The sequence below is a fragment of the Paroedura picta genome, chromosome 12 (genome assembly GCF_049243985.1).
Source record: "Paroedura picta isolate Pp20150507F chromosome 12, Ppicta_v3.0, whole genome shotgun sequence".
NCBI lineage: Eukaryota > Metazoa > Chordata > Lepidosauria > Squamata > Gekkonidae > Paroedura > Paroedura picta.
In genome coordinates, this window is record NC_135380.1 from 40,000,128 (window position 1) to 40,072,216 (window position 72,089).

A 72,089-nucleotide genomic window follows, 5' to 3' on the forward strand; every position below is an offset into this window, starting at 1 on the left:
AGCTTTAGCCCCAAAGCCAGAGCAACTCCCCTGCAACATTGCCGATATAACTTGATGTAGTGGTTAGGAGTGCGGACTTCTGGTGAGCTGGGTTCAATTCTGCACTCCCCCACATGCAGCCAGCTGGGTGACCTTGGGCTCGCCACGGCACTGATAAAGCTGTTCTGACCAAGCAGTAATCTCAGGGCTCTCTCAGCCTCACCCAAGTCACAGGGTGTCTGTTGTGGGAAGAGGAAGGGAAGGCAACTGTAAGCCACTTTGAGACTCCCTCTTCTACTTTTATGTTACTTCTGGGTCATGTAGGCATGCTGTGTTTATTTTCAGCCTTCTTCCCTGTTCCTCATAAATTTACCTCCCACCCTCCTCACAATTGTTCCCAATTGCCTTCTCTTCCTCTAGCTGCTACACCCTGTGACGTAGGTAGAACTGCTCTGTGAGAGCAGTCCTAACAGGACTGTGACTAACCCAAGGTAGCTAGAGACATAACTGTCTTCTCCGCCACCAATAACAGTGTGATGTTCATGTCCCTTTCCTTTCATTAACCTGATTCCTGTTGCCTTTACAGATATCAGATTTGGAGAGAACCTTACATTGCGTGGGACCTTGAGACACTGCTAAGCCACTGGGTTTGACGGTGCTTATTATGGGAATCATCTAAACACTGAGCCAAAGAGTGGCTAAGAGGCCTACTGTACCTGAGATATGCAGCAAGACCTAATGGCAGATCATTTCCTGACTCACTCAGTCACACAGACTTTTCTATCAGTTTGTGTGACTAATAAGAAGCAGAGAGTGGCTCAAGATTTTCATTTAAAAATTCTGTTGAGAGAATTCTACTTTGGCTTCCAGAAGGGCAGCTGGAGGAATGGGCAGCATCCATCCTTAGAATGAGGAGTATTCCCTTGTTCTGTTCCTTGTACTGTTGCAGGAATCTGGCATTCCAAGACGCACAAATCAAAATTGAATCTCTGAGCGATCTCAAAATCAGAGCATGTGCCTTTAGCTTTAGGTAACAGTTAATTTGTGGCTCCCTGTTCTCTGGGACATCTCCCACCCAAGCATCAATTGAAGCCAGTCCTGAAAGGCTACTGTCTCATGTGCCTTCCCTCCATACCACTGAAGCGCATGACCAGTGCATGGGAACACTGATTGCAAATAAGTAATTTGAGAGTATTGGGGGCATCATCACATCAAGAATTTTTGTGGATTTTTAAAAACAGATATGCACATCAAATGAATATTGCATGGGAAGTTTAGTAAAAATGGACATGCAAGCACATTAGATTTGACAATTCTGGCAGATAGCAATGGAATGAAGAAATAGAAATACTGTGTCAAGCTACACATGCATAGTGTATGTGTATACAAGGTGGTGGCTGGAGAACTACCAGAATGGTGACTGGTCTCCAGATGGGCAGGAGGAAAGACTCTCTCTGAGACCATCTCCCTTCTTTCTGTTCTCTTCCCCCAAGTGACCTGGATACTGCAGCTGTAATCTCCACTGAGCCAAATGCACCCTGGAATGTGTAGTTCCCAGTGATATTTCATAATGCTTATCATGGCCTGATCATCAGGCATATCTGGACACAATAACATACCAGGCATCACAGCTGCTGGAATACCATGTCAGAAATAAATGGGATAGGAAGGAGGAAGGGAGTCAGGGAGACTCTGTCTTTCTTGGCTGGCTGATAAACTCAGCAAGTCCCAAAGAGGAGTGACAGTTGGAGGTCGGGGTCTTTGAGAAACACACGAAACTTGGATGATGCCCTTACTAGAGCAATGGTCACCCCAAGACTAGTTCTGACGTAGGTTATTTCCCAAAAGCCCAATTCCAAAGAGATTGGAGGCCTATCAACACTTCCTACAAAAATAACGTTTCTCCACAGATAGAATCATGGTCAGAGAGTAGGGATGCCAGCCTCCAGGTGGGATTTGCAGATCTCCCGGAATTACATCTTCCCTCCAGGCAAGAGAGTATTCCCGCTGGAAAAAAATGGCTTAGTCAGTGGACTGTATGGCATTATACTCCATTGAAGTCCATCCCTTCCCCAAACCTTACTGTCTGCAGGCCCTATCCCTCAAAGTCTCCAGGTTGTTCCCAACCTGGGCTGAATCTGCACTGGGCTTTTTATCCTCTGTTAGCTTGAAAAAAGACCCCCATATGCACCTTATTTGATATTTTTGATATTGATCGCTTTAAATTTTCCATCTGCAACATCCATTATCGACTCTGCAGTAACACCACCTTTTCTCCTGGATATCCAAGAGTGGTGCCATGTGCGCGGGGCCCAGCTGCTTCACCAAAAATCACTGGAGCAGTCTTGCTGTCTCACGGCTGTAGAGAGGCGCAGGCCAAATGAGGAGGCCTTGCTGCGGGGAAGCTTTCAGTAGAGGGAGACAGCAGCCACAATGGAGGTCCCCACGGGTGCAAAGCCAAGGCTCAGGGGGGTGATTTTGGTGGCCAGGGACTTGAAGCCTTGCAATGGGATGGGGTGGGGAAACAAACATGCCTTGGCACCTAGGAGCGTGCCCCCAAGGAAGACCCCTGAGGAAAGGGGAAGGCTGGGCAGGGCAGGCGGGCCCAGAGGGGGACTGCAGATGGGGTGAGGTTCCTCTGGGCACCCAGGAGTTGGTGCAGCAGCAGCAAAGTGCCATCAGGGCACAGGAGGCCTGGATAACAGCAGTACCAGCAACTAGGGAATGAGCAGGCATGGCAGGTGACCCAGGGGAAGACCTGGGTAACCCAGGGAGAAGTGGCAGGGGGGAAGAGAATGGTACAGGACTAAGATGGGGGACACCATGGCCCGGGCAAGGTCATCTCCATTGCCACCCGTGTGGAGGAGCAGAATCCCAGGGCAGCAAAGCAGGAGGTGGCAGGGAGCCCATGTCTCTGAGAGCTCTTCTTGGCACCAAATGATATTTCTCAGAGTTCTAGGATCCATGGCTGCTTTAACTTGATGGGCGTATGAGGGAGCCATCAAAGGGTTCCTGACATTTGCAAAAAAATGAGGGGTACAAGGCAGCATGGCCCATGGAAGAGAGCCTGCTGCTCCTCTGTTTTGTTCATTTACCAGGAAAGGGCACACGGCCTAGGACTATGGGGGTGATATTGTCGGGTCTATCATTTTATAGCAAATTACTGGGAAAATGGGACCCTGGCATTTCATTTTTGGCAAGGAAAGTGGTACTAGCCTGGAAGAAGTAGGACACTAGGAGGCCTATTACTAAGGCTATTTTAAAAGGTTTGTTATGGGAATTGCCAGGGGTCTGCTTCAATGTTTATGAGGAGGCTTTAGCCAAGGAAGCCTTTGCCATGGTATTTTACAGGGTGTTTAGATGCAGTGAGATGCACACTATCACAAACAGGCCCAGGAAACAGCATTGACCAGGGAGGATGTGGTCCTGGGATGGGACGGATTGTGGATTCATCTAAGGAGCTCCAAGACGGATTAAAGGGGATGGGGAATAATAATTTATTTCCCACAGGACTGGGACTTTACACTTTGCCCAGTTGGCAGTCTAGCCAGCTACCTGGCTGTCAAGCTGCATTCATCGAGCCTGATATTTATTCATGAGAATTGGATGTGTTTCTCTAGATTTCAGTTCACTACCATCTTGTGGGCAGGGCTTTGTAAGCTAGGCCTTAGAGCACAACTTTATGGAACCCATTCATTCAGGATTGGCACAGCTAGGCAGGCCTTTGTTGATGGGGCTTCCCCGAACAAATAATGACATTGGGGCGGTGGTGGTAGAAAGCATTTAGGTCTAGCATTTGTACAAATTCAAGCCACTAATCTGTGTGTTGTTCCAGGGCAGATCTTCTCCTGGCTTCCAGTATTACTATTGGGGCATAGCATCATATACTAGGCTGGATGGTATGCATGAAGCTCTGGATGGAACCAGGATTTGGGCCTGGTACGCTGGCTTCAGGTCAACTGGTTTGGTCAACATGGCATGAGATGGTCAGCCTTTGTGGAATCCATATTGCAGTAGGGAGCTCCAGCAGTCCTTGTCATTCCATTTGGTGGAAACGACCTACCATCAGTGTTGGAACGGCATCTGGCCAGCGTCATCACAAAGGATCTGAGGGTGCTGCGAGTAAGGCTCTCTGGAACAACTATTATATAGTCCAAACTCTTAAGCTGAAGGGCTTGGGAAATGGTAGCATGCCCTGTGAGCGTTAACAGGGCGTTATGAAAAGTTCATAGACCAGTTCAAAAGTGCTTTAGGATGCTTTGGGCTGATCCTGCTTTGAGCAGGGGGTTGGACTAGATGGCTTGTATGGTCCCTTCCAACTCTATGATTCTATGTTAATTGAACTTGGGGACCAGGTTACTTGCCACCCAGAAATTAATAGACAGTTGGAGGCACTGCTTCACCCAGATGGGGTATATTTATCTGACTTGGGGGCAGATTTGTGGTTGCAGGATGTACATGTGGGCAGGGCTTTGGTGGGATGGTACGGGACCTGGAGAGGGTTGGCGGGAACAGGGCTAAGGCCCTGTTTTGGTGGTGGGTTTGTGGCTTGAGAAGGAACCTGTTGGCAGGGAGCCCAATGTGTGATCTGGCTCCCTGGGGTATGAGGCCTCCATAAAAGGCAGTACCAAATGAGCAGGGACCTACCTGGCAGGGTAGGCATGCGAGACTTCTTGGCCAGGTAGCCTAGGGGCAGCTAAGGAGGTTTGCATGCTTTGGCCCCATATCTGGCCACCTCCCAATGTCGCACAATCCAGAGGCAAAAGTGCACCCATGTTCCCCAATGGGAATCACAATGGACCCCCGCCTCTGGGTTAGGTTGGGATAAACAGTCAGTGGATTGGAAGGTCAGGCTATCCTTTTTGAGCTGTGCCAACCCTCCAAGCATGAAGGCCAAAATAAAATAAAAAGCTGTGGCCATTTTGAAACCATTCATCAAGTTGCGTCTTTCTTCCAGCTACTGTTGCCCTCCTTCCTGTCAATGCACAAAAGAACAAAATATGGGAGGTTGTTTCCATTCCATCTGCACATAAAGAATATCTGAAGTCTAGAGGCTGATGGTGATAACTTCCCAAACAAAACTGGGAGAGTGTCCATCCTTGTCCTAGAGAAGCCTACCTATATGTTTGAAGAAGAAGAAGAGCTAGTTCTTACATGCTGCTTTTTCCTACCCGAAGGAGGCTCAAAGCAGCTTACAGTTGCCTTCCCATTCCTCTCCCCACACAGACACCCTGTGAGGTGTTTGACGCTGAGAGAGCCCTGATATCACTGCCTGGTCAGAACAGTTTTATCAGTGCCCTGGCGAGCCCAAGGTCTCCCAGCTGGTTGCATGTGGGGAAGCGCAGACTCGAACCCGGCATGCCAGATTAGAAATCCGCACTCCTAACCACTACACCAAACTGGCTCTCAGAACATTAACTGAAATTGTTAATGTTCATTAGATAGGGAGCAATGGTGATATTTGGCCATGATTTTAAGTTAGAGTTGAAAGCTGGCAATTTAGTGGCCTCATTTTGCACTTCGATATCCAGTAATTGTACCGGGTCCAACCCAATAGACCTTATTTTACACTCTACTTTAGCTAGCCAATGGGGATTAGGGACAGCTGCTAACAAAAAAGGAATTAGACCACAGGGCTTTAAATGGCTTTTAATTCAGTAATAGAATATGCATAAATCTGGTTGGTAAGCTTTGCCATTGCATCCTACTTTCTTAGTTTCTCCTACCCGAAGTCCAAGTCCTGTCCTAAGTCCTACCCTAACTCTTGTTTCCATTTTGAGGCGATTATGACTCTGGCTGTCATCATCACATAAAAGAATTCTCTAGCAAATACGGGCAGGTTCACAAGGAAGATACCTAGGAACATTTCGGATCTAGTGGGGACTTTAATTCAAGTACTCTCTGCAGGTTCTCATATATTTTTATCCAAAACACTTTGACTTCCCTACAAGACAAGCACGTATGAACAAAGGAACCAACGGCATTATTACACCTCCAGCAGCTCCCCTCAAAACTGTTAGCCATTTTACTTCTATCTTTTAGAGACAGATCCCACCTAGAGAACATTTCATACCAACTCTTCCTCAGCGATTGACAGTTTGTCAATTTTACATTCTTAGACCAAGGTTGTTCCCACACATCAAAAGGTATGATGTGCACTTTCTCCTGATGACTAAGAGCCCAACAATCAGCATGAAAATCCTTGAGAACGCGAATGTCTGTATGGAGCTATAGAAGATATTGTTTTGCTTTGGGGCAGAGAGAGATGATTGAAAGGTCGAGCCATTAAGGAAATACAGGCTTTCACCACAAGGAGTCTATTAGGGATGGGCATGAAAACCAATGAGAGTCAGACCGAGAATGTGGAATGTGACTGTCATGAAGATACAAAGGATTAGCCATCGGCAATAAATACCGGGCCAGACGTGGGCAGGCCGGACTAGCCTGATCCATCAGATCTCACATGCTTAGCAGAATTGGCTCTGGCTAGTAATTGGATGGCAGACCTCCAAGGAAGACCAGTGCAGAGACAAACCACCTATGAATGTCTTTTGCTTTGAAAACCCAGTAAAGTTGGCTATGACTTGATGGCAAGAACAGAACAAAGCAAAACAAAAACATCCAGATGTTTGGTTTCATGAAAAAGTTCCAGTATTTGTCAATCTATGAAGTTTCATGGTCTTTTGGATTATAGAATCATAGAATCATAGAATCATAGAATCATAGAATCATAGAATCATAGAATCATAGAATCGTAGAATCATAGAATCATAGAGTTGGAAGGGGCCATACAGGCCATCTAGTCCAACCCCCTGCTCAATGAGGATCAGCCCTAAGCATCCTAAAGCAGGATTATACAAGTCAGAAATGTGACTTCCTGCACTGAGGGATGCAAAGTACAGGTGAGATGTCTGTGAGGTGGGCTAGCCCTCCAGTTTGTAGAGTGCTGCTTTTTTTTTTTTGACAACATGCATGTAGAAATGAATCCAATGGGCCTGCATGATTGCATGTGCAATAGGCATACAGGCTATCGACACCACTATCCTGATATGGCCAGCGTTTGGACTTTTAATAAAAACCAGTTTGTAATTCAGAACTGGGGTGGCCAAACTGTGGCTCTCCAGATGTCCAGGCACTACAAATACCATGAGCCCCTGCCAGTGACATGCTGACAGGGGGATTCTGGTAACTGTAGTCCATGGACATCTGAAGACCCAGATTGACCACCTCTGAACTGTGCTGTTTGATACCAAGAGATAACGTGCAGCATGTTGGGTTGATCCAAAGGGGAGAGTGGTGGGGGGGAGAGGTTAGGCACAAATTACTGTGTTGGGGAGGGGTACTTTGGAAAGGGATGAAAGTATTTGCTCTTTGAGAGCAGGAAATATTGCCTCTACTCACAGCTGCCTCAGTGACGTCATCTGTCTGACTGGCTATATGGAAATAGATACCATCATCACATTGATTATGGGATCCCTAATTGGTTGGGATCACTTGGGGAAAGAGGAAAACAAAAAGGGAAATTGTCATTCCAGCAGAAGTAAGGTTGAGAAGGAGCTGCTGCAGATGGCTATGGGACATAATAATTTGGTATTTCAGGACCCCTGGAAGCCTGTGTTCACCTTGAAAATGTTCACGGGCAAACCTTCAGTTCAGCCCTATCACTTTGAGCAGCAAGATAATTTGGCTGTACTATATTCAAGTTCTTCTTTCCCCCCAGAATAACCTTTCTCATTATAATGCTGGTAGACTTCCCTGCTAGATCATTTTTCTCCCCATTGTCTCAAATTCCAATATCCTGCCCTTTTCAAGGTATTTCCAAGAGAATAGTTTAGTGCTGGATTTGTTTTTTAAAAAAGTCTCCTGGAGGTTGAACTTTGTCTCTTCCTCAGTTCAAACGGACCAAGCCAAGCTTTCTGCTGCTGGCATGAACACCGACATGTTGGAATCCAACATTGTTCAAAATTCAGGACAAATTCTGTCTTCCTTGTTTATGCAATTTCCCACAAGCAGAGTTTCAAGGAAAGGAAACTGAGCAGGGGGGAGAGAGACAGAATGATTCTTTGGTTTTTAAACAATGCATTCTCTCTCTCTCTCTCTTTTCTCCATGTTGAGTTGGTTTACATGCATCCATGACTCAGCCAAGAGCACATGTTTTCCATGTAAAGCAATCAGTGTTCACTTAGAATGATAGAATCAAAGAATAATAGTGTTGGAAGGGACCTCATGGGTCATCTAGTCCAACCCCCTGTACAATGCAGCACACTCACAACTCTATCGCTCATCCACTGTAACCTGTCACACCCTTGAACCTTCACAGAATCAGCTTCTATGTCAGATGGCTATCCAGCCTTTGTTTAAAAATTTCCAAAGATGGAGAACCTACCACCTCCCGAGGAAGCCTGTTCCATGTTCGAACTTTCAGGAACTTCTTCCCATTGGTTCTGGTCCATCCTTCCAGGGCAAGAGAGAACAACTCTGTTCCATCCTCAATATGGCAGCCTTTTAAGTACTTGAAGATGGCTATCAAATTCCTTCTCAGTCATCTCCTCTCCAGCCTAAACAGACCAAGCTTCCCCAAGATGCTACCATCTTTGGTTAAATGCTGCCCATTAGTGATATGAAGTGACATGTAAGCCCAAATAGCAGTCCATTTCTCCTGTTTCTCCCACTTTTTATCAAGTGTCTTAACTTGAATATTCTATGAGATCAACTATGACTTGAAGGCAACATCATAACAAAACTAAAGTACTGGTTAGTTGGTTTCTTGAAGAAGCTGCAGAATTTGCCAAGCTGAGAAGGGTCTTTTCAGTTACATGAACCAAAAATGGGACTTCCTGGTCTGGGGAATGCAATGTACAGGTGAGATGTCTGTGGTGATGTGGGATAGCTCTCCAGCTTGAGATGGGCTATTTTTGGACAATGTCCATGAATCAATGGATCAATGGGTACACGTGATCACGTATGATAGGGCAATAGGCTAACATAAAGACACCACTATCCTGAAATTCATTTATCTATTTCTGTTTCTTTTCCCCACCACCCTCAGCATCACCAGACCATGGCAGCTCAGAACAATTTACATAAAAATATAGATCTTAAAACCATACTGTAATTTAAAAAAAAACCCAATACCAGCATTGTCCACAGAATTAAAGGTGTGAGCACACTTTGCAATCAACCAGTAGAAGAGTATCCTGGTTTTGAGAAGGGGCCGTGTAGGTCTGTATCCTGGCCTCAGGAATGGGAGGAATGAGAGGAATGGGAAGGCGACTGTAAGCCGCTTTGAGTCTCCTTCGGGTAGGGAAAAGCGGCATATAAGAACCAACTCTTCTTCTTCAACTGATCATCCAGCAGAAGAGTTCCACCTTGCAGGCCCTGTAGAACTGAGCCAGCTCCATCAGGGCACTGAGATCTTCTGGGAGTTCCTTTCATGGGGAAGGGACCAGGACTGAAAAGGCCCTGGCCCTGTTAGTGGCCTGTCTGGCTTCCCTTGGGCCAGGGACCACCAACCTGTTGGTATTCGAAGCATAGACAGTCAGGTGATCCCTCAGTGTTTGTCAAATTCAAATTCAAACTTTATTACAGTCATTCAGACCAAGTTATATGAAGTTAATACATAAAAGACCAAAAGAAAGTGGTCATTTGATATAATACAATTTAAAACAGATCATAAAATAGAACTTAAAATTATGCTACTTCAGAGCATCGGATTTTCATGGCGGCGACACAAAATTTAGCCAGCTGAGTTGTCACCTGGGGGGACTCATCACTTAGAAGCCTCTTTGCTCGATCCACATTATGATGTTGTGGCAACTTTTTAAGGAATGGTTCAATCAAGTTGCTACAAATGTCTGCATAAGCAGGGCAGTGGTACTATATATGCTCTCTTGTATCAATTTCGCCACTCCCACAAAAACATTGTCTCAGTGTAAGGGGAATGTTCTTATAGCGACCCTCGACAAGAGCTGAAGGCAAGACGTGTTTGTCCTAAATGGCTCTTCAACATCCCTCCTGAGACAAAAATGCACTCTAGCATTTCCTTGTTTGTGACTTTTGTTGTCCATGGAATTTGGAGAAGCTTTCTTCAGCACCAGAGTTCCAATATACTAAACTAAATGATAAATGTCAGGCAGTGTGGAATGAGAGGGAAAAGTTCCCCTTCTGACCAGGTACTTCCGCACAGCCTCTGTAGAAGGTTCTTTTGCCTTAGAAGCCCGCATGCCTTACATATGGTAGTATTTATGAGCTCCTAATAATTAGGTAGCCACTAAATTCCCTTTATTCCTGACTGTTACCTACTGAACACAGCATTTTTAGAAGTTATCTAAACAGGTTTACGAGAGTAATAATAGATGCTCCCATTATCATCTTCGGCGTTCAGAGGAAGCGTGTCTATAATTCTGTATAATTATGTAGACTAGCAGCAATGAAGGATGACAACCCCAAACAGCGAAGTCTCCCATAAATCCATTGAACCACTAAATAAACCCCAGAAGCAGCTAGCTAGCTATTCCAACAAAGGGGATGCAACCTGGGAATGGTTATCAAGCCTAAAATTCTCTCTGACTGGAGTCTGGCAATTGGAATGGGTCTTGTTTTAGGCTGATTAGGACTATGATTTGTGCATTTGTTATTCGCCCTTTACCTTGGGCTCAGGAATGGGAATCAGTGGAATCAGGATATTATAGTAGCAGCACTCATGGATACCTTGACAACCATACAGAAAAGCAACCTTGTATTACATCATGATTCCTTTTATGGAATTTTCCAATGCGCAGGAGTCTGGTTGCTCATTGCTGTCTCTCTGCTGAAAAGTACTTTGATTCAATCAGATAACATTACTTTTTTGTGTGTATGTGTGTACCCATGTACTGCTGTCCCCAACCCCCGGTCCGGGGACCATTACCGGTCCATGGATCAGTCGGTACCAGGCCGTGGCTCCTCCTTGTCCTCCTCCCTGGCTGCTGCCTCGGGGGCTGCCCCGCCACTCTGCCTCCAGCTCACCTTTGGTGCTCTCCAGTGGCCGCCATGGCTGGGGCTCACCCTCAGCATGGAACTGTGCAGCTGCTGCTGGCAGCGCCCCCCAGTGGGCAGAGGGAAGTCAGGGGTGCCAGTGGGAAAACAAGTGGAGGAGGGGCTCAGGCGGTGGTGGCGACGTCTCTCGGCAAAAGACTACCTGCCCCCCAGGCCTCAGTAAAATTCTCAAGCATTGACCGGTCCCCAGTGATAAAAAGGTTGGGGACCACTGCCCATGTACACTCATGATATAGAAGAGGGAAGTGGAAATGAACGGAAACTGACAAGGAACTGCGCATAATCGAAATCCGAAATTAATTGCAGAAAGGATTTTAGCTGGAATTCAGGAAATGTAGGATGAGAAAATACAAGGAACTAAAGAATAAAATAGGGAAATCTTATGCTCAGATGGAAGAATGGCACTGCAGAGCCTTCCAGAGTTTCTTGGCATCCAGTGCTAGAGATTCTGCTTATTGTTTTGTTTGTTTGTTTATTTATATTTCAGTTTATAGGCCACCCCTCTCCTCACAGACTCAGGGTGGCTTACACAATGAATTAAAGCCAATACAATACATTTAGGTTTTAAAACACATTAAAAGAATCTCCGTCAATCGCTCCTGCTCTCCAGATGTACCTGGAGTTAAGATAGTCACAGTTGGTCCATCAGGCACAAAATGGAGGATAGTGGAAGATTTGGTGGTGGGTCAACTTGGCAGAGATGGTGGTCCTTGGCCTCAACCAAAGGCCTGGTGGGCCATCTTGCAAGCCCTCCAGAATATGAAATTTCCATAGGGCTCACACTTCCACTGGCAACTAATCCCACCTACCCCTGAGAGGTACACTTGGCCTCGACCAGAGCCAGGGCCTTTTTTGGCTCTGACTCTGGTCAAAGCCAAGCTTACCTCTCAGGGGCTGCGAACCATCAGCAAGTGGGTATTTGCTGAACTAAGAGCTCTTTGGTGGACATATTCAAAGAGGCCATGCCCTGAACCACAAAGAAAAGCAGGACAGAAACACTTTAAGAAAGGAAGGTAATAAATGGATAATGGCTTTTCCATTTCATTTTAAATATATTTTCTAAATATATATATATAATACAATAAATCCATACAAGCAGCAGCATAGGAACGATCAATATTAACCCTCCCAGCAGCATAAACTGTTGCCCCAGAAGCTCCCTTGAAATACTACAAAGGAGTGCAAGGAGGGGAAAGTAGCTGTGCCATGGCCAATTTTATAGTTATAAATGGTGTTGCGGAGATGCTGCAGAAGCATAATTAGAGCACCCAGCATGGCGCCCTCATGGGCTACATACACTTGGCATGCTAACGCTGCATGCAGATAGGGTGACCTGAAATAAATGAGACATCAGCAGGCTTTGCTTTATAACATGCCTTTATCATCCAAGAACAACTGTCTGCACCATGGTTCACTCCTCCTTATTTCTGGGTTAACAAGGACAATTTGTACAACAATTTCCTGAATTGATACATAAACAGTTGGCCTCAGAGTTCTTGGAGTCGATTTCTTTCTAGGAGCCTGCTTGGTACAATGGTTAAAAGTAGAGAACTGGGTTGATTCCCCACTTCTCCTCCACATGCAGCCATTTGGTGACCTTGGGTCAATCACAGTTCTCTCTGAGCTCTCTCAGTCCCACCTTCTTCACAGGGATCCCATGGAATTTCAGCTCCAGGCAATGGAGATTGGTTCTCTGGGAAAAGGGGCTGTTTTGGAGGGTGGACTCCATTGCATTATACTCTACCAAAGTCCCCAAAACCCACCCACTTCTGGCTCCACCCCCAAACTCTCCCGTTATTTTCCAACCCAGAGCTGCCAACCCAAAGTGGACCAGTTCCGTCTTGCAGACCCTGCGGAATTGTCCACACTCTCACAGGGCCCTGATCTCACTAGGGAGAACGTTCTGCCAGGCTGGGCCCAGGATTGAAACACATTATGCTCCGCATTCAGCTGTTCTGCCATTTTGCAAAAAGACTTTCCCGCAAGCATGAGCAAGTCATCATGCTAAAAGCACCCCGCCCCATCTCTGCCTATGCATCGGAGCCTCATTAATAAATGTTGTTAATCATCAATAAGCAAGAGAGGAGGGGATGCTCAGCCGTGACCCACCGACGATGTAATTTTATACCTCGCCAGTCCCGAAAAAATAACCTCCATTCTCTTTAGCTATGCTGGATACATCTGAGGTTTCCCCAAGGTTAATGTGCCTCAATCAGTTGCTAAGGCGAAAGGATCTCTCCAGGCCCTGCCGAGAGCACATTGTTCTTTTATTGCATAGGAAGAGTTGGAATTTTCCCCTGTGCCAATCCGTTTTCTCCCCTCTCCCGCCCCTAAAGCTGTTTGCTTTATTCAGAATTCCGAATAAATGGTTGCCGGCCTTGCTCGGCACTTTGCTTCCTGAATAGGTGGCCCCCAACACATTAACACGGCGGAAAATGTCAGCGCTGTTCCAATTACACTTCTTCAAAATATTTGCTACGAAGCCCATATATGGACTTGCAAATGTGGATGTCTCATCTTGTGGGGGAAGGGGCCCATGAGACGTGTTGAGCATGAAGAAAAGAGAGCATTAGAGCGAGGCACATCAACATTTTTAGCAAGGTTTATATTTGCTCCAGCAGACTCTCCCCCCCCCCTTACTGCTAAAGAGAGAGGGTGACTGACATTTGGGGTCTATCAAATGAATCTCATTGAATGTTTCTATCCAGGGGGAAAGACACGCAAAGCCCTCTGGGGGCTGTTATTCATCTTCTCCAGATTAGAGGACACCGCTCTGAAAGACCCTGCCGAGTTGGCTCTCAAATCTCACGGGTGGATGGAAGGCCTCCATGGACCCATCAAAGCCATGAATGGATTTCGGCTTATTGCCCCCATGAGATCAGTTCACTTTTCTGTCTCTTCATGTTGAACTAACAAGCTGGGGGGCTGGAGAACATCTCCTGAGATATGGTGGGGAGTGGTGCTGATGGCAATGCTATGATGTCACTTCAAATGTGACCTGGATTTCATTGCACGGTTGTGACACTCCAGCACAGGCTTTTTCAACCAGGATTTTGTGAAACTCTGGAGTTTCTTGACGGCTCTGGAAGGGTTTCCCAAATGGGTGGGAGTTAATTTTAAATATGTATTTTTAAAGTTTCTTAAAGTTTTATCAGATGATGTGATCATATCTGCTCATGTCGACTTACTTCCCTCTTCTAAAATGGCTAATGATAGGCCTGGAGGGGGTGGGAAGGGGAGGGGCCCTGAGTGGGGGGTGTACTCAGCTATGCTTCCCAATGATATTCTGCACAATCATGCTACTTCTGGAGTTTCTTGATTCCTGAAAAATGTTTCAGGGTTTTTTCAATGGTAAAAAAGTTGAGAAAGGCTGCTCTAGTGTTTGCCCATTATGGTAAGCCATAGGGATTGGGGCCACACCAGGTGACATCACAGTTAATACTGACAAATTCTGCCCTCCTTCCGGCTGGTGAGCGTATTTGAATCTGCAAAACACATTGAGCACTATACTATACTATCAGTTTTTGAGGTTTGTTTATGGTTTTGCATTTATATCCCACTTTTCTTCTTGATCAAAGAATCCAAGTGGTTTTTCACATAGCTCCCTCCCTCCTCCACTTAATCCCCACAATAGCAGCCCTGTGAGGGGCAGTTAGGCCAAGCGATTGTGACAAGCCCAAGGACACCTGGAAGACTTCCATAACCAAATGCGGGATTTGAACCATCCATGAGCGAGTCCTGCCTTCTGTCCACTATACTACACCAGCTCATACAGCCACTTAATGACTTGGCAGAAAGTCCTAATAATGTATGTGAGACTTCTAAGAAACTATATCTAGGATAACACTGCCAAAGTGAGAAAAAAAGACCCATGATGAAATATGAAGTCAAAGAAGAGGAAGAAGAAGAGATGTTTTTTTGTACCCCACCTGGAAGAATCCCAAAGGGACTTAAAATCACATGCCACTCTCTCTGAACAGACACCCTGTGAGAAAGGTGGGACTGAGAGTTATAAGAAAACTGTGACTGGCCCAAGGTCACCCAGCTGGCTTCATGGATCTCAAAGCAGCTTGCAATCGCCTTCCCTTCCGCTCCCCGCAACAAGCATCCAATGAGGGAGCTGAGAGAGCTCTAAGAGAACTGTGATTCATCCAAGGTCACCCAGCTGGCTTGATGTGTCTCAAAACAGCCTTGACTTCCTCTCCCCACCACTGACATCCTGTGAGGAAGGTGGGGCTAAGAGCTCGCTGTATATGGAGGAGGAGTGGGGAATCAAATCTGCTTCTCCGGATTAGAGGCTGCCACTCTCAACCACTACCCCAAACTGCCTCTCTTGCTTCGAAAAGCAATGAAAAGGGATACATTTGCACACCTCTCACACAGTGCCTGCCTCCCAGCAAATTATTGTATAAATTGGGTCATGGAGGGATGCCGTTCTCAGCCTGTGACCCTCGCAGGTTCGCCAGCCACCAGCAGGCTGTTGCTTGTAAATAGATTCTTTAATTTCCAATCTTTCCCCTTCCTGGGGGATCTACTCACCTCATTTAAAGAAGGTTTTACTGAAAACTCAGCCAGCGGGGATCAAAACTTCTTCTTCTTCTTTTAATTATATTAAAGGCTGGAGCAAAGGCAAAGTAAATATTTATTTAGAGCTTTTTAACAATGCAGGCAAAGCCTGGGGAGGAATATTAAGGTCGCCGTCTTTCCATTAGGGACCTTCATCAAGGGCTTCATAATACCGCCGCTGTGTAGCGGGCTCGATCCTTTGAATAAGGAAGAGGGTGGCCTGAAACGAAACCAGATCAAGGTCGGTGGTCTTTTCAATTGACTTTGGTGCAAGAAAGGCAATTATTTCCCCTATGTCCAGGCATTGTCCCAGAGCCAGCACTTCTCCAAAGAAGAGACTGAATTTTTGCAATGTACAACAGGCTGTTTCCTGCATGCTTAGGAAAAGGCACTTGTAGAAGTGGGTTTTCCCCAGTCTTCTGGCTGCAGAGGAGAGGACACGCAGTAATGGGTTTAAACTTCAAGTACAACGATATAGGCTAGATATCAGGAAAAAATGTTTCACAGTCAGAGTAGTTCAGCAGTGGAATAGGCTGCCTAAGGAGGTGGGCTCCCCCTCACTGGCAGTCTTCAAGCAAAGGTTGGATACACACTTTTCTTGGATGCTTTAGGATGCTTAGGGCTGATCTTGCGTTGAGCAGGGGGTTGGACTAGATGGCCTGTATGGCCCCTTCCAACTCTATGATTCTATGATTCTATGATTCTATGATTCCCCTTTCCCAGGCTGCCTCTTTCACCTCTTGAATATCCTCCCTGCAGCTTAGGACCATGCAGGATGATCCTAATCAAAAAGGCTGCTTAAGCCAGAGTGGTACTTAAACAGCGCCAGAACTGGATTTGATTCCCCACTCCTCCTCATGCAGCCAGCTGGGTGACTTTGGGCTAGTCACAGTTCTCTTAGAGCTGTTCCCACAGGAAGTGGCTTGAATGGGTGTTATTGAGTGTGTGGGAAAGGACCTTGTTCTGTGTAATCCACCTTGTGTCCCCGTAAAAAAGGTGGACTATAAATAACAAATACAAACGCGGAATAAAAAATACTGCAAAGTTAAAGACTTACATCTCCTAGGCTAAACTTCCTTGTCCTCTGAGCCTCATTTCCAAAGGGTGTTATTTCACTGCTGTGTCTTAGATAATGTAACCGAATCGTTCAATTGAGCATAAAATAGAAATTTGGCTTCTTATCTTCCTGGGAACCGGCTTTACTATTTTCTTACTGCAAAATACATTTTTCACTATCTTATCTTCTAATAAACAAACCCAGCTTCTGCAGGCTGTGGGAAAGCTCTGAAGACATTTATGAGACATATTTTTTTCTCTGCTGCTTTGGATTTTTTTTTTTTGTTCCCCACCCCTTTCTTCTCTTGAAAATCCTCTGTTTTAAAGGCATTCCTTCTTCTTTTCTTAAATCCTATTTGTATTCCATCTTCTTTTGGTGGAGGTGTATCTATTTTTCATAAGCCTCTCCTCACATTTTGAAGCCGCTTTCTGGACTCCCCTTCATTTTCATTTCTTCTTTTCCTGTGAAACCTCAAATCAGGCCCTCTCCCCAACACATACCCCACCCCACATCCCCAATCTTGCCAGATTACCCTTTTTCGATCTGTTTTCAAGGGGAAAGAGTTGATTCAGAGAGATCATGTCTAACCACTCTTTGCTGCTCTTGCAAAATATGCCTGCTTCCTCCTCAGGAAAGCTAAATGTGTCAGTGAAAGGTCAGCTATGAATTTTTAAACTTTTCTATCTCACTTAGGCTGACATCAAAAGCATTAGCTACAACATTAAATCATGGGCACCGAGAGTGAATTAGAATATACAACAGCATGGGGGGGGAAATAGATTGCTGCAGCAGAATTTTTCATTCCATGAGAAAAATTTATCAGCTCTCAGGCCCCATCTCTGAAAGCAAGCAATGCAGAAGAAGTGGCGAGTTTAACTTCTCCGTTCCGCTCTGTCCGTCAGAGAATCCTCACCACAATTTTGCTTTGGTTTCCTTGCACCAATTTTTCTTGCCATTGAGTCAGGCCCACAAAGTTTCCACCAGCATATGATTCTCAGCCTCATTTCCACCACAGTTGATGATTATGTCAAGAGAAGAATGAGAAGGCACCCAACCTGGAAGTGATGTAAATTTCAGGATACATTCTAGGAATACCCCTGAAATCTCTACGTTTTCCACCAAAGAGATGAGGAGGAATTTTCCTAGAGCAGCCCCCCAGAAAGGGTCAAAATAAGACAAATGTAGGGTAAAACCTCTGTAGGCTAGAACATAATGTAAAATTGAATATTAATATTTATTAAAATTGAAAACACAAGGCTTAAACTATAGCCTTATTCAAATCCAAGTGTACATTCATACTAATGCCTCCACTGACCAGCATGGCTGCCTTTATCAATGGTCAGGCATAAATAAAACAGCATACATAAAATTCAGGAAAATAACTATTAAATATACACTTGGCTTCTTTACATACAATGATATAAAATGTTTATTTAGGACACTAAAAGACCTTAATCATTTCTATGGATCAGAAGGCCAGCTAAAATTTGTTAAGGCCACTTATGTTTCTAAAGCAGGCCCTGGTCCAGAAGAGCACTTCTAGTGTCCAGTAAGTGTCCTGTAGGAGCCAGCCTTTCTCCAAAGTATGCTGAGTGATCCTATGTAAAATATATACATTTTTAAGTATTATTTTGTGGATCAGTAAATCAGCAGTATAATTGAGACAATATGCATGCTACGCTACATGTATAAATGACAGACATTGTAAATCTGTATTATCCATGGAAATGATAATCTTCAACCAGCTTTTTTGCTGGTGGAAAAGAATGGACGGCTCTGTGTTGCCCTCCCCAGCCACACCCGATGGCAGTCCTGTTAACTACACCCTTGGCCAGTAAGCCAAACCAAATCACAAACCGTTTAGCAAAGCCAGAATCCAGTCTGGGTCTTAGCACTGACTGTGGCAAACAAAGTCCAAAGGAGAGTCGAGGGGGTATCGATAAGCCAGCCGACGTCAAGGAAGCAGGAAAGCCGAGTCAGTAATCAAAGCCAGTCTGTTTAGCAGAGTCATTGTCCAGGAGCCAAGAGCAGGGTCAAGAAGGAGGATCAAACTGGCAGAGCTGGTCAGCTTCTAAATGCCTGCACCTGGGGCTTCAAGCATTGCATATTTAAATATTGTCATCTGGGCCCCCTTCTAGATTGACAGCGTGCTCTGAGATGGGTGCTCCAGCGCTGCTCTGAGAACTCTGCCCGTCTACGGATCCAGTATTCATTAGCTAGCCAGTGCATTGGTGCTCCATGCAAACCAGTATTTATACTCTGCCCTTCTCTGGAGGTTCAGAGCAGATTGTTGTTGTTGTTAGGTGCGAAATCTTGTCCGACCCATTGCAACCCCATGGACTATGATCCTCCAGGCCTTCCTGTCCTCTACCATTCACCGGAGTCCATTTAAGCTTGCACTCCATCCAGCCACCTCATTCTCTGTCGTCCCCTTCTTCTTTTGCCCTCAATCGCTCCCAGCATTAGGCTCTTCTCCAGGGAGTCCTTCCTTCTCATGAGTTGGCCAAAGTATTTGAGTTTCATCTTCAGGATCTGGCCTTCTAAGGAGCAGTCCGAGCTCATCTCCTCTAGGACTGACCGGTTTGTTCGCCTTGCAGTCCAAGGGACTCGCAAGAGTCTTCTCCAGCACCAGAGTTCAAAAGCCTCAATTCTTTGACACTCGACCTTCCTTATGGTCCAACTTTCACAGCCATACATTGCAACTGGGAAGACCTTAGCCTTGACTACATGCACTTTTGTTGGCAGGGTGATGTCTCTGCTTTTTAGGATGCTGTCTAGAGTTGCCATAGCTTTCCTCCCCAGGAGCAAGCATCTTTTAATTTCTTTGCTGCAGTCCCCATCTGCAGTGATCTCGGAGCCCCGGAAAATAAAATCTGTCACTACCTCCATTTCTTCCCCATCTATTTGCCAGGAATTGAGAGTGCCAGACGACATGATCTTCATTTTCTTTATATTGACAGAGCAGATTACATACAAGTAAAAACATGCAATAATATTAATATACAAAATAAAAATGTAAAATATGATAGGATTGAAATCTACAGATTAAATCAAGGCAGCACCCTTCCACCAGGCCTTCGATTGAGGCCAGGGCGACCTACTGAAAGGGCCTTCTCCCAGCTTTGATGTTCTCCCTCACTCTTCTCCACGCTAATGGAGGTGGTAGAAGAAAAGATGATAGAGGGAGAATAGATGGTTAAATAGTAAAAGAGTTAACATTAGTTGCCAGGCAGAGAATTGGTTTAGTAATTGATTTTTACAATGTGAACAATAGAATTAAATATAGATCTATGTATTTTAATATGTTGTAACTTATTATTATTATTATTATTATTATTATTATTATTATTATTATTATTATTATTATTATTATTATTATTATTATTATTATTATTATTATTATTATTCCCATCACCATCATTAATAATAATAATAATAATAATAATAATAATAATAATAATAATAATAATAATAATAATAATAATAATAATAATAATAATAATAATTTTTGCATAGGACATCTCCTGCTCAGTGGGGTGGTAAAAGGGTTTCAGATAATAATAGAAGAATGTAATTAGGTGTAATTAGGTGATCAGGTAGGAGGGTCAGCAGAATTTTAGATGTTATTTTGGGGGGGCCACAACCAAAGTCCAGGCAGAACAGCTCTGCCAAACTGTCTGCTATAGAACTGTCCAAGGTCCTGTAGAGCTCTGTTACAAGGGTCGAGTCTGTATGGGGCTTTCTATCCACTCCCAGTCCGAATGAATCCCTCCCATCTATATTGAATTCGATTTCAATTTTGATTTTGGCCACTTTAAATTTTCCCTCTGCAACATGCATGATTGATCTGCAGTGACCCTACCTTTCCCCCATGATATCCAGGAGTGGATATAAGCCTCGATATTTGAAAAACTGCAACCAGTTTTTGCAAATTAACTTACTGCTCGGTGCAAAGCAGTCTTCCCTGATTGGCCAGGACATCCGTTCAAAGACTTCCTGGTTCCCGGTTTCAAGGCTTCCCTCCTTGTTTTAAAGTGACTGTGCCCACACTTCTATCAGCAGAGATTTTCCCCATTCTCTGAGAGGCTGCTGCTGGCTTGGGAGTCAAAAGAGAAGAAATAAAACACTAGTACTGATGAGCTTCCCACTCTCCCTCCCAAAGTGCAACAGGGTTAGATGCCAGTTGGGTATTGGCTGGCATCCAGTCACGGCTGGTTTGGATTGTTATGGTTATGTTAAATGTTATGTAATTGTCACAGATTGCAGGTTGGCAGGGGGCGGGGCCAGTCTGGTGGGGAGTAGGCCATGCATGACAAATTCCCCAAACAAGGGGTCTCTTTAAAGAGGCGGCAGACCCCTGAGCAGGTGCAAAACCCAGCTGGGTGAGGCACAGGTTTCACAGGGCCGGGTGGCCTGGGTCAGGTCTGGAAGAGGTTTCCGCTTCCTCTGGCATCCTGGGTGGACCACTTCCCTGGATAGGGAGTGCAGCGGCTTGGGGGACCGACATTCCTGGCTGGGAACCAGTGCAGGATCTGAGCAAGCCACTGCAGTGGCGAAGAATGGCAGTCAGCTGACTGCAAACAGCTCCAGACCTCCTGCCACGCCAACCTTTCAGGGTGTTTTTAAATAAAGCCGTGGCCTGTTTTAATGCCAACACTTTGTGATCATCTTTGTAAGCCCAGATCTCCCACCCTGAAAGTCAACTGACTGCATGGTTTTAATCGGCCTCGAGTCTCAATGAGAAAGACTGGCCACAAATCAAGCATTGGAGAAGGAAGCATTTGCTGATCTTTCCCATTGAAGTCATGAGTGCCAATGAAGTTCACGAATGGCAGACTGAGGATATGAATTTTCACTCCTCATCAGTCTCTGTTTTTATTACGAGTCAAATACTGTTATCCTGTAACTCCAGCTCGGTGGGCAATTAATAATTCCGTATATTTCAAGCTGATGTCTCACTTTTGCCCTTGGGCTCAGCAGTCCTCAGAGAAGGCTGCCAAGTCTGGCTGCTCTGTTGGCATATGTTCAGAACATGATCACTTTAACCCCTTCCTTTGTCTCCTAAAGCAAATATCCTTGCTTCCTAGTAGCTGATATTCACTCAGGGGGGGGGGGGTCTGAGTAGCCCAGTAGCCAACAGAAGAGCCCCCTCCTACTAGAAGAAGAGGAGGAGGAGTTGGCTTATATACCCTACTTTTCACTACCCAAAGTAGTCTCAAAGCAGCTTACATTTGCCTTGCCTTCCTCTCCCCACAACAGGGAGGTAGGTGAGGCTGAGAGAGCTTTTGGCCAGAACAGCACTATCAGGGCTATGATGAGCTCAAAAGTAGGGAATCAAACCTGGCTCACCAGATTAGACGTCAGCACGAGTGAGCACAAAATGTAAACAGGTCCATGCAGGCAGCCTTGAAGAGTAGAGAACTGAAACTGTTGGGAGACAAAATATACAAGCATAAAAAAGAAATGAATTCGGGAAACTTCAGGGCTCTCTCTTTGTTTTCCCAGAAGACTTTGCATCCTTGTGGGTGGGTGAAGGGGGTGAACTGCTGCCACTGTTCTGCCCCATATAAGCTTGGGAGAAGAAAATAATACTGGTAAGGATGGGAGAATTATGTGTGTGGGGGGGGGTCATCAGGATTGCAATTTGCACTTACTTTTTGTCAAACTCCTTTGTGACTATCAGTAAAATTAAGAGGGTACAAGGGACTAAGTGTAAACAACAACAAGAAGGTCTTGTGTAATGGTCAGTTCCACCAAAAAGTTGCGATAAATCTGCTGAAATAAACTTCAGAACAAAGTTACTGGAAGACTCTTGTCTTCCATTGGGAAAACGTGCATGCATTTCAATCATAAGGTCTTCATCTATGCAAACTGTACTCACTAAAGACAAATCTTTCTATTCATTGACATTCAGTGTGGTCAACGCCATACTATTAAATGATTTATTTATTTCTTGTCCGATCTTTTATTTATCGTTTGACCCTCTCGGAGTCAGTGCCTCGGGGTGGTGAAGAAGCAATCAAATTCCCACAATCAGTAAACAGCAATAAAACAATAGCAATATCCCTTGATATTAAGGCATTGACCACACGGATTTTCAATGTACGGAAAGATGGCTCTTCAGTGAGTATTGTTTGCACCGATGAAGATCTTATGACTGAGATGTGTGCACGTTTCCCCAATAAATGACAAGACTCTTCAAACAACTTCGTTCTGAATTTTGTTCCAGAAGATCCATTACAACTTTCTAGTTGAATAAGTTTATTGTTGACCGTCACATGAGACCTTTTGCAAAATGGATGTGGGGAGGATGTAGGGAGGTGGCTTCTAGGCTGATCACAGACTTGTCAGAGCCTGGCTGCAAATGCCTCCAGTAAGCGTATGACGACCATTTCGACAGGTCTTCTATGCATTGCGGGGATAAGAGGTGGATCTGGGTCCGCAACTCTATTCCGAATTCTTTAATCAGATGCAGAGCGGCTGCTCTCTGCTTTAATGAAGTAAATGAGACCTGCGGTAATATTGCCTGTGCAATTGACATGGTTCTCTGGGAAACATTACACTTCATAATGAAAATACTGTATATAATTAGGCTCTAATAGGAAGAAAATAGTAATTAGGCAGAATTAACTGAACAGAAGCAATCAAGCAAATAAAGGTTATTCTTTAGAGACAACCCTTCGGGGTTCAGAAGGGGGGATCCCATAATTGCAAAGAGTCTCAGCCGTTAAGAGCAGATTTTTAAAAACAACAACAACAACAACACAAAATTGCTGTGTTTCTTAGCAATTGCCTGCAAAGGGGAGTGACTGCGCGAGCGTGTTGCAATCCCGTTTTCCGTTGAATTCCTTCCCAAAGAAATATTAATACAATAGAAGATTCAGGAGAGGCAAAGGAAAACTCTCCTAGACTTCAGAACAGTTGCCTGATTGGAAATCTCCCCAGGACTTGCTATTCTGATCAGAGCCATCCCCTTCATGGAACGGAAGTGCAAGTGTGTCCATTTTATTTATTTTCCATTGCTGTGCTTGTATTTTCTAGGGGAGAGGGTTGTTTATTTATTGTATTTGTATTTATATTTTTGTATAGGGTCTTTATTTTTATTTATATGCTGCCCCATTGCACGAGGCACCTTGGGGCAGTTTATCACGATGAAATATTAATGCAATAAATTCCAGTAAAAACATTAAATACATTAAAAACGGGTTAGAATCATTGCATTGTGGCATTATCTATCGGCTACGCATTTCGGATAAGTATCAAACATGTAATTGATTGGCTGTTGTGGGTTTTCTGGGCTGTGTGCGAATCTCTCTCTGCCCTACCCCTGAAGATAGGAACCTAAAAGATTGAGCAGCAGCAGAATGTATTAAATATTAAAATACAAATATTTATTTCAATTCATGTGCACAAATTTTTTTAAGACATCAGCATTAGCCACGCACTATTGAGCAAATCCAAAACATATTGGCATATGAGTGAATGACAAAAAACAAACAAACAAACAATACCCCAATGTGTTTCAACCCCTCTTGGGGGTCTTCTTCAGTGGTGTAATATTTAAATACACTCATGTGTTGTAATAATGGGGACTCACAAGGTTGCTGTTGTGGGGAGAGGAAGGGAAGGCAATTGTGAGCCACTTTGAGACTCCTTCGGGTAGTGAAAAGCGGGGTATTAAAACCAACTCTTCTTCTTCTAGATCAGCATAGCTGTTTCAGTGCTCAAAGGGGCTCATGCTTCCGCTTTTACCTGCAGGAAAGCTAGACCGGTTGAATCCATTTTTGTTCCTAGAACTTTAAACAAACCCCAAACTTAGATTCACTTACCTTGACACATCTCCTCCCGCCCCCCATGAAGACAAAAGACAACAGCAATTGGGTTTAACGAGTATAAAAGGTAAAGGTATCCCCTGTGCAAGCACCGACTCATGTCTGAGCCTTGGGGTGATGCCCTCTAGCGTTTTCTTGGCAGACTCAATGGGGTTTGCCATTCCCTTCCCCAAATGGGGACTATAAGGTGGTAAAAATATGAATGAAGAAGCTCCCCAACTTATCAAATGTGTCCAAATATGTCTTGGAGCCCCCAATTAAAATGTTTATTCTTCAGAATATGAGAAGCCGTCTCTCTGTCTGAGTGTATTCTCATGTGTCTTGTAGAATGTACCCCTGAAGCTGCCAGCCAGTGACTGGGACTAAAGTTAACATTGGCCAAACAGCCTGGAAAACCCACAACAGGCAGTTGATTCTGGCCATGAAAGCCTTCAACTATGTCATCAATGAATCAACAAATAAGATTAATATTTCATTAATTGGGTGATAGCCCTGCTTCTAGAAATACTTCTTTAGCATGAGCAAAGTTTTTCCATGCATTACTGTTATGTTTGTTTATATTTTGTCAACATGTTTATTGTTCCATTTCTCGTTATGGACTGCTTGGTTTGCTTGTGCACATTGTGTTGTTTTTCTATACAACGGGTAACAAACATCACTGAACTGTGGAACCGAAGCTTACGGTATTAATGCTAATTTATTGAAGCAGAAATAAAGTTCAGAAATGCATCCAGTTTATGGGGGAAGTTTTGTGTGAGAAAAAACAGAAAACAGGGTAAAAATGTCTGATGGGTTTGATTTATACAAAGGAGAAAAGAGGCAGGAATTTTCAGGTCAACACAGCAAAAGTGAGATATTCAAAGCACTCCCCCTTTCAGATATTTTCATGGTGAGGACAATGAGCAATGCTTTATTTTATAACTAAAGTTGGAACTTGAAATCCTAAGCACAATTGCTAAAATAATAAATACCAAAGAACCTACGGGTTTTTAATTTGAGGGTAAAAATGAATAAAATGACATTGGAGGATTGTCTATATCAGGGGTAGTCAAACTGCGGCCCTCCAGATGTCCATGGACTACAATTCCCAGAAGCCCCTGCCAGCAAATGCTGGCAGGGGCTTCTGGGAATTGTAGTCCATGGACATCTGGAGGGCCGCAGTTTGACTACCCCTGGTCTATATCGTATTTAGCATGATCGCTCTAATCAAAAAACAATAACATTTTTTAAAAATGTACAGCCTAAGAATTATTTCAAGTAGCTCTTTAACTTGTCTGACATTTTCTCAGTTGAGCAAACAAACTTTTTTCCGGTGTACTCTCACTTTGGCAGCGGAGAGTTCTTGAAAACATCTTTTGCTATCTTGGTGACATTTGCCTCTCTGCTGCTGCAGTGAGATGCCACAAGTTCAGAGTCTGCTTGAAAAAAAATAAATCCCTGGTCATTTCCTGGGTGGGGAATGGAGTGCCTCAAAAGTAATAGGATTGCTTTAGAATTCATGAGATGTTAAATAATGAAAAAAGACAAAAGGACTCAGAAAATGGCTTCTCTCACGGTATTACATTGATGCAGCATAAATAAAGTGTCGTACGCTGTGCCAAACACAGGACTTCTGCTAACGTCCAAATATGCTTACAAAATTCTCCCTGGATTTGGAGGTTCCAGATTACGTGGCTCTGATTTGAGGAGTAGCATCAATTCATTATTCTCCCATTGTTGTGGTTTGGGGGCATGGTATAGATCACTGTGCATGGATTGTTTACTGTAGTTTTCATGTGGATTAATGAAGCACACTCCAGGTACTTAGTTGATAAAGTGCCCATTCGCAACCGGGAGAATGCTCAGGAGGACTGTGAAATAGTATTGTGCAAAGTGGGCCTGATTTGCACCGTTTCGGATTTGGATGAACCCATTGCGGACTAATTCAGGTTCGGATTCAATTGATTCGGATTGATCGAATCGCTTCGGGGCCAATGCAAGTCAATGGAGCCATTGACATGCACTGGAAATTCTGCCCCCTATAGAGGAGCTCAGGGAGGGTGTTTCCTGACTGCCCTGCAAATTTCAAGAAGATTGGATGAAGGGATCCAATCCTATGGGCTCGCAAAGAGGTGACCCTAGCCGCTCCATAGGAAATAATAGAGATTCAGCTCCTCTGGTCTGAAGTTGATTCCCCATAGACTTTAATGCTGAAATTAGGCACCCTATTTGGGAGCCCCCAGGATAGGACCCCCTGGTCCAATCTTTCTGAAATTTGCAGGGGACTCAGGGAAGACAGTGGGCTTTCTGAAACATGTCACAAAGTCTTCCCCACCCCTAACATTCTCAGTAAACATGCAAATTACCCAACCGGACCCATGATTAAGCCGACCCTAACCCTAAACTAACCCTACCCCTAACCTCAAAATTTACCCCAATGTAAATCCCTATACATTCACATGTACAATAATGTCAAAAATTATTTTGACATACAATGGTCTTTACAAACCATGCCAAACCATGTCTAACGATCCCAGTAAACTCCCCAACTGGACCCATGATTAAGCTAACCCTAACCCTAAGCTAACCCTAACCCTAACCTTAGAATATACCTCACTATAAATACTTATAAATTTACATGGACTATAAAGTCAAAAATTATTTTTACATGCAATGGTCCTTCTGAACCATTTCACAAAGGCTTCCCCACACCTAACAATCCCAGTAAACCTCCAAACTCCACAGTTAGACCCATGATTAAGCTAACCCTAAACCTAACCCTAAACTAGCCCTAACCGTAATTTCAGAATTTTCCCCAATATAAATCCCTATACATATTATTGTAGAATAATGACAAAAATTATTTTACACGCAATTTTACATTCCAAACCATGTCACAAAGTCTTCCCCAACTCTAACAATCCCAGTAAATCTCCAAACTCCCCAACCAGACCCATGATTAAGCTAACCCTAACCCAGACCCTAACCCTAAACTAACCCTAACCATAATTTCAGAATTCATCCCAATATAAATCCCTATACATTTACATGTACAATAGTGTCAAAAATTATTTTTTACATACAATGGTCTTTCCAAACCATGTCACAGTCTTCCCCACCCCTAACAATCCCAGTAAATATTCAAATAACCCAACCGGAGTCATGATTAGGATAACCCTAACCCTAACCTCCGAATTTACCCCAATATAAACATGCAAACTACCCAACCAGACTCCCGATTAGGCTAACCCTTACCCTAGCCTCAGTATTTACAATACTCTAAATACAATTTCCAATACTGTACATGTACAATAAAGTCAAACATTATTTTTACATACAATGGTCTTTCTGAACCATGTCACAAAGTTCTCCCCACCCCTAACGATCCCAGTGAACCTCCAAACTCCCCAACTGGAGCCATGATTAAGCTAGCCCTAACCCTAACTTTAGAATTTATCCCAATATAAATCCCCATCCATTTCCCCATAGACATTCCCCATAGATTTTAATGCTGAATTTAGTCACTTTCTTTGGGAGCTGCAGGATAGGACCCCCCTGGGTCCAATCTTCCTGAAAATTGCAAGTAGAAGAAGGGGAGAAGGACAGCCTGCCCCAATGAGTTGCCCTGGTATAGAAGTGTGTGTGGGGGGGGGGGGGGGGAGGGAGCAGAGCTGGCCTCAGTGAGTTGCCCTGGTGTAGAAGTGGGGTGCGTAGGGTGGGGTGAAGCCCCTCTCAAGCAGTCCTGAAGGCTGACACCCATGGACCTCTGTGGGACACAAGGCCTTAGTCCCCTCTCCCAAGCAGCCGTTTTCTCCAGGGGAACTGATCTCTGTTGTCTGGAGATGAGCTGTCATAGCAAAATTCCCCCTCCAAAACAGCCAGGCCGCACCTGGAGGTTGTTTAGCCCAGGGTTAGGAATGTTCCTTTAAATTTGGAGGTGGGGCCTCAAGAGTCCAGGGATGGGTTCGAGAAGGCTGCCCACCAGCTCCATGGGACCCAGCGTGGCCTCTGCTCTACCTCCCTCCCACCCAGCTGTCTTCTCCAGAAGAACTGGTGCCTGGAGATCAGTTGTTATTCCTGAAGATCTCCAAGCCCTCACCTTGAGGTTGGCAACCCAGCTGGCTGCACAAGGAGGATGATTGGGGGATCAATCAAGGCTCTTGAGATTAGAGTCTCCTTTAATTAATCATCTCCAACATGCTGGATCTCAAGAAATGTGCTGGAGGGAGGGTCAGCACCCAGGAAAGCCACTGGGCAGGCATATATGCCCATTTTATTCCTGGGTACAACGGGCTTTGCCCCTAGTTTTGTATATTCTGCAGCTCAACCTCTAAGGTTCCTATACGTGTGAAGCATGTGTGTTCATTTTTGTTCTTGAATGCATTAATTCAAGCACATACAAAGAGAGAGATTACATAATTTCTTTTTCTTTCCCTCAAGAAAGGTTGAACTTTCTAGCGATTAATAATGCCACATGTAAGAAAAATGGTACAGTGTTTCATCAGTTCAGTTACTGGGCCCCCCATAAAAAACTTTGGTCTCCCCTTCTCACATTTTTCAGCCCGTGACCCCTTTCAAATGTCCCAGGGCCCTCAGTGGAGTTTATGACCCCCCCCCATTGTGAATGGCTGTTGCAGACCATAATTTGAATCCCCACTCTTTGTCAGCCTACCCACACAAACATCCATGAAGCTGCCATCTGTCCATCAAGGTCCATACAGACTACTCAGACTGCCAGCAGCTCTCCAAGGTCTCAGACAGAGGTCCTTTTAACTCGAGATGCTGGAGATTGCACTTGGGACCTTGCATGTGCAAAGCAGATGCTCTCCCACCGAGCCACAGTCCCTCACTGAGAAGTTGTCAGGAGGATAATAGGGAGGAGGGAGAAAGATGGTGTAAGTTGCTCTGAGCCCTCACTGGGGAGAAAAGTGAGTTTAAATACCCAAATATGTAAATTAGCATTGCTGCTGTAGCCTGTCTAAGCCCTGCAGCCTCTTTGAAGAAGAAGAAGAAGAGTTGGTTCTCATATGCCGCTTTTCTCTACCTGAAGGAGGCTCAAAGTGGCTTACATTCACCTTCCCTTCCTCTTCCCACAACAGGCACCCTATGAGGTAGGTGAGGCTGAGACAACCCTGATATCACTGCTTGGTCAGAACAGTTTTATCATTGCCGTGGCGATCCCAAGGTCACCCAGCTGGCTGCATGTGGGGGAGTGCAGAATCGAACCCAGCATGCCAGATTAGAAGTGCACACTCCTAACCACTAGACCAAACTGGCTCTCCCTTTGGAGATGAGCATGCTGGGAATCTATACAATAAGGGCCAGTCCTCTCCTGTTTTGGTCCCTATGCAGTCTATTAAAAAAGGGCTGTTTTTTTACAGCCTAAATTTGCTGCCCAATTAATTTTTGCCTTGTGGGCAAAGAGCTCTGTGTGTGCATCAGTGTATATGGAGGGTGTGTGTGTGTGTTACTATCCTCCAAATGCTTTTGTACCGTTGAAACAGGTAACAAAGTCCTACGGCATTCTAGCCCCGAAGTTTGAACAAAATGCCTGATCAGCAGAAGCAACAGCAGTGAATATTAAGTGGGTTAATCATGCAGAGGGGAGAGCGAAGCAGAAAAATCAAGAGACAGAACCCCGGTTCAATGGGATCGGAAAATGTTTGCTTCCTTTGTTTGCTCGAAGCAAGCTTATTAAGTGTTCTGCAAGGGACGTTTTCAGGTTACAAGGCGACCGCAATCGGTCCCTTTTGCTGAATCCCAGAAAGAGGGAAGGTGTCAAATGTGATAAATGGGTTTCTTCCGTTCCACTGCTTTATTGCTCTATTGTTGCGCATTTTGCTCCTCCTTAATTCAAGTTTAACTAGGATAATCACTTAAAAGAACTCGGATACGAAGGCAAGTTTGCTGAAGCGTTCAGTTCCTCCAGTTTGTGTTCAGTTCCACACATCCTGCACTGGCAATGTGCATGTGTTGCCTTTCAACTTATGGTGACCCTATGAATGACAGACATCCAGAACATCAAATGTCCTGCTCAGGTTGTGCAAAATGAAGACTGCGTCTTCCTGGATGGAGTCAATTCATCTCTTCTTTTTTTCTAGCTGCCTTCTACTTGTCCTAGCATGATTCTTTTTTTTCCAGAGAGCCTGTCACCAAGGTAGATTTATTGCTTATTTAATTATTATATGGCATGTGAAGTGTAGCCAGCATAATGGTAGATGAGCATGTGTCTTTTGAGATTTTTAAGGCTTTAGACTCCCAGTACCACTGCGGTCATTTGCCATATTTTGTGTCCTGGAAACATTTGCCTCCATCAGAAAATGAGTGAGTGAACTCCCACTGTGCACAAATTGGAGGGGGATTTCTGTGCCACGTACCCAGGTAAGCCAGATACCAATCCAAACTGATGTTGGAGGAGGCCTTGGCTCCCTTCCATGTCATGCTTGACCAAAGTCCCAGAACCCTCTTGGACCTTTTCCACACCAGAAATTTTTCCCAACACACCTCTCATTTGGTTGCGGGATTAATTCCCGCTTCTGCATGACATAAGCGCTGGTCCAGGGCCATCCCAGGCCTAGCCTGATTCAGGCTCTCATTTGCCCTGTGGCAAGAGAATATGGATAAGAAGAGTCACGCACCCAAGTATGGTGCCCCAGAAGGGACAAAAAAATACAGGAGCATAAAACTCGGGTGGACAGGGTGCAGCAGGCCAAATGCTCCCCCGTGCAGAGCCAGGAAGAGGCAGGGCAATCTGTCCTGACCCCAAATCCAGGCATCAGTGTGTCACAATGGCTCCTGTGTGGTAAATGTCTTGGAGAGTTCTCCAGTTGTTTCCTTCCCCACTGTGCTGATCTCACACTCAGAGCCAGATGGCCCCACAGCTATGGATGTTTAGGCTACCCTTTCGTGCCTAGAGGTCTTAGCTGCAATCTGCATTTTCCTTTGAAGAGAAGAACAGTTTTGTGTGAACTCGAATATTATACTTCCGAAGGGGAGATTTGTCTCTAATAATGCTCTTTGAATTCTGTGGCCTATATCTTAAGTATCGCAGAACTTTCTGTGATGCTGTTGGTTCCTTTCTGAAAATAAACTACTGAGTCTTCACTGAAACTCTTGAGTATGCAGTTTGGGGCGGGGGGCATGACAGCCAGGAGATCCTAGGCCTGTCTGGTAGCCAGGCAAGTGACGTTCACATGGGGTTTGTTATTTCCTGCCCCTGTATTTTCCTTGCAGGAACTCCATCCAAATCCTTGGAGGTCTCCCATCCAAATACTAGCCAGGGTTGGCCTGGTTTAACTTCTGAGGCCTGCAAGATGCTTCCTTGCAATGTTTCACACATGGACACACTGGCACACAGAGTGAGAAGAAACAGTGCAACTAAAGAGGTTGCCTGATGTACATTGTCGTGATCTGAGTTGTCCTCAGCTATACGTTTATGCTTTTCATCAATTTCCCTGTTGTTGCAACTCAGACCTCATTTAATATTCCTCCTCTGCCATCTAGGCAAGATCCCAGCTGAGCTGGAGGAATGAAAATGATAGTGGAAATGTTTTCAAAATGCAACCTGACAAAAGAGATGTCCAAAGTGCATTAGCGTTGTCCTCTGACGGCATCCCCATTGTTCCGTCTGTAAGTCCATTCACAAGGCCTGTAATTTTCCAATCTTCTTGCTGAGGTCATGATGATTGGGTCAACGTTCTCATTCAGATTCCATTTTTCACTATTTAAATTAAACCTTTTGAACTATTCCGAAAGGTAATTATTTTGCTCAGGGAGCTGCAGAGCTGGTCAGAGATATTCACACCACAGAGAATGATTAAGACCGAGAACCTCTAATCTGGACAACCATGTCCTATTCCCCACTGCTCCACAGGCAGCCAGATGGGTGACTTTGGGCCAGTCCCAGTTCTCTTGGAGCTCTCTCAATCCCACCTATCTCACAGGATGTCTGTTGTAAGGAGAGCATGCCACTCTGAGACTCCTTTGAGTAGTAAATGGTGGGGTAGAGAAAAAAAAAACAGTTCTTCTTCCTCCTCCTCACTGGTGTTCTTTAAGCAGCAGCTGGACAGATATTTATCATGGATGCTTTGGGCTGTCCTACACTGAGCAGGGTGCTGGACTAGATAGCCTGTATGACCCCTTCCAGCTCTATGGTTCTCTGATTCTCTGATTCTTCTTCTTCAACATGGAATGGATGGTTTGAAAGAACTCTCTGGAAGGTCCAGGAGAAGACAGAGAGAAATAATGTGTTTGAGCAGGGATGTTCTGAATATTGTTCTCTATTCTACACTTCTATTTTTTGTGCTTAGTGATTTTATTTACTTCAGTTATACTCTGTGTTTCTCCTTCATGGGGACCAAAAGTATGGTAGGGTTTAGATTCACAGTGTGTGACTGGTCCAGAGTCATCCAGCAGACATTGGTTGCACAATGAGGATTCGAACCTGGGTCTCCCATCAAGGGCCAGACGCCACTGAGTTTGACAAAAAATTGGGGGAGGGGGGGGGCTCAGAAACCTCTGACTTCTTTTTAATCAGTCAGGGATTGATCCAAAGAAATGCATACTGTATTACTGATATCTTTTAAGGGTTGAGCCCTAATATGTATCCTTAGCACAGATTGAATGCTATAGTTAGTATGATTAAATACCACGTTAATATTCATGAGCAAACTGCATGCATGAATATCCTTACACAATTACAGAAATATAAACCCTCTTAGTTCCATGAAATCTTGTTCACTCTTTTCTTTTCCCCTTCCTTTTTGCTACTGAGACCACTGCAAGAGACACGGGTATGGCCCACTCATAATACAAAGTGGAAGAGAGGGCAGGATCAGGCACCATCAGGTATGCACAATGTTGCTATTGTCTTTTTTGCAAGAAAGGGACAGGATGAACAGCAGTAGATGGTGCCTCAAGGCAGGAAGAACAGTATGGGTCTGAGGGATAATGCCCTGAGGGTGGTCGCAGCAGACAAGCAGGTTGGAGGGCCGGGCAGAAAGAGGTTGGGGGCCGTATGAGCTCATGGGCCTCAGAATGGGGAACCCTGTTGTAGAGCATTGTGGCCTCACTTCCAGGTAAAAACAGTAATGATATCACAGCATTGCTGTGTCCTTTGTTTTTTGTCCCTGCTAGAGTAAAGAGCCCTGCTAGAATCCATTCCCAAGTTCCTACCATTAAGGAACAGTACGACAAGTTTTAAAACCACAAATCCCATGAATGTTTTGCTAAATATTGCTGATGGCTATTACCCACCCATGCTTGAGCAGAAGGAGTGGGCCTTGTGGGGCCTAGAAAAAATATCGAAGACAAAGATTATCAGTCATAAGATGTTGTTGGACAAGATGAAGTTAACCCTCCACATTGCCTTTCCCCCCAGGAGACCTTTGCTGTGGGATTATAGATCATCTTGATGCATAATCGTGGCATAAAAGTTCTACATTTTCATTATAATCCAGTCCTCAAACTCTGGGTGTTGTCGTCGTGCTTTACGTCAAGCAGATGTTGCTTTTATCCTCCCCAGAGATATTTACACTGCAGAGGTGGGTAGAAATTAGTTTCCTTTCATTGCAAATTTGCGCAAGCTATTTGCCATGCACCTGTGCAGAAAACAGCAAAGTAAAGAGAGGATTGAGGTTCGCTCAGAGGAGATGGAGAAGATCGAGTAGATCTTCCTTTGCGCTTGGTGAGGATTCCAGCATGGCTCAGACAGGAAATCAAAGCAAAGGGATATAGTCAGAGCGTAGGTATCTCAGACCACCTATCTCTGGAGACTCAGGGCAGGTTCCGTCACAATAAAGGTTCCATTTTTAAGTATTTGAAAGGTTGTCCCTTGGAAGGGGCAGGGAACAATTCCCGCTGACAGCAGTGGATTGGATCCGTAGTGATGGGATTAAACTTTGGGTAGAACGGTACTGGCTAGATACCAGGGGAAAGAATTTCAGTCTAAGTCGGGGGTAGTCAAACTGCGACCCTCCAGATGTCCATGGACTACAATTCCCATGAGCCCCTGCCAGCAGTTTGACTGCCCCTGGTCTAAGTAATTCAGTAGTGGAATCAGAAGAATAAGCTGAGCTCCCCCTCACTGGCTGTCTTTAACCAGCAGTTGGACAAATGCTTATCATGGTTACTGGAAAAGTGGGTAAATGAGAAAGAACGAGATGCAATTCAATAAGGAGAAGAGCAGAGTTCTACGTCTGGGTCATAAAACGAGAAGGATGATCACTAGATGACCCGTATAACCCTTCCACAGGATTCCATGATTCTCATCCTGAATGCTTTAGGCCAGGGGTAGTCAAACTGCGGCCCTCCAGATGTCCATGGACTACAATGCCTAGAAGCCCCTGCCAGCATTCACTGGCAGGGGCTTCTGGGAATTGTAGTCCATGGACATCTGGAGGGCCGCAGTTTGACTACCCCTGCTTTAGGCGGTTCCTGCACTGAGCAGAGGGTTGAACTAGATGGCTTGTATGGCCCCTTCCAGCTCTAAGATTTTATGTTTCTAGGTTTGATGGTCGCAGATCATTTAAGGCTTTAAAAGTCCTGATCAAAATCTTGAATTTGATTTGGTCTCCATCCAGAACACTGGTTTAACCCATTGAAAGATGTATTTATATTCAGGGCTATAATTTGTGGCGCATCAGGCTAAAAAAAAAGTTATCTTTTTTTCATTTAGTTTTCTGTTCAGTTTGTCCACTAAATGAAGAGATAGGTTTCACTATTATATTTATTTCATATATCCAGGGTGGCTGCTGTGGGGAAAGGAAGTGAAAGGAGTTAGTATGCTGCTTTGGGACTCATTCAGGTTGTGAAAAGCAGGGTATAAAAATTTTCTCTTCATCATCCAAATGGTCTCACACCCCTTCTTTCTGCCAACAAACTTCTCAGTTCAAGAAATGTCAGTTCAGATATATCTATATATCTATGTCTATGTCTATGTCTATGTCTATGTCTATGTCTATGTCTATCTCCTATCTATCTATCTATCTATCTATCTATCTATCTATCTATCTATCTATCTATCTATCTATCTATCTATCTATCTATCTATCTATCTATCTATCTATCTACCTACCTACCTACCTACCTACCTACCTACCTACCTACCTACCTACCTACCTACCTACCTATCTATCTATCTATCTATCTAGTTATTTGTTTGTTTATACTTATTTTCTGCCCCTTCGTCTGAGACTTGGGTTGGATTGCATCATCATAATTCTTAAAATCACATGTAAAATATACAGTTAAAATTATATACCTCCCATGTTTGACATGGGCAAAATGAGAAGACTCATCCCATGAGCCATTAATCTCCTTCAATCCCCTGAGTTTTTATCTGTTAAGAAAGAAGCTACAAGCCAGATGTCATCTCTGTACTTTAGACTTGTTATTGCTTTTCAGAATTTTCTCCCAAAAGAACCTGAATGGAGCCCATTTAAAATGCCTGGTAAAGGAACTCCTATTTGCAGGCCCTGTGGAATTCTGGGAGTTCAGGAAGGGCCCTGATCTCTTCAGGGAGCTTGTTCTACCTGGTGGAGGGGCAGTACAGAGAGGTTTGGGGTGAATTAGGGACATTTATGTGTATGCTGTGGTCATGTTCAATTATACGCAAGTTAAAAAATCAATATTTACAGAGGTTGTAACCTCTGTAACCAGAAACAAATAAAAACTACTGCTGAATTGGCCCTGCTCACCATATATCACAATGGCCCTCTGGCCCAACTGGTGCGGAGTTACGGCTGGGTTGTCATCAATACAGGGATGACACCCAGCTGTATCTCCTTATGGATGGCTGCCCTGAATCTCCCCCAGAACCATATGCCAGATGTTTGGAAGCTGTGGCTGGGTGGCTCAAGATGGAGGTCCTTTGGCTGGGTGGTAGGAAGCGTGTTTACCCACCTTGGCAGGGATGCAACTGGCTATCGCGTCCCAGGAATCTGGGAGTGACTTTTGATGCTTCATTAACTTTGGAGGCTCAGGTCAAGAAGGTAGCTGGCCAGGCATTTTTCCATCTTCGCCAAGCCTGGCTGCTTGCACCCTACCTGTCCACTGAACATCTGGCCACTGTGATCCATGCAATGGCCACCTCCAGAATAGATTTCTGGAACTCGCTCTATGTGGGCCTGCCCTTGGGCTTGATCCAGCTGGTGCAAAATGCGGCTGCTAGGGTCCTCACAGGGACATCTTGGAGGGCCCATATCCAGTCTGTGCTGAGGCAGCTGCATTGGTTACCGGTTGCTGCCTTGATCCAGGTCAAGGTTTTGGTATTAACGTTTAAGGCCCTGCATGGTCTGGGACCCACATACTTGAGGGACCGCCTCTTGCCCAATGCCTCCCACAGGATCTTACGCTCTGTGGGTGCAAATTTGTTTCCTGCCCCCCAGGAAACACATCCGGCCTCAACAAGGGCCCTTTTGGTCCTGGCCCCTACCTGGTGGAATAAGCTCCCAGAAGAGCTACGGGCCCTGTGAGAACTTTCAGGGTTCCACAGGGCCTGCAAGACCCTTCTGCAAGGTTTATGGTTGAGGCCGGTGCGCTAAGGAAGAGCTGAACCCCCCAGCTCGGGTTATTCTGATGGCGGATTAATGGTCAGCAACCCCTTTTTCTGCCCCATGGGTGATAGTGGGTTGGGTTCAGTTGTATTGAGTTTCCGCCGCTTCAGGACATCTTGTGTATTGACTGTATGCAATTTAGTGAGTAGATTTTTGATTGTTTCAGGGGTAGTTTTATTGGGGGTTTTATGTATTGGGGTTTTATGTATGTTGTAATGCACCATGAGCCTTCTTGGGAGTGGTGGGCTTGAAATTAAATCAATAATAACAATAATAATAATAATAATAATGATGATGATGATTATGATGATGATGATGATGATGATGATGGTGATGATGATGATGATGATGATGAAAACTTCCAAAGTAAACAAAAATGTTGATTAATTCTCTTTTAGTAACAGCTAGATTGCTTATTAACCCATGCTAGAAGAATGCTAGAGCCTCTTGTGGCGCAGAGTGGTAAGGCAGCGATATGCTGTCTGAATCTGTCTGCCCATGAGGTTGGGAGTTCAATCCCAGCAGCCGGCTCAAGGTTGACTCAGCCTTCCATCCTTCCGAGGTCGGTAAAATGAGTACCCAGCTTGCTGGGGGGTAAACGGTAATGACTGGGGAAGGCACTGGCAAACCACCCCGTATTGAGTCTGCCATGAAAACGCTAGAGGGCGTCACCCCAAGGGTCAGACATGACTCGGTGCTTGCACAGGGGATACCTTTACCTTTACCTTTAGAAGAATGCTATAGGGATCTCCTTAGAGTGGTGGCATACAAAATAAGTATAGAATCCCTTGAGAAACTCACAAATAAAATCAGATTAGTTCCGGGGAGAAAAAAGACAGATGACTTCATGACAATCTCAAATGGTTTTACAATGTACCTGAGGGTATTTCCAGAATATATGTCATTTAAGAATGTTCTATAATTAGATGGAAGCATTTTTTTAAATTGGATATCTATAATATTGTTTAGAATTTGATTCAGTAATTTTATGTAGAATCGATGCCAACTTGAATGGAATCTCTCTCCCACCCCAGATTATTTTCTTCTTTTTTGTTGTTGTTTTACATATCTTGATGCCTAATAAGTCCTTTATTGGTCAGAACAACATTGTATTATGATGGTTTATTTCTTTATGCGTAAACAGATGTTTTTGTTACATTGTGTTATTCTGTTGTGGTTTTGGCTTATGCGCGTATAATAAAAGTTTTATTCTTATTTTTTAAAAAGAACATCTCCTACACTTTCTCTCCCTACAACAGGCATCCTGTGAGGGAAATGAGGCTGGAAAAGCTCTAAGAGAACCGTGACTGGCCCAAGGACACCCAGCAGGCCTCAAATGTATCAAAGTAACTCCCAATAGCCTTCCCTTCTCCCCACAACAGAAACCCTGTGAGGTAGTTAAGGCTGAGACACCTGAAAGACGTTTGAGGCTTCATGTGCCTCAAAATAACTTACAATTGCCTTCTCAACTTCTCCCCATCACAGACTCCCTGTGAGGCTGAATGAGCTCTGAGAGAACTGTGACTGGCCCAAGCTTACCCAGCTGGCTGCATGTGGTGGAGTAGGGAAATCAAACCCAGTTCTCCGGATTAGGGGCCACCACTTTTAACACTAAACCAAGCTGGATCTCAGAGGCTCAGCTTTCCTCCTCATCTCCCTCATTGAGGCAACAGATACACTGAGAGGGAGAATTCTGGATGGAAGACACGAGATGAGGAAATCTCTTCAAAAGAACAGATTGAACCAAAAGCAGGATGCCATAAAAGAGGACTGTACGACTACCCTTGCATTCTAATTTCCAGGGGGGAAAACTGAGATCCGGAGGAGAGGCGCATCTCCTGGCTAGACGGAGCCGTGCTTCCATTCTTCACCTTCGCTGGGTGATGGGATGCAGTGGAACATTAAAACAAACAAACAGCTTTGTGTATTTGCAACAAATGTTTAAGGAGGAGGGCATGTAGCCGAGGTGCGCCGCCAAACATCTGGAGTGCCAGGAAAGCAATGGGCTTTCACAGATGTGTCGTATTCCGGCAGACTATAAAGTTTCCAGTAATGAACGTCAGGAAGAGGACTTTTATTTAAATTTATGGATATTAAAATTATACAGGGGGAGAGAGAGAGAGAGAGAGAGAGAGAGAGAGAGAGAGAGAGAGATACCCAGACATGTCTCCCTCTGGAAGTTCTTGGAATAAAATTCCCGGAATAATTACCAGTACCAGGTTTCTAATTTTTTTTCTGTGCTACTTTCCTCTTATATTAGGAATAAATACAGAAATTCTTTTGAGGATAGAGTTGGCTTTTTGATTATTATTAACCGTATGGCATGTGTAGCATAGCTAGGATATCAAAGGTCTGTGTGGAATCCAGGTGGGGTTGCCAGTTTGGGGATGGGAAATACCTGGAGATTTTGAGAGTAATGCTGGGAGTAGGGATGATTTGGGGCAGGGAGGAGGATCAACAGAGTATAATGCTATGGAATTCCCACTCCTAAGCAGCCATTTTCTCAAGGGGAACTGATATATTTAATCTGGAGAAGACCCGTAAATCTGGGGACTAGCATCCCTACAGCCAGGTAAAGGACATCCAGAGGTAATTTGCCATTGGCTGCCTTTGTGTCATGACTCCTAGTGTTCCTTGGAAGAACTCCATCCAAATTCTTGAAGGTCTTCCATTCCAATACTAGTGACGGTCACCAGTGAGGCCACTCCGGGCTGCCACCAGTGTGTTGCTGTGGAGCTGCATGCGATCTGCTCCGGTGCTGTGTGGGGGGGGGGGGCAGGGGATGTCTATTTTGCAGAAGTTGGGATTCAGTGGAACGCAATCCCACCTTCCTGCAAAATAAAAACAAAAGCCCTGGTCTACCCCATGACACTGTGAAGTGCTGCAAAGCTGTCCAGGGCATTCCCCCCCACCCCCTGGCCAGCCTCTGTAGGGCAGATGGGCCTGCTGTGGGACAGGCCCCATTGGCCCCTGTAGTGTGAAACAGGAACGCAGAAGAATCTATGTTCCCTTAGTGCAGGGCTTCTGGAGCCCAATCCGTGCCAGGCCCAGGAAGGGTGAGGGGTTTGGAGATCAAGACACATGAGGAAAGGGAGCTTGGTCTGTTTAGGTACTGATCTTTGTAATCTGGAGATCAGCAGAACCAAATTGGCTGCACCTTCAAGACCAACAGAATGTTCTAAGGTGGATAAAACCTTACATGAAACCCGTCAGTTCCACAGGACCTGCAAGACCCTGTTCCACCAGGCCGACAGTTGAGGCTGGAGTTAGTCGAGAAGATGCTGGCCTCCCTGGCAACCTCTTAAGCAATCCATATGAAACAGAAGAAGAAGAAGAGGGGGAGGAGGAGGAGTTGGTTTTTAGACCCCGCTTTGCACTGCCCTAAGGAGTCTCAAAGCGGCTTACAATCTCCCACAACAGACACCCTGCGAGATAGGTGAGGCTGAGAGAGACCTGGTATTACTAATCTGTCAGAACAGCACTATCAAGACTGTGACTAGCCCAAGGTCACCCAGCTGGCTACATGTGAAGAAGCAGGGAATCAAACCCGCCTCACCAGATTAGAAGCCACCACTCTTAATCGCTACACCAAGCTGGAACAGACGTTTTGACTGATGGGCAGGAGGTTAGTATGCTGAAAAGGTATGGATAATTAGAGAAAGGATATGGATTTTTTTTCCTGGTTTGTAGCATGAATCTAATACCATTCCCCTAGGAAGCTCTTCTTTGGCTCAGAATATAAATATGAGATTCAGCACATGTGTGGTCAGCTTTCAACCAGCCAGCCTGGGATGTTTTGCAGATGGATGCCTTTGCAAAAGATCTATAATGCCAGCCACTCACATTTGACAAATTTGTCATTGATTGCAAAGAACTATATGACCAGACTACCCAACTCAGCAGCATTGATGTAGTGGTTAAGGTTCTACACTCCTCCACATGCAGCCAGCTGGGAGACCTTGGGCTAATCACAGTTCTCTCAGAGCTCTCTCAGCCCCACCTCCCTCTCAGGGTATCTGTTGTGGGGAGAGGAATTGTGACTGGCTTGTAGGGTGACTTCAGGCCAGTCAGAGTTCTCTTAGAGCTCTCTCTCAGTCTCACTACTAGGTGAACTTGGTGATCCACTTTTATGAGGCAATGACGTGGCCTTGCGGACAACAACAGGGACTGCAGTTGCCAGCAGTAGGCCTCAGGCTTCAGAAGGGCAGGCATCATCAGCCAAGCAACAGACTGTGCTAGCCAAGGGAGGTCTGGGGCTACATGCATTCCCTTTGAAGGGGTGCATATGAAGGGGGATAGTTTTCCCTTCAGCCTAACTGCCTCGAGATAAGCTGTACTTCCAGGGGATTTTCAGACTCCACCTAGAGACTGGCATTCCTAAACCTCAGTGGGATACAATGCTACAGAGTCACCCCTCCAATGCAGCCATTTTTGCTTGGGGAGCTGACCTTTATAGTCTGGAGATGAGCAACAATTCCAGGGTATCACCAGTCCCCACCTGGACCTAGTCTGCACACAATAGATAATGCACTTTCAGTGCACTTTCGAAGTAGATTTTCCTGTTCCGCACAGGAAAATCCAGCTGCCAAAGCACATTGAAAGTGCATTATCCTGTGTGTGCAGACTAGGCCATGGAGGTTGGCTGTTCCTGGTCTGGGAATGTTCCTTGAGGTTTGGAAGTGGGGCATCAAAAGAGTGTAATGCCTTCGTAGCCACCTAACGAGCCATCTAGCACCCCCTGACCTATTTCAGGTCAAGAAAACATGGCAGAACGGAGGTAAGGTTGCCATATTGGTGTAGGTTCATGTTCTGGAATTCCACACTACCTAGGTGTGCATAAACCTATCTAGAGTCAAGACTGCTGTGAACAGAGAGACCTCCCCCTAGGGTTGCCAGCTTCCAACGGAGTCACTAAACCCACTCCAAACCATGAGCTAGCGTCTGTATTACAGAATGCAATGGGCTTTACTACTAGTAAATAAATAAAAGACTCCATGGTATAGTTTAGATCAGGGGTAGTCAAACTGCGGCCCTCCAGATGTCCATGGACTACAATTCCCAGGAGCCCCTGCCAGCGAATGCTGGCAGGGGCTCCTGGGAATTGTAGTCCATGGACATCTGGAGGGCCGCAGTTTGACTACCCGTGGTTTAGATGAAATCCTTCCCCAGATTTCCATTCGACCTGCACTACCCCTCATCTGCCCTACTTTAGGGTTCAAATACTAGCATACTAGTAACATTTATTTGTTTTTCATATGACATGTGTGTCGTATAGCCAGGAGATCCTAGAACAGTCTAGCAGCAAGGCAAGGGAGGTTTGGAGGGGGGTTTCCATTGCCTGCTTCCACATCATAACCCTAGCATGGGGACGGACAGCGTGGTGTAGTGGTTAAGAGTGGCAGCTGGTGAGCTGGATTAGATTCCCTGCTCCTCCTCCACATGCAGCCACCTGGGTGACCTGGGGTTCATCACAGTCCAGATAATGCTGTTCTGACCAAGCAGTCCTGTCAGAAGCTCTCTCAACCCCACCTACCTTGGAGGGTTCCCTGTTGTGGGGAGAGGAAAGGGAAGGCGATTGTGAGCTGCTTTGAGACTCCTTTGAGCAGAGATAAGCAAGGTATAAAACCAGCTCTTTTTCTTTTCTCTTCCTAGTGTACCTCGGGGAGGGGTCCCACCATCCAAATACTAACCATCGTCATAGTCCCATTGTATACGGCACTGGTCAGACCACACCTGGAGTGCTGTGTGCAGTTCTGGAGGCCTCACTTTAAGAAGGACATAGATAAAATTGAAAGGGTACAGAGGAGAGCAACGAGGATGATCTGGGGCCAAGGGACCAAGCCCTATGAAGATAGGTTGAGAGACTTGGGAATGTTCAGCCTGGAGAAAAGAAGGTTGAGAGGGGACATGATAGCCCTCTTTAAGTATTTGAAAGGTTGTCATTTGGAGGAGGGCAGGATGCTGTTCCCATTGGCTGCAGAGGAAAGGACACGCAGTAATGGGTTTAAACTACAAGTACAACAATATAGGCTAGATATCAGGAAAAACATTTTCACAATCAGAGTAGTTCAGCAGTGGAATAGGCTGCCTAAGTAGGTGGTGAACTCCCCCTCACTGGGAGTTTTCAAGCAAAGGTTGGATACACACTTTTCTTGGATGCTTTAGGATGCTTTGGGCTGATCCTGTGTTGAGTGGGGGGGGGGGGGGTTGGACTAGATGGCCTGTATGGCCCCTTCCAACTCTATGATTCTATGATTCTATGATTCTATGATTCTAACCAGTGCTGACTCTGCTTAGCTTCCAAGATCTGGGCTCTTCAGGTCAGGGGGACCTGAGTCAAGTATTAGTAATAGGGTCCAACCAAACGCATTTCTGCATTTCTTGAATCTCTGCTGATATGGTACTGGGCTCTTCTTGGAGGCTTCACAAAGCTCTCTGTTGGAACAAAATCAAAGCCCTTTCTCAACAGTTAATTATCTCAGCCCAGCAGCACCCTCGGAGGTAGGTCAGTATCACTATCCACATAAAGCGGATTAGGAAAGCCAACCGTTGAAAGGAAGCCTACTGTGCCATCGATGCAAGGTGCTGATGGTTGGTACGATGAGCAGGTCATGTCCTGACATCAGGAACCTAGCGTGAGTTTTTGCAACAGAATCCATTGGAGTTGGGGGCGGTGAAGAAGAGGACTTTAATTACTGTGCTGTTTTGCTATGAATTCAACATGTACAGAGCCTAGTATGAGGAATCCCACTTTCAATTCTGGTCTTTACAAATCCCAACCTGTATGGGCATCGAGCAGGAATGGTCGCCCAGAAATACCAGCCAAGCACTGGCAGCCCCTAGGAACTTCTGGGGGTTGGCAATGGGTGGTCTCAGGCATTGCTGAGCAATGCTCCGGCATTACTTCTGATTCCATCACCAGAGGTGATGTTATACATTGCCTGGCCATTCCAGCTGTTCTTGGAACATCAGGCCAATATGTGATGTCATTTCCAGTTAAGCAGCCGTAAGTGAGGTCGTGGGTTGCTCAGGGTCTCATGACACCGCACCATATCTGTGTATTGTGTGCAAATACATTACAAACAGAAACATGGGATATGTCATTCAGAATCAGGCCTCAATTGGCATACAAAAAACGTGAAACCAGGAAATGTTTTTTTTGACTGTCTACTCCATATCACTGTTTGCCAGCAGTTCATCAGCCCACTGCTTTCTTGATGACATGGATTTGATGATGAGGCCAAGAGCATTTTCTTACTAGCAAACAAAAATCCTTTAATAATTGAACTGGTTGGCAAGTTTCTACAAGCTGACAATGAGGTTTCACCATTGTAGAAGAAGGGTTTGTTTTTATATCCCACTTTTCCCAACTTGAAGCAGTCTCAGAGCAGGTTACATTTGCCTTCCCTTCCCCTCACCACAACAGACACTCTGTGAGGTAGGTGGGACCGAGAGAGCTCTGAAAGAACTGTGACTAGCCCAAGGTCACCCAGTGGGGATTCAGAACTGGTTCTCCAGATTGAAGGCCACCACCGTTCTTAACCACTACACCATGTTTTATGGTGTATTTTTCTGTTTTCTCATTTTGATCTGCCAATGTAATTCTTTAGAAGAGGTTCTGGATTTCATATTTATTAATTTAGTTACCAGCCCATTTATTCATTTATTCAGGGTCAAGGCAGGGTTTTGAACCCGAATATGAGAATGAGCATAGAAAAAGAAATGCAAGCATAATATGTGCCCCTTGGCTTCCAGTTTGATTTGTTGAATCTGTGTCTGTGTGATCTCTGATCAATGGGCACTGTTCCTAACAGGAAAAAAAAAGGCAAAACATGATGGGTTGGCCAAACCATGACTGACAATGCATGGGGTGAGGGGAGACCTGGTAGTTAACATTACCAATGTGTAGCAGCAGATTTTGATGGGCATGTCAAGCTGCCCATCTGGGCTGTATCAACAGTGGCATCACATCAAAATCACAAGAAGTCATAGTCCTGTTGTATACTACATTGGTCAGACCTCACCTGGAGTCCTGTGTGCCGTTCTGAAGGCCTCACTTCAAAAAGGTTGTAGACACAATTGAGAGGGTACAGTGGAGAAGGATGAGGATGATGCAGGGCCTGGGGACTAAACCCTATGAAGAAGGCTGCAGGACTTGGGAATGTTCAGCCTGGAGAACTAAAGGCTGAGAGGGGACACAATGCCTTTTTTGACTGATTATAGATGGTGGTGGCCACACTGGGCTGCTGCCAGTTTCTCATGGTGGAGCAGCATGCCCTGCCACTACCCATGTGCACACAGGGGATGAATTCTCCTGGCGCACACAGTCCACCCCAGAGTTGTACGTGTGCATGTACAACTCCGGGGCTGGAAGGTTCTGCCGCACTTTGCAGCAGCCATAAAGGCTAACAATGTGCTGCTTTTGTAACTACTCTTTAAGCTTTTGAACTCTGCTTCAGTAAGGAGACTGAATCAGATGAATATGTTATATATTTGTAAACAATCTTTTCCAGTAAAGATTATTCTTTTTTAAATCTTAAAGCACTGTGAGTCTAGATTGGTGCCTCTTCCACAAAGGAGACTAATAACTGCATACTTTTAAAACTCTATTACTCTGCAGCTCTATTTCTCTGTAGGGACTCAGAACCAAGCCAAGTTCAAAAGTCACAGTATAATTCCATTTGGGTTTTTTCTTTCATTCCTGGCCTGTGATATTTTCCATACTATTATTTAGCGCCTTTATTATTTTTTTGCAGTTCACTGATTATTAGCCACCTCAAGAGTTCTGCTTGGGGGGAATAAAAATACTGGAGAAGCAAATATATACATACTAGCAAGAAAGCCCATTGCAACCAGGAATGCAATGGGTGTTAGGACCCAGGGGACACCGGGAGGTGCAAATCTCTCTCTGTGTCTCTTGTGTGCCTCAAAGCAGGAGGCATAGCAGGTAATTAGGGCTGGTTTGTAGGAGGGAAGCAGGGCTGATGTGCAGCTTGGGGCAGCTCTCTGTGTGTCTCTCTCTGCCTCCCTTACAGCAGGAGCAATAGAAGGGCTCGTGTTCAGTCTGGCAGGGCTCTGTTTGTCTCTCTCTGTCTCTGGCATGTCTGAGAGGAACATGGCTAGCCTCCAGGGTGGGAGGATGGGAGCTGTAGGAGCAGGGCCAATCCAACTTGGCCCTATTGGCCCTATTCCAACTCGGACAGTCGGACATCTTCCACCCATCAGGGTGTTTCACAAATATATAAAGGAACCGTGGATAAAGATTACTACTTTAACAGATTCACCATAATTCAGTGGGGGGGATTGTCTTGATTTAAGTTTACTAGTAATACAAAGGATTTGGAGCAGAGAAACCCTGTTCAAATCTTGCTATATTACTTTTCAATGGGTCATTTTCACTTTTTCCAGACCCTGGAGAGAAATAATTGAATGTATGAGTGGGATCTCAGTTGGAGAGAAATACTGTGCTTTGAGAGGTACAGGAGGGGAGATATCTGGTACAACTAGCTTGCCTAATTAGGAGATTTCTCCTTCATTCTCCATGTGAAATCTTCTCCCTCACAGATTTGTTGGGTTCAGTTTGATGGTTTTGTAATTCAGGTAGCAAATTGATTTTTGAAAACACCGTGTCCCTCTCCAGTCCGCTTGAGAGAAGATCTTGCATGAATTATGCACCAATATTGATGCTTCCCCCACACGCACACCTTTTGGGGGGTCAAAGGAAGTCTAGTGCCAATCTATGCAGATGTTGCTTCTTCCTTGTTGAGAAACATTTCAGAGCATGACTTTCGAAAAGATACCACAAGTTATATTCATAGGGGAGGAAACCCTGGAACACGTATATGCTGCATTGTTTCTAAGCATGGTAGGTTTCTCTTCCCCCAGTTTCTGCTGGTAGGACAGCAACAGACGAGAAGAAGGAGAAGAACAAGAACAAGAACTACTTTTTTTGTGTGGTTATGGGATTTCTCCTTCCCCACAAATGTCACTATCGTAGCAATAGCTGGAGAGCCAGCATAGTGCATGGTTAGGAAAGGCAGCCTCTAATCTGGAGAACTGAGTTTGATTCCCCACTCCTCCACAGACTGCCAACTGAATGACCTTGGGCTACTCACAGTTCTCTCAGAATTCAGTCAGCCTCACCTATCTCATTGGGTGTCTTGTTATGGGGAGAGGAAGAGAAAGGTGTTTTTTAAGCCACTTCGGGGCTCCTTTCAGTAGTGAAAAGCAGAGTATAAAAAATCAGCTCTTCTTCTGTAATAATAATAGCAATAGCTATATCTTTATCATCATCATCCCCATCATCAAACAGTAATAATAAGCTATATAGCAGCACCATCAATTTATATAGCATCAAGTTATATAGCAGCACCCAGAGGGACGGACCAGAACCAATGGGATGAAATTAATTCAAAAGAAATTCTGTCTAAACATCCAGAAGAAGTTCCAGACAGTTAAAGCTGTTTTTCAGTGGAACAGGCTTCCTTGGGAGGTGGTGGGTTCTCCATCTTTGGAAATGTTTAAACAGAGGCTGGATAGCCACCTGACGGAGAGGCTGATTCTGTGAAGGTTCAAGGGGGTGGCAGGTTACAGTGGATGAGCAATAGGGCTGTGAGTGTCCTGCATAGTGCAGGGGGTTGGACTAGATGACCCAAGAGGTCCCATCCAACTCTATTACTCTATGATTCTATGAATGGCACTTGCCAGATGAAAGAAAACAGAGGGGAGGACAGAGGGAAAGATTGGGAATGCTGTTTCATTAAGAATGCAAGCTTGAAAAATGTCTTGCTGTATACATGTATCTGGAGGGAGGAGGGGTAGTGCTAGTGCCCTGGGGTCCAAAATCCTAGCTATGCCATGGAGTGAAAGTTGAAGGGGCATAATGGCTGTATCACTTCCTTGTGTTGAAGAGCCCTATTTTCACTGCAAATGTGCATACTAATGAGCTAGTGAGCAATTGCGGATTACGTTTTGACCAGGCGAACCCCAGCATGTGAAATGGCCTTTCATCCTGGCCAAATTAGACAGCGCCCCTGCCCCCCCCCCCGGCAAGGCTCCCTCTTTAGATCACCCCCCGGCGTGCCAACCGTAGATGAAATTGAGCCTCACCTCCAGTCCGTTAGCAGGAGTCAGCAACATTGGCTTCTGACGACGTTCCGGGCAAAAGCCAATTGGATTGTGGCGCTCAGTACACCAGCTGTGATTCCCACTTTAATTCCATTTAATTTAGCAAAGTGATGCTAATGAGATTTCCCAGGAAGGAAGGGTTCGATGCAAGAGCGGCAGGCCCCCGGCAGCACTGATTGAAGCAAGCACCAAAGGTCCTTGAGACAACATTCAAACAACAGCTTCAGAATCCTCTGAAGGAGGCTACAAATGTGATTATTATGGAACTCTGTTTGCATTAGAATGGAGGGTTTCTTTTTAAAGAAAGAAAGAAAACAGAGGCAGTAGGAGAGGAAAAGGAGCAGAAATGCCAGAGCAGGTGAGCAGGAAGAGCGGCATCAAAACAACTACACAGAGGCCTGAAAACGTAGGAGAAAAGACAGAAAGGGATTGTGATGGAGAAGGACACAATGGATAATGTATTTATTTGATTGATGGGAAAACATCGTATGAGGCAGTCATAGGGGAAATAGGCAACAAAAAGTGCAACAGGAATGCATAGCAGAGGTATTCGTTGGCCAGCCAAATTTAAAGGATACGGAGACATGTGCTATAAACCTCCAGTAGCCGGAGCACAAAGTCCATGCTTCACTGGTGAGCCAGACTTCATACGGTATGGCCACAGGCAGCAAGCAGAATGCTCCAGTGGCATCACAATATCTCTGTTATTTTTCGGATGGTTTAAAAACTTTAAGGACCAGCCGTTTCATCTTCTGGAGACCTTTAGCCGGATGTACAAATAATTTGACATAAAAATTGAAAAAATTTAAAAACAAAAATGCAAAAATAGATATGAACATTTGATGTTTTCACATATCTGACACAACAATCCAATTCTTGCAACTTTTTTATTATTTAAACTTTAATTCCACCCTCTCTTGGCAGACTCGGGGCAGATCACAACAGCATGAAAATCACATGTCATTCTAAATTGGAACATAAAATCAAATTAAGTTAAATTTTGATACAAACTGAGCTCCAATATTCCAATCATGGGATGGGGTGGTTGGTTCATGATATATGCATCCTTATGGTATATAGGCTGGCAAAAGCAGGCAAAGAGGCCTATGAAATCAATTGCTGGTTGTTAAGTCACTATCTTGCAAGCCCTACAGAACTAAGGTCCTGCACAGCTCTGATTTTGTTCGGCAGAGCATTCCAACAGGCCGTAGAGAGAGGGCCAGAAAAGGGCCAGACATCCTAAGTAGATTTTGGTCACTAGATCTTAACACCCCGGGGGTGGGCGGGGGGCATAATGAAAATGGCCTGAAGATATGAAGGTCCCAGACCATTTAGGGCAGTGGTTCTCAACCTGGGGGTTGGGACCCCTTTGGGGGTTGAACAACCTTTATACAGGGGTCTTGGCAGGGCAAGCAGCTTGGCCGGGTGTAGAGGCACCACCACTGTTGCCGCTCCTCCTGAATGTGTCCACCAATTTATATACAATCATGAACAATGGATCTTCACGCCATTGGTCAGTTTCAGTTTCATTTCTGTGAAAGAAAACTTGCAGAATTTTATGGTTGGGGGTCACCACAACATGAGGAACTGTATTAAAGGGTCGTGGCATTAGGAAGGTTGAGAACCACTAATTTAGGGCTTTGAAGGTTAGAACCAAAACCTTGAATCCTGTTGCCCACCTGGAGCCTGTAAAGCTGGGCGAGCACAGGTTATATGCAAGCTCTCCACATAGTCTCCACAAGGACCAGTTGTAATTTCTTTGCAGCTAGATTTTCCTGTCTGAAACAGGAGAGCCTACTTCTAAAGTGCATTGAAAATGCATTATCCAATGTGTGTGGAATGTGTATTTCCCTTAGACTAATGCAACACTCTAGCTCAGGGCTAGACGTCCCTACTCCAGGACTTGTAGTCAAAGAGTACACCAGACTATTTTTCTGACCAAAGTAGACCCATGAGGTTGAGGTATGACCTATGCCCATCATGACCTCTCTGACTCTTATTGCTACCATCTCTGGGGCTTGGCTTGTTTGAAGTGTGTCTGGCTTTCATAGTTCAGGCAGCTGTATATTTGGGGCCTTTTCGCACAGGGATCTTTGTTGCAAATTGTTTGCGGAATGAAAAATCGCCATTTAAAATAGTGGAATTCGTCGTTATGCATACCTGCCTTTGTAGTGGAATCAGTTGCGTTTTTTAGCGTTTCCCACAGGCTTCCGGTCTCGGCAGAAATCGCTAGAAAGGAAGTGCTATTGCCAAGCTCGTCCCGCCCCTGGCCGTCAAGCAGCCAATGGGCAGCCGTTAGCATGCTCCCAAACAGCCCCTTTTCCTTTAAGAAAGGTTTTTTTAAAAAAAACACAGACCCATAGCAACGAATCTAGGTAGATTCGTTGCTATGGAGAGACCCATCCAGCTGCCTAATGTGAGCTGTCGTTTGATTGTATGATCGTTTGCACGCTGCCTCGAGTGATAAAAAAAAATCCCCCCCCCTCTCACGGGCACGATTTTCGGCTGAATTTATTTGTAAAAAATAAAGGGACTTTATTTCAGCAAACGGGCTTTTCAGTGGTTTGTGCTTAGTGACTAAAGGTGAAGGACTGAAGCCAGGGAAGCCTCTAAACAGAAAGAGGCTCGCCGGTGCGTTTATCCCCGCTCACTCGGAGAAAAAAAAATGGCGATCGCTTCGCCGGAAGTTTGGAGGAGAGAGCCAGGGGGAGGGACTTTGAAGAACCAGCAACAATGGTAACGCACAGGTCTTTAGCGCTACTGTTGCAGATTGGTTGCAGGAGTGTATCGCTATCCAGAGGGTGAATCCACTTTTCTGGATTCCCCTGAAAGCGCCACAACGAAGCGCTTTTTGCTGATTGGTTTCAGGATTGTTGCAGATTGTCTACGACGTCGTGGGTTATGGCAAATTAGTAGCGTTTCCAAATAGCAACCATTCTGCTACTTTGAAGCCGTGCGAAATGGCCCTTGGTTTGAGTCAGAAGCTTTTGAAAGAAGTAGTCCTGCAGAAATTCCTTCAAAACACTACTCTCGCCTCTCACTTGGCTTGTTTTCCAACACTTGGAGCCAAGATATTCTCTACTTGGAGAGCCAGTTTGGTGTAGTGGTTAGGAATGCGGACTTCTTATCTGGCATGCCAGGTTCGATTCTGCACTCCCCCCCACCCCATGCAACCAGCTGGGTGACCTTGGGCTCGCCACGGCACTGATAAAACTGTTCTGACCGAGCAGTGATATCAGGGTTCTCTCAGCCTCACCCACCTCACAGCGTGTCTGTGGTAGGGAAAGGAAAGGGAAGGTGACTGTAAGCCACTTTGAGCCTCCTTTGGATAGAGAAAAGCAGCATATAAGAACCAACTCTTCTTCTTCAGTAATATCAGGGCTCTCTCAGCCTCACCCACCTCACAGGGTGTCTGTTGTGGGGAGAGGAAAGGGGAAGGCGACTGTAAGCCGCTTTGAGCCTCCTTCGGGTAGAGAAAAGTGGCATATAAGAACCAACTCTTCTTCTTCTTCTTCTTCTTCTTCTTCTTCTTCTTCTTCTTCTTCTTCTTCTTCTTCTTCTTCTTCTTCTTCTTCTACTCATGTTTTAGCCAACACACCACAGTTACACCCTGGATCTCCACAGAGAAGGATGGATTCTTGGGGGGGGGGGGGTGCTGTGGCTCACCTTTTTGAAAGTCAAAGTGGAATAGAGTACAAATTGAATATACTAGAATATAGTTAGATAGCATCTGTGTTTGGATACCCACAAAAATAGTGGACAGCTTCCAAGCTGGAAGTGCAATCTGTTGCTTTCTAGTTGGTCTCAAGTTGGTCTCTAGTTGGGCTTCTTTTTTTTAAAGGATTGTTGCTGGCTGTTTTAATGGCATTTTTAAATGCTTTTAATGATTTAAAAATATATATATTGTTTTAAATAATATTGAGTCCCTTGATTCCCAGCGGAGATATCCGCTTTGCTGCATTTTTGACTGTTTATGCACTGGAGGTTTCATGCCGGGCTGCATGCTGGAGTTTTAGTTGTGTGAAGTTCCCAGTGCATAAACGGTCTTTGTGAGTATGCAAGACAAGAGCTCATTCCACACATGTTGGATAATGTAGTTTCAGTGTGCTTTTGCAGCTGGATTCTCCTGTGCAGAACAGGAAAATCTACTTCGAAAGTGCATCGAAAGCACATTATCTAGGGTGTGCAGAATGGGCCCTGCTTTTAAAGTGCATTGAAAGTGCATTATCCAATGTGTGTGGAATGAGTAGAGAGCAAAAGCAGGGGCCATCCCAGAAACAAAGGAACAGTCTTTAAAACATTCCTGTACTAACCAAACAAAAAAGTAAACAGAAGCTTTCCTAATATTGAGAAAGAGGGCTGTTTCTCTTAAACAAAGAGACTTTCTTCTCAATTCCTTTGTAATTTTATGACTTTCTTTTCATGAATAGATTGATCCTCCCATGACATTGCCTAAAGACAAAGAGAGATTTTGCAACTAATGATTGATGTCCTGCAATCCGGAGATAACTTAACTCATAAAAAAAATCCCAACAACCTCCAACCGTTCCCGCTTGATCTCCTGATGTGTCAAAACAGGGACTAGGTATCTCTCAACTAACCGCAGATTAAACAATGCAGGCTGGCCACGGAGTGTAAATGCAAGAGAAAAAGCTCAAAGGAGTTCAATCAACGTCTGTGATTGGATTCTTATCAGGACAAAGAAAGAGGGGTGGGGAGAGAGAGCTGTTGCCATTGGCTCTTTCAGCAACAACAGGAATGAAAGCAAAGAGGAGCCATGCACCTGGGAAACCGGCATTGTATTCAAATGACAGCAATTTCAAATCAGGCAAACAAATTTGTGTTCCCATCAGCACTGGTGATCCTGGGGGGAGCTTGTGCAAAACAGGGAGAATGCAGCCATTCCTCTTCTTTACAGGCATAGACTTGGGGTCTCCACCAGCTTCCTTTTGCATTCTGTAAGGTAAAGGTAAAGGTATCCCCTGTGCAAGCACCGGGTCATGTCTGACCCTTGGGGTGACGCCCTCTAGTGTTTTCATGGCAGACTCAATACGGGGTGGTTTGCCAGTGCCTTCCCCAGTCATTACCGTTTACCCCCCCAACAAGCTGGGTACTCATTTTACCAACCTCGGAAGGATGGAAGGCTGAGTCAACCTTGAGCTGGCTGCTGGGATCGAACTCCCAGCCTCATGGGCAGAGCTTTCAGACTGCATTTCAGCTGCCTTACCACTCTGCACCACAAGAGGCTCTTTGCATTCTGTACTGAGCCCTTAAAAAAAAAGATGTGTTTTGTCTAGGGATTATTCATAGGGCTGCCAGCTTCTTGATGGAGCCAAAACTTCACTTGGAATTGTAATTGGTCTCTAGTCTACAGAGAATGTGGCTGCTTTGGAAGGTGGAGTCTATAGCATTTTACCCCACTGAGGTTCAATGATGCCAGCCTCCAGGTGGGAAAACCCCACTTAACCTGTCCTGAGGAAATAAACAATCTTTAACTTTCATTTCCTACTGAGAATAACCTAAACGCAGGCACAGCAAGGGCCTTGAAGGGAAAGGGGGAGGGTGACTGAAGAGGAGAGGGGAGGTTCCTGTCTTCCTGACTGGAGACATGTAAAACAAAGAAAGAAAAACTATACTTTCTGCTAACTCAGATAAAGGTGAGAGAAATCTGTCAACAAATAAAGCTACATAATCTATGTGCTACTTGTGTCCTTTCACCCTTGGCAGCATTCCTCATTTTGGTACGCTCACAGATGGAACTACAGCTCCCAGGTGGCAATGCAAGAATATTCAAAGTATCTGTGATCCAATTTGGAACACTCAATAAACACAAACATGTTCAGCTTGGGCAGCCAATCAATGACAACGAACAAGGCGGGAATATAAGGGAGACAAGCCACACAGCACCCCACAGCGCAAACTGCAACAGAAATGCACGGTAGAACCTTCCTGCCACCACTGTGTTTCCCAGGGGAACACATCTCAGTGCCAGAGATGATCCAGCACTGGATTGTATCCCACGTGGTGACACAGCATGCTACGGAGCATGCAGCTCTGCCGCAACGCACCGGCAGCAGCCCAGAGTGGCACTGCAGGTGCAGAATTGGGCACAGACTTGAAGTTCTTCAAAACAACACCTTTTATTGAATCTGAACACCAACCAAACACTGAACAGGGAACACGGGAGCAAGACAAATTTATATACAGTTCACCTATCCTACCAAAGAACCTGATTGGTCTATAGCAGGCACAGTTCATTGGTCCATAAGTTTATATAACTAGAGTCTATGGTTGTTTTCTGATCCTTCATTTGCATAGTGGCCCATATTAGCACAACTTGGATTGCATACATAACACAGAGCCAATGTAAAATGGCTGCCGGAACTTATTTTTTGTCACCCACTGAAAATCCTTGTGCATTGGTGTCAGCTGCTGAGAAAACATTTTTTTAAAAAAAAAATCTGCATACCCTATCCAATCTCCAATGAACAGTCAGAACTCTTGCTGGGCAAAACTCGCACACGGCCCACCCACTTAATAAAAATGCTTGACAGGTACTGGGTAATGTGTAAGTGTGTGTCCCAGTGCCTGTGGGTACCTTACTGGGCACCCTGAGTCAAGAGGATAACAGAGGGGAGGGAGGGCAAACATTTACAATACAATTTTGAGCTACACTGAGCATTCAAGAAAAAAAGCAAGCAGTTCTCCCTGCATTCAGGACTGCTCTTGGTAAGCTGTGATCAAATTATTATTTGCTTGAACGGCATCATAAATATGCACCCAGATAGGCCATATTCCATCACCAGCAAGAAAAGCTGAAGTTTGCAGCCAGCAGACGTTATGAAAATTAAGTGCATTAGCATAGAGAAGTTTCGTTTCTATAAGTCATTGTGGCTGGTGCTGGGAAAGGGACATGCCACAAGCACCAATGCATTAAGGATATTTTCGAGCCTCTCATTTATTATTCAATATGGAACGCTACTTTCCATTTCTGGATTGCACTAAAGATGAACAAACACAAAGTATTTTTTTTTTAAACTTCCACATTGCTTTCCCAAATGGCTCCTCATAAAATGTTCTGAGTCTCCCTACTCTGGCACTCTCAACCCTGCACTATAGGGTCAAAGAAGAACTGGGATCTACAGCAATAAAAATGGCACCACTGAAAAGTAGGGTTGAAGACCCCTAAGCGAGGGTCCCCCACCGTTGGGGGCCCCATTGCCCCACTGCCAATCAGCTGGCCTGCAGGGGAAAAAGAGGGAGGGTCAGTTGACGTTGCAGTGAGGTGTCTACGTCAATTCCGACATGACTCTGAATTACTGTCATTAGGGTTGTGTGGCAGCATCCAAATTGGCCATTCCAGGCCAACATAGCAAGCGCCACGCCACGGGGGGGGAGGTGAGGGCCACGCCTGCGTGTGTGTGCCGAGTTGTGCACCGGTGCCCGCACCTCCCCTCCCCCTCCCTGCAGTGTGGCACTGGCTGCATCCATCTAAAATGGCCGATTCGGATGCTGCCACACAACCCTAATGACAATACTCCATAGTCATGTCGGAATTGATGTAGACACGTCACTGCAACATCAACTGACCCTCCCTCTTTTTCCCCTGCAGGCCAGCTGATTGGCAGTGGGGCAATGGGGCCCCCAACGGTGGGGGACCCTTGCTTAGGCTCATTGTGACAAACACGCAGGAAGTCAAAAAGGAAGGAGAAAGGGCCTATTCCTATATCTCTAGAGCAGGGGTTCCCAACATGGGTCTCCATGAGGGCTCCCCAGGGACTCCCCAGCCTCTCCCCTATATCCTGACTTTTTTTTTCTCATTGTTTTTATTTTTAATATAGAATAGAACACTTAGGAAAAAGATTATAAGAAAAAGAAGAAAGCATAGACATCTTATATCTTTTATATTACAATATAGGATTCTCTTAGTCAATACTGTTACATTATTTTACTTCACTTTTAATGAAATTAAATCTTGTCCACCCTCTAATGCAGGGGTAGTCAACCTGTGGTCCTCGAGATGTGCAGGGACTTCAATTCCCATGAGCCCCTGCCAGCTAACGCTAAGGGGAATTGAAGTCCATGCACATCTCGAGGAACACAGGTTGACTTCCCCTGCTCTAATATATGGATGCCCAACCAGGGATCTGTTGGAGCTCTGGGGGGGGGGGGGCAGGGCTTTTTCCTTCCTGCCTTAAGAGACTCGACCACACCTCTCCTGAATGTGAGCAAGTTCTCTCAACGTTAATGTGCTTGCAACCCTCCACCTTCTTCCTCTCCCCCACTCAGTCATCCTTGAGTCTGCCTGTTGACACAGGTGCTGAAGTCACTTTTGGCAATATGTCATTTCTGAGGAGTGGGGTAGAAAGGCGTGACCAGCTGACATCACTTCCCGGGGCTCCTCAAATCCTGAAAAATTATTTCAGGGGCTCCTCCATGGTCAAAAGGTTGCTACCATGATTAGTCCCTTTCTCATTATGTTGTACATACTCAAAGACATACGTTCTTTAATCTTCAAGTCCCAAATTGTCCATCCATTTCTCCCCTTCTCTGTAAAAAAATCAATAAAAGGTTTCCATTGTGTCACTAATGTCGATATTGTTGAGCTCCCATGAGCCTTAATGGACTCAGCCACAACCTGTTCCCAGCACTGACGTAGGGGTATGGCCTCCTTGTAGGGTTACTGTACTTCGAAAGGACGCTTACTCCTGCCTCAAACCACCTCCGCTCTCTCCCCTACCTCAGTCCTCCTCAGGAGTGGCAGGGAGGCAAGGCCAGCTAACCTCACTTCCAGCTCAATTCTGGGACTTCAAACCACCGCAAACCCCTCCTCAGAAGTGGCAGGAAGGCATGGCCAGCTAACCTCACTTCGAGCCCTGTTCTGGGGCTCCTCGAAGTCTGAAAAATATTCCAAAGGCTCCACCATGGTTGGGAGGCTAAAAAAAGGCTGCTCTCAGGTAAAGATGTAAAAGATGCATCCCTGGGGTTCCAAGCTTTGTACACTGAGTCAGCCTGCCAGAAAGACAAAGAAACTTCTGAGCGTCCAAAATGCAAATTCGCTGCAAAATTTGATAAGCAATCCGTTGGGTGCTAAATTCTTTCAAGGACAACAAGGATTTGAGCTTCGGCAGCACACTAAATCCACCGATTTCCAACTTGGAATATTAACTGCCAGCCTGTACCCTTCTCCACCTCAGGTATAGCTATATTCCTAGCCAGCTGAGCAGTCATGGTAGGCAGAGCACCGTAAGGGAGAAACGTCCTGAATGAAAAGCTCTATGTGGCTCCTTGCTGCCTCCGCATCCTTTTGGGGAGGGCTCCCTCCCTACCATCCTCTGAGCCCTGTCCCTTTTGCTCATTCCCCACTGCTGGTTGTCCCCTAATGTGCTACATCACAGCTGGAATATGTATCCCGGAGGGGATGCGTCCCCCCGCTTCCTATTAAACAGGCTTCCCGCAATCTCTGGAGCTTAATCTTTGCTTGAAAGATATTTTGATCAGCATTTCTACGCTCCCCCCCCCACCTCTTTTTTCTCTCTCTTCATCTCCTGTTCCTTCCCTGCTGTGCCCAGGTCTGTCTGACTGTCTTCTCAAGCCCTTCCTTGTCAGGCATTCACTGAATTTGCAGGGAGGAGGGACCCAGATCTTACCTAGTCACCTACAGCTCTCGCCCAATGTAGGGACCATGGTGCTTGTCTTTTCGTTTTGCAGCATTCCTGGATATGGAGCGAGAATGTACACGGATCACCTCTGTTCAGACATTCAGAGGTCAGAACGGTGTGCAGTGGGGGAAATAATTCACTAGACATCTGAACAGGAGTCATGTCTCTCCCCTTCTTCATCCATCATGACTAGAATGTAGGCTTCTCGGAACCCATTCCTCAACAGCTCTGTTTTTGGATCCATGTAGCTCTGTCTGCTGCCTTTCAACTAGGCAACTCTCCAGGGTAGAGCAAGACCATGCTTTGGCATATTGTTTATGAGCAGCAGCCTCTACTCCGGAGAGCCAGGTTTAATTCCTCGCTCCAACTGGGTGAAGTTGGTCCAGTTGCAGTTTTCTTAGGGCTGTTCTTGCAGAGGAGTGCTCTTAGAGCTCTCTTGGCCCCACGTGCCCCACAGGGTGTCTGTTGTGGAAAGAGGAAGGGAAAGGTGTTTGTAAGAGAGCCAGTTTGGTGTAGTGGTTAGGAGTGTGGACTTCTAATCTGGCATGCCGGGTTTGATTCTGCCCTCCCCCACATGCAGCCAGCTGGGTGACCTTGGGCTCGCTAGGGCACTGATAAAACTGTTTTGACCGGGCAGTGATATCAGGGCTCTCTTAGCCTCACTTCCCTCACAGGGTGTCTGTTGTGGGGAGAGGAATGGGAAGGCAACTGTAAGCCGCTTTGAGCCTCCTTTGGGTAGGGAAAAGCGGCATATAAGAACCAACTCTTCTTCTTTTTCTTCTTCTAAGACGCTTTGGGACTCCTTTAGGTAGTGAAAAGCGGGATATTAAAAAAACAAAACAATTCTTCTCTTTTTCCTCCTCCACCTGAAGCCTGTTGGGTGACCTTGGGTCAGCCACGGTTCTCTCAGTACTCGATCAGCCTCGCCTCTTTCAACATGTCCCTGTTGTAGGGAGAAGAAGGGAAGGAGATTGTTAACTGCTTTGAGATTCCTTAGGGCATAGAGTGGTAAGGCAGCAGACATGCTGTCTGAAGCTCTGACCATGAGGTTGGGAGTTCAATCCCAGCAGCCGGCTCAAGGTTGACTCAGCCTTCCATCCTTCCGAGGTCGGTAAAATGAGCACCCAGCTGGCTGGGTGGTAGAATGGTAATGACTGGGGACGGGAATGGCAAACCACCCCGTATTGAGTCTGCCAAGAAAACGCTAGAGGGCGTCACCCTAAGGGTCAGACATGACTCAGTGCTTGCACAGGGGATACCTTTACCTTTACTTATGCCTTAATAAGAAAGAAAGAAAGAAAGAAAGAAAGAAAGAAAGAAAGAAAGAAAGAAAGAAAGAAAGAAAGAAAGAAAGAAAGAAAGAAAGAAAGAAAGAAAGAAGAGATTTGAAGTTTGCTCTCCTTTAGGGTATAGAAAAGCAGGGTGCAAGAGCCTACTCTGTTTCTTCTGTTCTAAGGTCATTTTTCTCCCCATGTCAAGGACTGAACCAGAGACCTTCAGCATTCTTAGCAGGGCCCCTGGTTCTCAGCCCTGCCCCTTTTCCTGGCTTTCTCCCTCACATCATTTTCCCTTTGGAGAGACAAATGACAGATCAGCCTCCCTGTCCCTTATTTCACCTTCTTTTCAGGACCATCACAGCTGTTTCTCAGTTCAGGAGTCAGGAAGCCACTTGGTCCAGGCTCCCTGGGAAGGTCTCTCCTCTCCAGGTGCTGCAGGCTCCATTGCTGGCCTCGTTTTCTTTCTCCCCTCTCCTCCTCCTTCCCCTTCTTCCACTCCCTTTCAGAGGATTGATCTCTCTCTCACACACAGGCACACGCACACACTCCCCCAGCCCATATCGGGCTCCTCCAGTGTTTTATTGAGGCTCTGAATGATTGTCTCGTTCCGTTCTCCTTTTATGCTACTTTGAATGAATTGCTAATGTGGTCTCCCGCTGAGAGAAGCCGGGTCTGTTCTTCTACTAAACAGGCCCATGGTTGCAGGGGATGATGTATATCTGTATATCGACTAAGTCATTAGATATTCATTCGGAGCCACGCAGGTTGGGGAGGGAGAGGCGCCTTTCTGTTCATTCCCCGTATGAGTTCTTAGGGAATTGGTTGGACTTCAAGGTAGCTCCAAGTTGTGGTGGGACCACCCGGCGCAGCTTGAAACGAATCAATGGCATGCTAATGAAGTTACAAAGGCGGACACGTTTCGCCCGCGATATTTGTGGGCTCTCTGCAACTACAGCCTCGTGTCGACTGGCATGTTCGTTTCTGAAACCCGGGCCTTGGAAAGAAGGGCAAATTCAAGACTTAGAGCCTCCTTTCTTTAAGCCCAAAGCTCTACACTTTTAAAACATGATCACCAGAAAAAAACTGTAATTGGAACTGGAGCATAGGCCTACTAGAACAGATGTTATATGACACATTTCTAGGGTGGCCGGTCCTCGGTTGGGGCCCTGGGATCCCACAACTTGGTGCCTTCCCTCCCACTTCAGGGGTTTAAGAAACCAGGAGAAATCTCCCCTCCCTAAAAAGAAACAGGCAAGAATCCTGGGAGGGAAAACCAACATTTCTATGTCATTCTTAAGTGACTTAGGGAGTATCCGTGACATCAGGGAGGTGGGCAGCAAACTGGTTTTAAGGCAAAACTCTATGGTAAGTGTTATATTCGTGGGTTCATGGAAGAAGGCAGGATAGTGGGCATATGGGCAGCTTTTTTATTGTGATGTCAGCATGAGTAAATGTCACTAGGAACTAGATGACAAGACAGAAATGACCTCCAGAAAACCCCAACCTTTATATGCAGCAGACAACGGATCTTCCCGCCAGTGCACGCAATTGGTTAGATCAAGGTTTAAACCAATTGGATCCAGCAGATGGGATTTAGTGGCACCTTGGTCAATTACATGTCTGCTTGGATCTTGCCTCAGGCCTCAAGCTCGGTCTTTGGCAGATCCACAAACACAATAGTAAGAAGTGAATTCTACGATAGTGTTTTGCCCCGAAACCAGAGCATCACCACCAACGTCACTGAAATCCCTGCATCACTTCAGGTGATGTAGAAATATTGTGTTTTTTCCTGAAGACAGCCAGCATGGTTGTGACTTCTAATCTGGCAAGCTGGGTTTGATTCTCTGATCCTCCACATGCAGCCAGTTGGGCGACCTTGGGCACAGTCCTGTCAGAGCTCTTTGAGTCCCACCTCCCAACACCTGTCTGTTGGGGGGGGGAAGGCAATTGTGAGCCATTTTGAGATACTTGAGGCCTGCTGGGTGACTTTGGGTCAATTGCAGTTCTTTCAGAGCTCCCTCAGCCCCACCCACCTCACAGGGTATCTGTTGTGGAGGCAAGAAGGCAATTGTAAGCCACTTTGAGACTCCTTTGAGTAGTGAAAAGCGAGGTATAAATACCAACTCTTCTTCTTCATTTACATAACAAAATTCTGATTTTTCTCCAGATTACAGAGGTCAGTTTCTCCAGAGGAAATGGCAGCTTAGGGGAGTGGGTCCTACTGCATCACATCCCCACTGCATTCCCTCCCTTTCTCAGGAATTTCCTAAGCTGAAATTGGTGGCCTTAAACACTACTGTCTCTCCCTTGAGAAACATTTGCTGTTAGTCTCAGGAAAATATTTCTAGCTTCTCTGTAGCATCTGACTGGCAACCATACATGAAGGGCTGGTACAAGGATTGCAAGAGGAGACTGTGCAGTTAGGAAATCTCCTTTCTCTCCAAGACAGTCTGGGAAGGACAGCTGTAGGAAACCTGTCTGCTCTTGCTGTTTCTTCCATGGTCTTCCTGGCCGTTTTATGCAGGACACACACAGAGACACATGCACAAATGGCGAAACTCCATTGGGAAATGCAGTGGCTACATGTCTGAGAACTGTCAGTTGACAGAGGAAGAGGTCTTCAGTGAAGTTAGATGAACTCTGACTGCCATTAGCAGAGAAAGCCCTTAATAACCAACAGAACTCCGGAGCCACCAAAGGGAGATTTGCTCTGACAGCTGTGAACCTTTCCCAAGCCTGGTGTGTCATTCTTATTGACATGGCAGTGTCACGCGAGAGACACTTGAATTTGCTCGGAGGAAGAGTTTCTGGTGTGCGGGGGTATCTATGTAGAGCTTTCGGCTCTTCCGTCCTTCCCTCTTGAATATTAAACAGAAGAAGGCCGCAACTTGATCTGTCAAAGGTGCTGAAAACTCTGACACTGTTTCCTCCGCTTTAAGCATATCCTACAGAGGTTTTGGAAATCACTTCACATCGCAGTGGGCAGCAGAAATGTTGGTGGCCTTCCCAGAATTGGGTCAGTAGCCCTCCCTCCCTAAAATAACCCTTCTTTGAGGGTCAGGAGCAGGACTGCCTGGAACGTTCCTAGAGATTGGAGAGGGGTACCCCTGTAAGTGCGGCTTTAGAATAGCGATCCCCAAACTGTGGGCCGCGGACCACATGTGGTCCTTCGACTAATTGGAGGTGGGCCGTGAAGGACGCCTTCTCCCCCCCCCCCCAGCCCTTTACTTCATCCCCCCTGGCCCTTTACAACACACTTCGGGTGTCATTGTCTCCCATCACTCCCAGATGGGACTCTCGTTGCAAAGAAACAAGCTCAGGTTCCCATTGATTTGTCATTGTCATGAGTTAAAATTTCCATGAAAATAAAATGTTCCTTCTGTTCATTGTTGTGGTGTGTCTGTATCTTATTTTGAAGGGATGTTTAAACATTACCATAGCGATCAGAGAGCGTTAGGGCAGTGGTTGAGAGTAGAGGAGTAAACTACCCCCCCACCGGGCCTCAGTAAAAGCCGTTGAGTGGTCCCCGTGAGTGGTCCCCGGCGTTGAGTGGTCCCCGGTGATAAAAAGGTTGGGGACCACTGCTTTAGAAGACAGATTTCACCTACAATCTACGTTCGAGGCTTCTTTGGAGTCTTCTGCCCAAGATGCTTTTTAAGCTTCAGGTGGCCCTCACTCCCATGGAGAAATTTTTTAAAATTATAATAGTAAGCTTTATTCTTGTATGCTGCCCTTTCTTGTCTGACTCAGGGCAGCTGACAACAAATATAAAACAATCCATTAATACATATCTGCTAAAATGTCAGTTCAACAGGTTAATTATTCCAAATAACTTTAAAAACTGCCTCTCCCCTATCCACGTGTACCCTTCGGGGGCTGGGGGGGGTACCCAATGTTGAGGGTTTAGTGGTTGGATGGGCGTGGATGGATTCTCAAGTATGGAGTCCAGTGTTTTAGATGTTCATTTGCTGGCCACAACCGTAGGCCTGGTGGATCAGGCCCTGCAGAACTGTTTTAATTTCTGCAGGACCCTGATCTCTTTAGGAAGAGCATTCCACCAGGTGGTACTCGTTGAAGCCATTATACCCTTTTAGGCGTGGGGTCCCAAGCAAATTCTAGGCCTATTCTGCACACAATAGATAATGCACGTTCAATGCACTTTAGAAGTAGATTTTGCTGTTCCGCACAGGAAAATCCAGCTGCCAAAGCACATTGAAAGTGCATTATCCTATGTGTGCAAAAGGGGCCCTGGTCACTGGACAGCATTATATGCACCATCATATGCGCTGTTACGTCAACTACAGCAGAAAGCTGGAAGTGATGGAGGCAGCCCTAGGAACTGGTTTTACTAACAAGTTTCCAGTAATTCCTTGAGGTACCTCATGTCACCTCCAGGCTTTCAGTGGCAGGGGTGTAATGGTGCATGTGATGGCAGAACCCCCCTCCCCCCCACCCGGTCCCTGTCCCCAAAGCTTCCACTGACTGTGCTTGGCTTCCCTGAGCTTTCTATTTACTTAACACAGAGGAGTATTTAACCATGGGACGCACACACCCCTGTACAAACAAATTCTGCGCAGGTTGATTGCTTGGCTGAGAATTAGGCCCGAGAATCCTAGCTTACTGCACACGTTGGGCTGTTCTATTTCGGAGCAGTCCTCCTGTTCCCCCTGGCCTAGCTAATTTGTTCCAATGATCCCTCAGAGGCAAACACTAATTAAAGGCATGTGATAGTAAAGCATACTAATCAAGAGAAATGTATCCTTTTCCCGGGAGGATTGTAGCAGGAGAGCACTTTGCTTCATCTCTTCCACTCTTCGCTCTCCACCTATAGAGATGAGCCGGCCCTTCAATTAGAAGCCCCCAGAATAAATGTTAAAGATTTCCCCCAATGCCTCATTCTACAGCCCTCAGTTATGAGTTACCTGATCTGTGATATTTGTTCAGCAACAGGAGGGCATTGCATCGGGAGGCCACAAAAGGAATTTCAACTGTGAAGAAGCTTCTTCAAGGCAAAAGACAGGCCTCTGATGTGGTCTGTCTCTTGGAGGGCTGCGTCCCAAATTCTTGTGTATTTTTAATGTATTTATTTGTGGGTTGGCTTGGTTCGTGACTGAACCGTGAACCAAACCACGAACCCATAGAAACCAAGAGGTATGTTCGCTAACTGACCTGGTTCATATGGGTTGATGAGCCATTTCAAGTTTAAACCCCTGCTTTCTGCTCCCCACGGCTTTTCATGGGATCAGAACACAGGACTTTTCAACCAGATGAGCAGTGGGAACCACTGTTTAGCTGTTTTGTTAAAATTGCCTAGAGCCATTTAAACCCTGATTTTTACTCTCCAGGGAAGAGAAACTTTCATGAACCACCATGAACTGTTCCAAGAATTCATGGAAGTTCTTGACGGTTCTTCAGTTCCTGAACATTGCTTTGTTAACCACAAACTGCCCAAAATTTGTGACACATTTTAGTTCATCAGCTGCTTTGTGCCTGTCTCTTTTGGGGATTCCAACCTGGGTCACCCAGACTCTAGTTCAGCCCCCTAACAAAAGCACCACACTGGAAGCATTCCTTTCAATTTACAGTGTGAGTTTTGGCTTCTCTTGCTTGCTATTGCGTACGCTGCCCCTTTGGGTATTCTTCCACCACCACCCCGACGTCTCACATTGTTAGTAATCACATTCCTAGATTTTCTTATATAGTCTGGATTATAGAAACCATCTTGGGTATGTCACAAGGGTATCAAACTTCCAAGCAAGGAAAGAAAACAATTCCTTTTCCAACACTGAATTGTTGAATGTTCTGTCATTCCCACCAAAGAAGAATAGCTCACACTGGAGTTCATTTTCCCTTTGTGGTGTTATTGGATCTGTTGGGCCACAGAGTATCCCCTAGTACAATCCTAGGCAGGAGAGAGGGTAACTGCATTTCACCCTGCCACAGTCAGTGGCCTGGCTTCATTGTGTCTCAAAGAAAAGTTATTGCTTTCGGAAAATCCTCCTTTGACCTTTCTTGACACCACTCTGGAGAGCTTCTTGCACCAGCTCATTCGCGCATGAAACCGAAATTCTGTGCAATGGAACTGCTTCTAATAGCTTTCTGAATGCAAACATCTATCGCCTTTATTTCAAGCTAATCTGCCCTTCCCCCCCCCTTTCCCCAAGTCCTTATCACACTTTATCAAGCCGTGTATCTGTGGGAAATGGCTGTCCTTCCCTCCCCCTCGGGCACTTACAAAATTGAAATCGGAGCAAGATTGCCGCTTTCTTCCTGTTTTAATTATTGGAACATTTCCCTTTTTGCGGCAGCTGTATTATTATGTCTTGTTTGTGCATGCCGACGGGGGCAGCAATCCCACACTGGGCCCGTGAACAAAATAGCCGAATGCCTTGAAAGCATGAAGCTGTGGATTAGAGGAAAATATGTTTGGGAAATATATAATCTTCCTGGCATCGGAAAGCAAACGAAAACAAATAAAACCACCCAACCCTGTTTGGTTTAGAAACCAATGTCTCATTCCCCGATACAATTCTTTTTAATGAGTAATGTGCTTTAGTTATTTGATTCCTGTCTAATGTTCACTGTGCGTGGCGTAGAATGACACAGTGGTTGTTTTCTCTCCTTGGTAATACAAGCCCAGTACCCAAAAATCTGGGGCTACTCTTTTCCCAAAAAAACATTTAATGAATCAGGAGGCCAATTTTTAACCATTGCTAAATGTTGCTACTGGGAGCCCTTATACAGCAAAGTCGACATTTGTAGAAGAGGCTTTCTTTCTTTCTTTCTTTCTTGCTTTCTTTCTTTCTTGCTTTCTTGCTTTCTTGCTTTCTTGCTTTCTTGCTTTCTTGCTTTCTTGCTTTCTTGCTTTCTTGCTTTCTTTCTCCCTCCCTCCCTCCCTCCCTCCCTCTTTCTTTCTTTCTTTCTTTCTTTCTCTCTCTCTCTCTCTCTCTCTCTCTCTCTCTCCCTCCCTCCCTCCCTCCCTCCCTCCCTCCCTCCCTCCCTCCGTCCGTCCGTCCGTCCGTCCTTCTTTCTTTCTTTCTTTCTTTCTTTCTTTCTTTCTTTCTTTCTTTCTTTCTTTCTTTCTTTCTGGGGTTTCTGGACAGCCCTGGAAGGGTTTCCCAAATAGGTGGGAGGTAATTATTTTAATATATATTTTTTAACATTTGTGAAAAATGTATTGGGTGATATTACCATATATGGTCATGACCCTCCCCAAATGGCCAAAGATGGACTGGGTGGGGGGTGGGGAGGGGCCCCAGGTGGTTGTCTACATAGTTATGTTTCCTAACCATATTCTGCAAAATTGTGGTACTTCCTGGGTTTCTCAAAGTCTAAAATGTTGGGCCCAAATGAGATGGGCATCTGTTGGGTCTTGGTAAGGCTGCTTCCCACGCAGAGAGACCCCGAGGCAAGGGACCGATCTTCCCGGCTGGGAAAAGGTGGTCCCAGGGCACCTCTGGGCTCCAAAATCCGTGCAGCCGGACGGCTGTGAGGGGGCGGGTTTCCTCCCAGGTGCTCCCAATTTGGGCCAACCCTTTGTTATGGGTTGGACACAATAAAAGGCTGTGGCCATGTTTCATGCCATCCTGGAGAGTCGCGTCTTATTTGGCAATAGTGCTAGCCTGCAAATCAATTGACCAGAGCATTAAAAACATGAATATAAAAAGATAAGGGTATTAACAAATCCATAAAACAGGAGAGGGAAACAATCCAGCATCCAAAGAACTGAAATAAAATAGGACAAATCCCGATCTAAAAGTTTCAGATTTCATAGAAAAATCACCGTACCGTAACACAACCAACTAAGACATTTACAACATTATTACAACCCTATGGTGCTCCTTTGTTCCTGCTCATTGGTTAATCAATCTGTCACTTATTCCACTTTATGGACAACAGGCAGAGTTATTATTCATATTCTAATTCTACTTTGGTGGAGGAAGTAACCCAGAGATGAATGGAGGGAGGCCCACAGGTTTTATGGACTAGTTTAACTTATTCTGTCCTAGTGGAAGAGCATTCATTCATTCATTCATTCATTCATTCATTCATTCATTCATTCTTAGATTTTTATACCGCCCCTCATGACAGGCCGTCTCAGGGTGGTTCACAATATAAAATCCATAAAATACAATCTAAAACCCATAAAACCCCTTAATTATACAAATAGGAATAGGAATAAAAGCCAAAAAACAGATGGTGGCATAATCTCTCCAAACCAATAGCTGTTCCAGCCAGGCCAGCATAGACAATCCTATTAATCCTGTCCATCCAGGGGGTGGATCGTGCACATAGGGTGGGATCCACAGATGCCATCTCTGGTCACCACCATGGCCCTGCGGGAACTTAGGTAATTCCGTCAGGAGCCCAGGCTCAATTGGCAGCTTGTTCCAGCAGGCTGGGACTGTGGCCAAAACGGCCCTGCAGTTCATTCAGGCCGCGGACCACCAACATGTCGACATTAGAAAATCTTAACAATCTTCTGAGGGAAAGGCAGCCCCTTAGATGCTAAGCTTGTTCCTACAGCCTCCTTCCACAACTGAAAAGATGGAGGAATAATACCATTATTCAGTTGACATTTAGCTGGTTGAGTTATAGACATTCTGACTTCTCTAGGATGTAAGCAGGGCTGCCTCATCTCGTATGGCAGGGGTAGTCAAACTGCAGCCCTCCAGATGTCCATGGACTATAATTCCCATAAGCCCCTGCCAGCATTCACTGTGGTATTGTGTGCCTCTTTAGATGTGCCGACACATGTGTGCATGATCAAAACAAAAGGATAATGAGAAATAATCACAATTTTTTTCCTATGCAGGTAGAGGGAATCAATTGGTTGATTAATAAAACACCGACAATTCATTGATAATTCTTTAATTTTGAGACCCACACAAACAGTATTTCCAACCTCATAGTTTTGTTACGGGGGGGGGGATTTCATCTACCAAAAGTCAATTTTTAAGAGACAGCTTTTGATTCCTCTTATTCTTTTTCCTCCCTCTTTTAAAAGAAGGATTTTTCTTTCATTTCTCTCTGATGAGAAATCAAAGTACCCTTTTTTAACTTCAGCCCTTTCTGTTGATTTACATACCACAATGAAATGCTTTGGAAGGCCTATAAGAAGTTTAGGAAAGCATTGCATGTTTCCGAGCAACTACGGAGTAGAAATTTCCAGAACCTTTTTTCCTGTTTCTCTTGAATTCCTCTTTGATCCAAATGGAACTTATTCTGAATTGTGAAATGTCGGGTTTGTACTTGTTGAGGACTGTAACAACAATAAACTCAACGGACTACAGCTTCTTAAAGAAGAAAAGAAATGGCTTGTTGGATTCCAGGGAGAAATTGGGTAAAGACCAATTAACAGAATTGCTTTTACAACCTGCAAAATTATGATTAATAAATCAAATTATGGTAGTTTGGGTGTTGAGTTTGGTGTTCCCCCACCCCCCAATCATCTTTTAGTTTCCGACTTAATTCTAAAGACTTAAGTCAAAGAGAGTTCTGTTGTAGAGAAGTTTAATGGTTTGTAGTAGGTGTGATAATGGTTTAAATTTATAATGCAGACATGTCTGGTGTTGCCAATATCAGGATGGGACTGGCCTACAAAATAACCATATGAGCAGTTGGCCTCCTTTGGTCAAAGTGCCACCAGGTGCTATTGTACTCTGAACCAAGTCATAAATTTCTTGGGGTGTCTTAACCCTCTTATGCCCAAGCTCAGGGGTCGGGAAGCAGTTTAGTTACTGACATAGACCCCTCTGTATCTCTCCTGGCTTCTCTATATGTAGTGGCAGGCAGGAAATTACCAGTCAAACCAGGCAGTAAATTGTTTAAACAATTTGCACTTGGATTTGTTCTATGGAAATTTGAACTTTAGTGTTCTTTTATCATAATTTTCCATGTTTTGGCTTGGCTTCTTGCCGCATGGTCTTTGCATTTTTCTAACTCTTTTCAATGTGTGCATTTGCTTGTGTTTGGATTGCCAAGGGCCTTTGGCCACTAGCAATAAATAAAGCATTGAACCATTGATTAAAGTGGCAACCAACTCATGGCCATCTATCTTTCTAGGGCATTTTTATCCTTTCTCCAAGGATCTCAGGACACTGTGCATGTCTCTTCCTTTCGGTTTTATCTTCGCATTAACCCTGTGAAGTCAGTTAGGCTGAGAGAGAGCAACAGGTCCAAGGTCATGCAATAAACTGCAAGAGAAGAGTAGGGAGAAAATCCCGGGTCTTGCAAAAGTTATTCCTGACACTCTGTCCATTACATTGCACTGGTTCTAGGGACCAGGGTTTTTGTTGCCCACCTCTGCTCAGAGCAGCAGTACAGGGGGAAAAATGCCTGATGTCAATCCAGTTGAATTCAGATCACTTTGAACTTGGGTCTTCGTCTCCCCCCCCCTCCCCACTGAAACAGGAAAGTCTTCTGCATGTGGTTAGGGAGGCTCAGAAGGGGGAGGGGGAGCCAAGCCTCTTTCTTTCTTTTCTTGAAGGGTGGGGGGAGAGGAGCCAAGCAGGAAGCCTCTTTCTTTTCTTGGGCCTCTTATGCACGGGCCAGAATGCCCACGCTGGCGGCAGGAGCGCTTCAGCATGCCCCACCCCCATGCATACACGCAATGGGATGGCGGCAGTGCACAGTAGCTGCTGCCATGCATAAGAGGCCTTGGAGGGGGGGAGAGGATTGAAGAAGGCAGAGGAGGGGGGGAAATACAAGACCGACAGAAGTTGAGAGAAACTAGGGGCTTTTCCTTTAAGGCAAGCTTGTCACATGATCAGCTTTGGCCAATCAGGGGTTCTCTACCATGGAGCAAAGCCCAGATTCAATACAGCTTTCTCAATCTGGGTTTTTGAAAGATTGAGCATTAAAAGCACTCTAATATATTGCACAATAAAGGTAGGGTCACTCCGGATCAATCCTTCTTGCTGCAGAAGGAAAATTTAAATTGCCCCAAATCAAAATGGAAATTGCATTCTGTGTAGACGGCAAGGACTGAATTGACCTGGGATTGGAATAAAAGCTCCATGCAGTTTACACCCTGGTTTGGGAGGCTTTCTCCTACAGAGCTCCCCCTGGCACCATCTGTTGTCAGAGTGGAGTGTGTCAGAGTGGAGTGGAGGTCAGTGGAGAACTTGGCTTGGCTATCTGGGTGGTTTACTGTCTGCCCAATGCTCCCCCAGACAGCCTGCTGAGCCTCCTGGAGGCCGTGATGGGTTGGGCATTGCAGTACCCCAGGCTTTTGATCCTAGGGGACTTGTTGTTTTTGCTGTTGCTGTTGCTGTTGTTGTTATTAAATTTATTACCTGTCGCTATCAGCAAGCTGTCTCATGGCAGTTCACAGAATAAAACCCCACATAAAGCAATCGTTATAACCCCATTAAAATACAATGGGGATTTGCCATCCTTCCACAGGAAGGATGCTCTTCCGCCAGGCTTATGCTTGAGGCCGGTGCCTCCCCTTTTCTACATCAGCAGTGACCCCTGGTTTCTGGATAGTTCCCACCGCCATCAGGTGGGGTGAGTTGGGGGTTTGGGGATTGTTTTAGGTGTTCTTATGTATTAGGGGTTTATGGGGGTTTTACATGTTGTCACCCACCATGAGCCTCAGGGGAACGGCGGGTTATAAATCTAATAATAATAATAATAATAATAATAATAATAATAATAATAATAATAATAATAATAATAATAATAATAATAATAATAGTAATAATAATAACCACCACCCAACCCCACAACAACTGGCCCCATCTCAATGCATCATGAGGGCATCGGTGCATGCTTAAGGTTCCCCTGGCGATGGTTTGGCCTGATACAGACTCTCCTGGAGTCTCTCCTGGAGGGACCAAGATCTTCCATGCTTTTTTAAAATACTTATTCATTTAAACGCCTATCTGAATCGTCACAGAGGCACAGACAATCACAGCCGCAGCATGTGTCCGCCGATTAATTGCTCCAGACGGTTCTCCATTTTTCAAAAGTAGAGGGGAGAGGAAAGCAAGTGGGAGGGCGGGACACTGGAGGTGGTGGTAGCGCTTCTTCACCTCCATATGATTCTTTTGCTGGTGGCCTGCTGGTTGTCTGCCAGGGGATAGCACTTTTTAGGTTGGGGAATCCATTTTTGGGGATTCACCAACTCACATTTTAAAATGTCAGATGCAGCGAGCAGTTTGCTGGCCAGATGCAGGAGGTTGGCGATGTCATGCGCAGCAGCCAGAATATAGCGTCTTCCGATGGTAAGCATGACATTAAAATTACGGCATGCAGAAAAGCCCAGAGAGTACATTTCTACAGTTTAGAATGTAATTGTGAAACTAAGTTTGGAGTAGTGGTTAAGAGCGGCGGTCTCTAATCTGGAGAACTGGGTTCAAGTCCCCACTCCTCCACAAGGGTGACCTTGAGCCAGTTCCAGTACTTTCGGAGTTTTCTCAGCCCCACCTACCTCACAGGGTGTCTGCTGTGGAGAGAGGAAGGGAAGGCAATTGTATGTTGCTTTCAGACTTTTTCCGGTAGTGAAAAGCAGGGTACAAAAAACCAGCTCTTCTTGAGCTGCAGACTGCTTTCCCATTTTGACTGAGAGGTTCACATCTGCAAATGAGATGGACTCACAAGTGCCTCTCCCACCACTTCCCAGAAGGATAGAGAAGGTTGCCCCTCTGCCTCCAAAGAACAGGAGAGTGTCCAGCGATCATGTTGTCTTAATAGGATTCTCCTCCCCCCAACCCTGTTTCTTTGTTCTTTCAAGCAGTTCTTCCTGTAATTAGAATCTTTTGGCAAAGCAAGGGCATATCTCTGCAATCCTGTTTACTCTGGACCCACTCTCTGTAGCCTGTCCAATAAATCCATTTGAGACCAAGGAGTCTGATAGACACTTTAATAGAGAACTTCTTCACTTGGCTATGCTAATGATTTTTGTTGTTGTTAACCTGGCCAAATTCCAGCCACCGCACTCCATTTGTCTCTGCTTCAGACAAGTCTTTTTTTTCCTCCTCGCCTTTTGCTTCATTTGGGGGGGGGGCACACCA